The sequence below is a fragment of the Lontra canadensis genome, unplaced genomic scaffold, assembly GCF_010015895.1.
Source record: "Lontra canadensis isolate GAN:19392208 unplaced genomic scaffold, GSC_riverotter_1.0 scaffold85, whole genome shotgun sequence".
In the NCBI taxonomy this organism is placed as follows: domain Eukaryota; kingdom Metazoa; phylum Chordata; class Mammalia; order Carnivora; family Mustelidae; genus Lontra; species Lontra canadensis.
The window spans coordinates 4,420,071-4,486,190 of record NW_022631079.1 but is presented as its reverse complement, the minus strand read 5'-3'; the positions used below and the strand labels follow the sequence as shown (position 1 = coordinate 4,486,190).

General features: G+C 47.1%; 2 protein-coding genes across 3 annotated transcripts; both read left to right on the top strand.

Moving 5' to 3' along the window:
* The first annotated feature begins 6,047 nt into the window (after window positions 1-6,047).
* LIPA (lipase A, lysosomal acid type) lies at window positions 6,048-42,471 on the top strand. Of its 2 annotated transcripts, none has more exons than XM_032883061.1 (10): window positions 6,048-6,177; window positions 9,523-9,634; window positions 11,468-11,585; window positions 31,546-31,744; window positions 32,821-32,930; window positions 34,446-34,582; window positions 38,152-38,298; window positions 39,287-39,358; window positions 41,468-41,539; window positions 42,178-42,471. In XM_032883061.1, the coding sequence occupies exons 2-10, from the start codon at window positions 9,530-9,532 to the stop codon at window positions 42,409-42,411; spliced, it is 1,194 nt and encodes a 397-aa protein (XP_032738952.1). In that variant the 5' UTR covers window positions 6,048-6,177; window positions 9,523-9,529; the 3' UTR covers window positions 42,412-42,471. The 2 variants fall into 2 exon arrangements, with proteins under 2 accessions (XP_032738952.1, XP_032738951.1); XM_032883060.1 differs by lacking the exon at window positions 6,048-6,177 and adding an exon at window positions 9,238-9,263.
* An 8,757-nt stretch (window positions 42,472-51,228) lies between these two features.
* Window positions 51,229-52,495, top strand: CH25H (cholesterol 25-hydroxylase). Its single transcript, XM_032883059.1, has one exon. It carries the CDS (start codon window positions 51,452-51,454, stop codon window positions 52,262-52,264), a length of 813 nt encoding a protein of 270 aa, XP_032738950.1. The 5' UTR covers window positions 51,229-51,451; the 3' UTR covers window positions 52,265-52,495.
* Window positions 52,496-66,120: the final 13,625 nt, after the last annotated feature.

Below are 66,120 nucleotides of genomic sequence, written 5' to 3'. Positions count from 1 at the left end.
CGGAGGGTCAAGTTTTGCAATCATCCCTTGACCCTAACACACTGTAAAATTGGAAACCAGACAACAAATGATGACTTCAGGCCAGCTCTGGTCCACATGGATGGATCCTGCTTAGGCTTATTTGGCCGAGTTTCTTCTCCACCAAAGGCAGGAGAAGGTGAGCGAGCTCCTTTGATTTTTAACTGGCAACCACTAATTCAAATAAAACATTCTGAGGTCTCAGCTATGTTGGCAGATGAAACATACCTGCAGGCGTTTGGATCTGACCTCTGGGTTAGGCATTGTGCCTGGTTGCTCAGTCATGTGGGAGGGCACCGAAGCCTCGGACTTATTCATTTCAGTGTCCCCACCCAGGGCTTGGACTTTTGTAGGAGTCTATACATGTCATTAATGGGAGTCGAAGGCAATTGTGTGCTGGAAAGTAATGGGCCCTTATATAATGATCTCTAGAAGTTCTTCTGGGGCAGGCCACCATCTGCTTTTTGTGATGGAACTAACTGGAAAGCCCAAATTAGAAAAGGAAGAGGCAGCGCTTCCTCCCCTTCTCAGGTCAAAGCCTGGAGTGTCCTGGATTCCTAAACTCCATTGATCCTCCGGGACAATTCCTTCCCCTCATTCCCAACCAAACCTATTTCACCTGGTAGTATCAACTTCAGGCCAATAAGCATTTTATCAGAGCTTCACATGGAAACAGAACAAAACAAGACACATTTAAATTGCCTCCTTTGGGGGGATAGGATGGTCAGTAGAATTTACTGCGCACATAGAGACGGAATTTCTGGAACCTTGAGCTCGGAAGTATGAGTAGAGACGCTGAGGCCCTAAGCCCCAGATGGGACAGGACCTCCTTGCAGGAGACCCAAAAGTGTAGAACCAGTTTTCTTGGGGAACTTCTGCTTGGCCATAAAGGGTGAGACAACATTCTGTTTTCATGGCTGTAGAAGCAGCCTGTCTTTTTCTACACCTACTGAGCCTCCTGCCCACAGGCCAGGAGAGCTGGGCCTTCCTGCTTTAAGGCTCCTGTTCTCCAACTCCTTCTCCTGCCTGACAGTCTTTGAGGGCAGCAGCCCATGCCAATTTGTTCTAGATCCAAGACTCCCAGGAGGGTGCCTTGCGCCCAGGAGAGAAATGAAATACAGCTGTCACATTGTGAATAACAACTGGGCTTTTGGTATCGGGCTGCTTATGTCTGATTGCTATTTTCACGACTTTTGCCTTTATATCCTCATCCGCAGGAGAGGAAAAATAACCTTGCTGAGTGGTTCATGATTCAGTAAGGTAGTGTATGGAAACTAGGTAGGATCTGGCAGTGAATGGCAGGTATTAGCACTTTTAAAGGATTTATCAAGAGGGAAGCCTGAGTGGCTCAGTCAGTTAAGCGTCTGCCTTCAGGTCAGGTCATGATCTCAGGGTCCTGGGATTGAGTCCTGCATGGGGCTCCTTGCTCAGCAGGGAGGCTGCTTCTCCCTCCCCTTCTGCCTGCCACTCTCCCTGGTTGTGTTTGCTCTCTCTGACACATAAGTAAATGAAATCTTAAATAAATTAATAAGAGGTTTATTGAGGTATAACTGATAAACATTTTCACATTCTTAAGTGTATATTTGGATGAGTTTTGATATACATCTATAGCTGTAAAACCATTGCCATGATCAAAATAAAGATATCCACTCCCTCAAAAGTTTGCTTATGCCCCCTTGGGAATCCAGCCTCCTCTCTTCTCCAAAAACAATTCCCTTCCTAAGCAAACAGTAATATTCTTTTAATCATGGGGATTAATTTACATTTTCTAGAATTTTCTACAAAGGAAATCATATAGTGTGTATACTGTTTCTGTCTTGTCTCAACATAGTTATTTTAAGAACCATGCGTGTTGCTGTGTGCAAAAGTAGTTCTTTTTTTTTTTTTTACTGCTGAGTAATATTCCACCATATAGATACAAATTTATTTCTCCTTTTACCTGTTGGTGGATGCATGTGCCATCACCAGTTTCTTCTTCTTCTTCTTTTTTTTTTTTTTTTAATAATCCATCCCATCTTTTTTTTTTTTTAAGATTTTACTTATTTATTTAGCAGACAGAGATCACAAGTAGGCAGAAAGGCAGGCAGAGACAGAGAGGAGGAAGCAGGCTCCCTGCTGAGCAGAGAGCCCAATGCGGGGCTTGATCATGACCTGAGATCATGACCTGAGCTGAAGGCAGAGGTTTTAACCCACTGAGCCACCCAGGCACCCCACCAGTTTCTTCTTACTACAAATAAGCTGCTATGGTCACTTGTGTACAAATACTTTTCATTTCTCTTGGGTAAGCACTCAGGAGTACAGTAGGTGGGTCAGACGGTAAGCCTGTGTAGAGTCTTCTAAGAAGGTGTCAAATGGCTTCTAAAGTCGTTGTACCATTTTACATTCCCACCAGCAACGCGAGAGATTTTACTACTCACCATCGTCAACACTTTTTAATTTTAGCCACTGGTGGGTAGAATAGTGGTATCTCATTGTGGGTTTAGTTAGCATTTCCCCAATGACTAATGATGGTCAACTTATTTTCATTTGCCATCTACTTCCTTTTGCCCTTTTATTGGGTTTTCGATCTTGTTATTAAATTGTAAGGTGTATACTTACCGCTTTCATGAGGTCTAAACAAACAGCCCATTGAGGTATATAATTCACATACCAAACAATTCACTCATTTGCAGCGTGCAATTAAATGTCTTTCATTTTATCCACAGGGTTGTGCATTGAATACCACAATTAATTTGTAACCCTTCCATCAGGGCAAAAAGTAACCCACAACCTTTAGTGGTCAACTTACATTGTCCCAACCCCACCTCACTCCCATCCACAGGAAACCACTAATCTACTTTTGGTCTGTATAGATTTGCGTATTCTGGACGTTTCATGTCCGTGGAATTATTTCCCTTTATTTTTTTGTGACTGGCTTTTATCACTTAGCATGTGTTCAAGGCTTGTTCATGTTGCAGCACGCATCAGTCCTTCATTTGTCTTTAATTATGCAATAATATTCACAATACAGACATACTGCATTTTATTTATTCATTTGTCAACTCACATCGAGCTGTCTCTGCTTGTCAGGTCTTACGAATAATAACCCTGTGAACACTTGTGCACGAGTTGTTTTATGTGAACGTGAATTTTCATTTCTCTTGGGTGTATACACAGGAGGGGAGGTGCTGGGCCATATGGCAACTGTGTTTCACCTTTTGAAGAACCACAGACTGTCATCTAAAGCAGCTGTACCATCTCACGTCCCCCTACCCCCCCACCCCCACCCCCTGGCCCCTGGGTTTCCTTCATGTCCCAACATTCTCATCCACATGTGCTAATATCCACCTTTTTTTATTACCATCACCCTTGGGGATATGAAATGGAATCTCATTACGGTTATAAAGTGCTTTTTGAAGGATGAAATTTTTTTTTTTTATTTTGAATAAGTCCAGTTTGTTAATTGTTTTTTCTTTCATGGGCTGCACTTTTTATGTTCTATTTAAGAAATCCTTTTGTCAAATCCAGTATTTTGTCTTATTTCCACTCCCCCCACCCCCAAGAAAGTCCTATAATTTTAGCTTTCAGATGCATGTCTATCTATGGTCCATTTTGAGTTAATTTTTGCATAAGGTCGAAGTTTACCATTTTGCATATAGCTAGCCAATCACCCCAGCTCCGTTTGTTAAAATGATTATTCTTTCCCCAAGGCATTGTCTTGTGAAAACCAACTGGCGGTCTATTTTCAAAGATTACTTTGAAGTAGTCTTACTCAGGGATAATTTTGCTTCATGCTAAGGCAATAATATCCTTGTGAGTCTTCCACCTCGTGCCTTTTCTCTAACAAGGTTTTTCCATTCTGGCCCGTGCCACCTGAACTATTCCCAATCCTGTGTAAACTTGGGAGATTTTTCCATTTGTTCCTTTCAGGTGTTTTTTCTCCTGGTCTAGTATAGTTTTGTCATATGCAAACTCCAGTTACTTCTCAGTGCCAGACTTGAGGGGAACCCTCGGCAGACCCCGAGAGCTCTTTCTCTCTCTGCAACTCTTTCTATCTCGCTCCTCTGCCCTGCAAACTCGATTGCCTTAGCCTTCATGAATTCTCATCTGAGTCCACGCAAAGAAACTGCCAGATTTTTTAAAAAAAGATTTTATTTATTCATTTGAGAAAGAGAGAAAGAGAATGCCTGAGCAGAGGAAAGGGACAGAGGAAGATGCAAACTCCTAGCCGAGCTGGGAACCTGATGTGGGGCTGGATCCCAGGACCCTGGGCTCATGACCTGAGCCGAAGACAGATGTCCAACTGACTGAGCCACCTAGGTGTCCCGAAACTGCTGGATTTTTTTTTTTTTTTTTTTTTTTTTAACTATGGTCCCCTCTCCCTGAACTGCAGCCTTGAAATTCTCCCCAGGCTGTTATCTGGGGGCAACTGCACGGCTCACTTTATTTAGTTTCCTCTGTGTGTGTTCTTTGTTTCTAATGTTTTCTTTCTAGGAGACTTTACCCAGTCTTGGGGCTTTAAACTCTATCTCTGTCTCCAGACTGGGGTTTGACTTTGAACAGTAGCTGTGTACGTGCCCTCACCGATCTTTGCCATTTTGTCTCTAGATCCATTCCCTGCCCATCCGCTGCTCTGTGTCGTTGAGGGTGTAGGGGTCTGGGCCCTGTAGCCTGCATTTCTTAGGTTCCTCTGTCAGCCAGCGTCAGGTTGTATTTGATCCAGAGGAGGTACTGGTGGGACACTGGAGGGCAGGAGGCAGGTAAGGCCACAACATGTCTAATCCTCCTCTCTTGGCCTTGGAAGCGTCTCTGGAAGAGGCTGCTCAACACAACACAACCACCTCTGGTGTCTGGTGACCCTCTCTTCCCCTAACACCACTTCCGCCCTTCCTGTTGTTGCTGGTCTCTTTGGGGCTTGCCTACATCCTATTTGGCTTCCCAACAATTCTGCCACCTGTGCAACCATTTGCTCTGTTTGGAATACAGTGGGTTCTGTCTGCTGACAGGGCCTTAGCTGAGACAGCTCTCTAATGAATATCTCAAAATAAACACATCTAAAATCAACTCCCAAGCTGCTCTTCTTGGTGCTTTTTTCATTTGAATTCGAGTATTTGTCTTCACCTCCACTGCTCTCACTGCCCCATTCTAAGCCATCATTAACTCTCGCTTGGACTATTGCAGTAGACTTCCAACTTGTCTCCCTGCTTCCCTAGTTGATCCTAGCAGACAGAGTGATCTTTCTAAACTGTAAACCAGAGAATGTTGTCTTTCTGTTGAAAATCTCTCACCGGCTTCTTGGTCAGAAGAAAAAGCAAAGTCTGCACTATTGCCCCTCCAAAGCACCCAAGTACCTCCAAGATTTCATGTTCTAGTACTCTCCACCAACACATTCTGTTCTAGTGACACCGACCTCACTGGTCTTCCTAAAACCTACCAGGACATTCCTGCTTTGGGGCCTTTGCACATGCTATTTTCTTACCCCAGAATTGTCTTTCTCCAGTATCCACGTGGTTCTCAATCAGCTTCCTGTTTGTTTTCAGTTCTCACTTCATCAGAGTCCTTTTGTGATTACCTCGCTCATAACACAACGCCCTCCTTCATTGTCGCTTTACTGTTTCATTGTACTTCACAGCACTTTCTACTACTTTATGTTATATATCTGTTCATGGTGTGTCTGTTTCCACTGGAATGTAAGCAGGAGAACAGGGACATTGGTTGGCTGCTATACCCCTAGTCTCTTAATACTGGGCATTTTAGAAATAAAAATAAAATGTATATCAAGATCGCTCTGCATCACGCACAACGCTAAGCGCTTTATACGGAACACACAATTTCTTTTCACTTACAGAGCCCAGAGCTCTATGCCAGGTGCAGAGGGTGCGGATCATGCGGGAAAAAGCCTCAGCAACCGAGAGCAGTTGCCCCTGGGGATCAGGTCTGCGGGGAGAGGAGCCTCTGCCCCAATGGGGACCGCCCACGGCGCATGCTCCTTGGCGGCGCTGGGTAGGGCGGGGTCTCGGCGACACTTCCCGGCGGCCCCTCAGTGCCGACTGGCGGCGCGCGCAGCCTGAGCCGGGAGGGGCACCTGCCTCCGCGTCCGACGGTCCCCGCCCCTTCAGGTGTCCAGCTCAAGTAGCGGGCACTGCGGCTCTGCACAGTGGCCCGGGAGGACTGGTGCGGGTGAGTGTCGCCGGGCTGCGCCGCTGGGTGCGGGTGCAGCAGCTCGGGCCTCCGCGGCCCCCCCCAACCCCCCACGCCCGAGCTTCTTCGGCCAGGCGGGACCCCCTGCGCTTGGCTCCTGACCGAACCCGCCTGGAGCACCTGCGGGCGCCTCTCCTGCGGGCCGCGTGGTCCAGGTTTCGCGGGGCTCCCCGAAGTTGCCCTTCCTTCCGTGGGAGCCCTCTGATTTCCTGGACGGGAGCGGTCGCAGATCCGCGAAGCCGTCCAGAGCCCTCGGATCGCGGTGACCCCCGGGATTCCTGATTCCCAGCCACCTTCTTCCCCTGGTTAAGCTCTCCCTTACCAGTTGGCCCTTTGCTTCCCGTGCTCTACCTGGGTGAAGCTCAGCTTCGCGGAACCAGGCTTTAACGGTATTGCACCGGTATGCCGCAGGAGTTAACATAGGTCGGAAGCACTGCCGGGGTGTCTGGAGCGTAGGAGAGTTTAATGGGAGCCGAAATTATTGTTGGTTGTGTCGACACTCATTACTAGGAACCAAAATGGGAGGCTGCTTTGAGGCTTTGCTTTTCTTCAACCACCCAACTTTTTGACTGACCCCTGTGTCATTTTTCAAAATCTGTCCGGTGCATCTCCTAGGTGCAGGGCCCCTCTAGAGATCCTAAGGATGCAAAGTTGAGTCAGACTCCCGCCCTGTCCTCGGGCTGGGGCGAAAGGAGGGCCGACGCAGCACTTTCTTGCACTGTTACACTGTAGGGAGAACTGAGCTAGAAGTGGCTAAGAGAGCCCAGAAAAACACAGACTCCGGCCCAGAACGGGGCTTTTTCTCTGTGTATACTTCTCAGTCATCATCCTTCCGAGAATCACTTGACTAGTTGGTTGGAAGGAAACATGAACAGGATGACCTATGCGGGTAAGGATCTTCTGCTACTATTATCTTGGAACTTCTCTGCAGACAGCTGGTCCAGGTTCTGTGGGATCGGTACCCAGTGGAAAGTATCTGCTGCCAGAAGATTCTTTGTTTTAAATTGTGGGCACCACCTTTCTTTTTCCCTTTTCAATCCACTCCCTGTTTCCTAGTAAAAAAAGGACTCTGGGGAGGTTGAATTATGATAAAAGGCAGCCTGGGAGTATACAGCCCTCCCCAACCACCAGGGAGAGATAAAAGCTTGTGAGTAAAGGCCCGGGGAGCTCGATTTGACAGTGCAGGTCAAGGTTACATTCCTTTCTGCCTACATGTTCAGGGTTCCTCATGGCTTTGGAGAAGCGCAAAGGACTTGCACTGGCAGAATTCACTATGGTAATCTCCTGAGAACCTATCTCTTAAGATTTGTGGAATACTCAATTAGGCACAAGTCTGAAAAGCAGCCCTATTGTATTGACATACAAGAACAAGACTTATTTTAAATGAACACTTGTATAAATTTTGACGTCTGTATACTCCCACAAAACCATCGATACTTTCAATATAGTGAACCTGCCCATCACTCTCAAAAGATTCTTTGTGCATACCCCCTTGTAATCCTTTCCTCTTGCCCTTTTTCTTAGGCAGCCTGAGATCTGCTTTCCGTCCATAGAGATTAGGTTGCATTTTCCAGAGTATTATATAAATGGAATCATATGTTTTATTCTTTTTTGGGGGGGTCTGGCTTTCATTCACTGTAATTATTTTAATATTCATCCATGTTATTTTGTGTTCATTCCTTTTTATTGCTGAGATATATAGATAGATAGATAGATATATATATAGATATAAATATATATGTATATATTTATATCTATCTATCTATATATCTCTATCCATTTATCCATTTGGGGTATTAAGGTTTTTCCAGTTTTTGTTTATTACACACAAATCTGTTATAAACATTTTTATACAAGTCTTTGTATGGGTATACATGCATGCATCTTTTTTTAAGTGATTATATTTTTTAAGAATGCAGAATGCCTGCGCTGTAGCTCCAGTCTTACCGCTAACATCCAGATTCCTTGGGAGACTCACTTTGCTTTGCCTTTAACATTCAGCCCCAAGGTCTGTGCTGTGCTGTGATTTTGCACATCACTGGTGGAAACTAGATATCTTTGTTGGTGGTTGGTGGGTCTCAGAAGGGGAAATGGGTGGTCTTCTATCTTGTTTCTCTTTCAGGCTGTCTTTCATTTCACTCTTTTCCTTGGATGACATATTTATTTTATTTGTTTTATTTATTTTAAAAAATTTATTATTACTCTTTTTTAACTGAAGTACAGTTGACACATGTTATGTTAGTTTCAAGTGTGCAACATAGTGGTTCAATGTCTTTGTATATTATCTTGTGTTCCCCACAAGTGTAGCTACCTTCTGTTCCAACACCATTGACTCTATTCCCTATGCTGTGCCTTTCATCCCTGTGACTTACTCATTCCATAACTGGAAGCCAGTACCTCCCACTCCCCTTCACCCATTTTGCCCTTTCCCCTACCCGCTTCCCTCTGGCAGCCATCAGTTGTCTGTATTTATGGGTTTGTTTCTGCTTTTTGTTTGCTTATTCATTTTTAATTTTTTATTATTTTTTATTAAAAAATATTTTATTTATTTATTTGACAGAGAGAGAGAGAGAGAGATCACAAGTAGGCAGAGAGGCAGGCAGAGAGAGAAGGGAAAGCAGGATCCCTGCTGAGCAGAGAGCCCGATGCAGGGCTTGATCCCAGACCCTGAGATCATGACCTGAGCAGAAGGCAGAGGCTTAACCCACTGAGCCACCCAGGCGCCCCTGTTTATTCATTTTTTAGATCGCACATACATATGGAATCATATGGCATTTGTCTTCTCAGTCTGGCTTACTTCACTTAGTCTAATATTTAAGTGACAAATATGAATCCTGATGTGTAATTCTGGACAAGAACAGAAATAGACAGTGGGAGGCAAGAACTAATACTCAGCTTAAAAATGAGAACTTAAAAATGTTTAAATCGCAGTAAGAGGGGAAAAGGTGGGAGGCTCACAGGATCTGGAATTTTGTGGATCTTCCTCTTTTTCTCAGGCTATTGTCTTCTAAATCCTCTTCTCCATTTTTTCTCCAAAACAGTTTGGTGAACCTCATGGTGAGAGGGTGAGTGGGTATGCTGGGCTCCAGACGTCACATGATAACTGGTGGTGGCAAGTGGGGGCGTTTCCTAGTAAAAAAAATAACTTTTTTTGTTTTGTTTTGTTTGTTTCTGATGTGGCTGGAGTCCTGTGTTTCCTATTTGCCCTTGACCTGAGGTTTACTTGCCCTAAACCTGGTTCAGAACTTTTTATGGGAGCGTTCATCTACCAACATCATCTGTGTAGTGAAATTCAGACAAATAACACGAGGCTATTTTCTACAGAAGGAAAATGCAGCTCCTGGGATTGGCGGCCTGTTTGGTCCTTGGGACCCTGCGTTCTGAGGTGTCCGGAGACAGTCTGGCAGATCTGGATCCGGAGACAAATATGAATGTGGTAAGTTTCTCAGAGTCTCAAGGATGCTTTTAAAATGCTTCTGTGATGGGGCGCCTGGGTGGCTCAGTGGGTTAAGGCCTCTGCCTTCGGCTCAGGTCGTGATCTCAGGGTCCTGGGATCGAGCCCCGCGGGCTCTCTGCTCAGTGGGGAGCCTGCTTCCTGTCCTTTCTCTCTGCCTGCCTCTCTGCCTACTTGTGATCTCTCTGTCTCTGTCAGATAAATAAATAAAATCTTTAAAATGCTTCTGTGACAGATGTCGGGGATTTTTTGCAATTCTCTTACATGGGCTACATGAAGCCACAAACTAATCTCTTTATATAGTATTGCACTTTTCACGTTTTCTGAATCTTAGATTCAGTTTGCTGACTTTCCCCCAGGTAATGTGTACTTTATGAACTGCACTTAACTGTTAAAACTACATATTTCTTAATGCAGGAAAAGAAAATTTTGTAAGTTCATTTCATTTTTAAGTTAACTGAATTTGTTGAAAGAACGATAAAAATGTCGCAAGACTTGCCAAGAGTGTTACTACCAACTGCTGCTTTTATAATACTTTGAACAAGGAAATACTTTGAACAAGGAGTGTGAAAGCAATGTCCAGGGAGCATGGTTCGATACAAAAACCAAAATAATCCGAAAAAAATTTTTGTTGGAACCAATAAGCAATATAATTTGTTGAGTAATTGACACATTTCAAAGTTACTAATCATAGGTAAACAATAAAACCAGGAAATACCTCATTTAGGCATAAAATATTGGGAAAATGCAAATGACTAAAGAAAGTAACTATTTTTTAAAATTATTACTTCTTTTAGAGAGAGAGTGAGAGAGTGAGCATGGTGGGGAGGAGCACAGGGAGAGGGAGAGAAAGAATCTTAAGCAGATTCCATGCTCTGTGAGGAGCTGGATTCTGGCCTCGATCTCCCCACCCTGAGGTCATGACCTGAGCTGAAATCAAGAGTTGGACGCTTAACTGACTGAGCACCCAGATGCCCCCAAAATAGTTACTTTGAAGCAGATGATGGCAGTGACCCCACTGAAATCAAGGCCCTCTTAGAGGCAGATAAATCCATAGTGAGTCAAGAGAATATAATCAGGGTCTTAAGGTCAAGGTTTACTTCTCATCCCCAATTTTTTTCTTTTATTCCTCCCCCTCCTTTCAAGTTTTGTTTTTTTTTTACTATAAGATGATACAATTAAATTCTTTCAAATACTTGGGCTAGAGAAGATAGTGAGCACTCACATTAAATCTAGATAATTGAATTCTCCATATCCCACCGAGCTCCTTGGACTGGAGAAGTGATTTTGATCATACTTTCCTGTTTCTCATGTCTTCTTGTTCTTCAGCTCTCCCTTGCCATTGTGCATTGTATAGTGTCCTCCGTTAGCATTCGCTTATTAGTTCATTGATGAAAACGGATTAGTGCTGCGCTCTGTTTCCCAGGACAGGACCTCTTAAAATGAAGATAGTGGTAGATCGTGATATTAGCTGGCATATTTAGAAAAGAAAGAAAGAAAGAAGTGTGTTTATTTGTGAAGCCAGGATGGAAACAGAGAGGCCCAAAGCAGTGGTGAAATCAGACACATTTGGTGTCGAACCATGCTCAGATGTCGAAACACACGCCTGTCAGTGGGACAGATGGATGAAAGAGGTGGGGGATTTATTCTTGGATGGAACGTGCTGCTTGACGGAGCACACTAAAATTTCAGTAACAACTTTTCTTAAAGCCTGGAGAATGTCTGCGGACATCTTGTCTTCTCCTTTGCCTGCTAATGTGGGAAGAACTTGTCCCATTCTGTCCAGAGATTTTCCAATATTCTTTCTCTCCATAGAGTGAAATTATCGTTCACTGGGGTTTCCCTAGTGAGGAGCACTTCATCGAGACAGAAGACGGATATATTCTTTGCCTTCACCGTATCCCTCACGGGAGGAAGAACAATTCTGCCAAAGGTATGGGTGTTTCCGTGGCGAGGCAGGCACACTCGGAGAAGTACCGGCGTGGCTGGAATTTGGCTGGTTTTCATGTCTGTGACCAGGTTTGAGATTTAACCCGGAAGCATTGAAATGGGGTTATGTTTTAGGCCCAAAGTACTAAAAGTGTCACACGTACGCAAGGCCTGTAAAAATACTTCTTAGAAAGAACCAAGGACTAGTCATCTTATTTCAGATTTTGCTTAAGGATTCAAAGGTCAGTTTTATTTGAAATCTCTGCTTTCTTTGTTGTAAGGAAGCATCTTATTCCTGAAATGTTTTGAGCATTAAGGAGATAGCTTTTGGTGGTTGAAAATTAATTGATTGAATAGGCAAGGTATTCACATGGCTCAAAACTTTAAAGGAAATAAAAAGCCGTACAGCGAAATCCTTCCCTCCCGTCTCGCTGTTCACCTTCCCGGGTCTGTGTGCATCCTTCCAAAATCTCTTGAATTTCTTAGCTCTAAAAAAATTTCTTTAGAAACAAATACAAACATAGAGATTATTTTCCCCTGCTTCTGTTTTAATGCAAAAGCTGGAGTATAATGCATATTCTTTTGTTCATTGAATTTTTTACTTAAAATTTTGGAGATCTTTCCATACAGTACATAGAAGACTTCACCATTCAGTTCTGCAGACACGGGTGTTCTGTCGCACAGTTGTACTGTGACTTATTTAACAGAGATCCTAGGGATGGGCATTTGGGCTGTTTATAGTCTTCTGGTAGAAGACAGATCTTGCTGCTGAAAATTACCTTGTATAGGTACAAGTTTGTTTATAAGATCCACTCCTAGAAATGGAATTTTTGAGCCAGAGGATGTTGTATACATTTGTGATTTTGATAGATATTGGTAAATTGCTTTCCATGCGGTCTTGCTCTAGTAGTTGCTCTTGCCTCGCTAGCAATATACGAAAGCGCGTAAAGCTTTGGAGATATGCCTTTATCTTTCCATAGCAAAACTGCAGTTTCCAGTTCAGATTAATGAATTTCTAGACAGACTACTTGAAATTTTTAAACATATGTCCGAATAAGGATCTCATCCCCATTCAATCATCTCTCCAGACTTACCTTATTCTTTACCATTTGCTCTTTCTGGAGCTTTTCCTTGGAAAACTGAGATGGAGATGAAGGAAATTTGATGACGAGCTGTTCTTCAACTAACATTTTATGTGAGCGGAAGGGCCTTTTTGCCTCAATTTCTTCTCTAATTATTATTCAAAGCAAACTAAAAGACTATGTTAACATGAGCTTTGTAGCATTATTCTTTTTCTTCTTTCTTTCTTTTTTTTTTTTAAGATTTATTTATTTATTTATTTATTTGACAGACAGAGATCACAAGTAGACAGAGAGGCAGGCAGAGAGAGAGGGAGAAGCAGGCTCCCTGCTGAGCAGAGAGTCGGACACGGGAAGTGATCCCAGGAACCTGAGATCATGACCTGACCTGAAGGCAGATGCTTAACCCACTGAGCCACCCAGGGGCCCCTATTCTTTTTTTTTCTTAATATAATCTGCTTTGTCTATTTTTTCTCCCATAAATTCTGACTATAAGAAGGCATTTCATAATGCTGAAGTAGCTGAGATAGCAGTGCTCTTCTTGAAATTTCCTTCCTCATTCTTGAGATGTTTATGGTTTACACATATGTTATTAAGCTCCTTCTTGAGTGTTGTAAAAATGAGTAGTGAGGGGCGCCTGGGTGGCTCAGTGGGTTAAGCTGCTGCCTTCGGCTCAGGTCATGATCTCGGAGTCCTGGGATCGAGCCCCGCATCGGGCTCTCTGCTCAGCAGGGAGCCTGCTTCCTCCTCTCTCTCTGCCTCTCTCTCTGCCTGCCTCTCTGCCTGCTTGTGATCTCTCTCTGTCAAATAAATAAATTAAAAAAAAAATGAGTAGTGAGCTGTAGTGAGGGCTTCTTTTTTTCCTACTCAAACACACAAAATGTATACTTTATTCCAGTGTGAACATCTGATCTTCCCTTTTTTTTTTTTTTAGTAAACTCTTTGATTTCAGGTTCCATATATAGAAGAATATGTACAGATGTCATTTCTCTTAAAAGTGGTTCGTTGGCTCATAGAATTAGTAACATGAGTCACTGTTAAAAGAAGCCCTGCTTGTGTTCCCTCTCTCGCTGTGTCTCTCTCTGTCAAATAAACACATAAAATCTTTAAAAAAAAAAAAAAAAAGTTTGGTAAAAACCTGCTTAGAGAACACCACCCCCACCCCAGTCCCCAGGCTTCTCTCCCCCAACGGTTAGAGCAGAGGATGCCGCCTGCCAAACGTACGTGGGGACAAACGTCTGTACTCCTGCAGGGGAAGCACTGCGCTCCCCAAGGTGGGGGAAGGGAGCACGAGTCTGGACGTGCTTCCGGTGGCAGGAGGGAACCAAGAGGGCTCAACGTGAGATCTGCCTCCACGGCTAGGGACGCGCGCGTGATTTCGCCTCTGTGTGTCTTGGGATCTTCACCTGTAGAAAGGCTGTTTGGCTGGGATGATCCCCAAGGTCCCTTTTAGTCTTGGTCCCTCTGGTTCTATGGTTTCTAGTGCCTTCTCTGTCGTTGTCATTGGCAGGCGTGCACGCTGCAGGGTGGGGGATACCCTTGGTCTCCAGAATAAGGAGCACAGGCAGAAAGCTCTCTGACTCTGGTGGCAACGAGAGGTCCCCACCTGCTCCCTGTGCCCTGCGGAGGTCTCCTTGTCAGTGCTGTTACTTTGGCTCACGGAAGCCGAACAGACAAAAAGAATTCCCAAGACACCCAACGTGGAACTCATCCTCTCGTTCATGCTCCTCCCCTGACTTTCTCCTTTCCTAAGAACACCGTAGTCCTCCCAGTGATCCTGTCCTGGACACTGCAGAATCGGTCTCGCCTCGGGGCCTCGAGCAGATGTCAGGTCCTCTCTCGGCCGCCGGGTCATGTGTCACGCGGCTCCAGCGCCTCTCTGCGCACGCGCACTCGGCAGGGCCAACGCCCGGCTTACGCGCTCGTGACCATTTCACCCGATGCCCAGAGTCAACTCACGACCCCAGAGAGGAGGCTTCAGCCGCTTTCGTTTTGGAGGCTTGCCGTGTATCAGAAAAAGGAAGAATTTCAACACAAAAATTGTTTGTCCTTTAAGACACTAATGCTTTTGCTACACCCACATATAATGCCCTGCATCTCTGCTGGTTACAGGGCATTGCGGGGTTGAACCATTTCCTCATTTACTGGGGAGACAGTGAAGCCATCCCTCTTACCCCTTTTCAGTAGTTTTCTCCATTTCTGTGCTCTCTGGCGATGCGGTGCGACCTGAGTTAAAGCCGTGGGGTAGTGTCTTCGAGGCCATCGCCCTGGTCCTCGGATCCTACTGAGTACCTCACTTAGAGATCACCATTGGCCTTTATGGTCCCAGGGTTTGGCCACGTGGTTCCTCCTCCTGCCCCCAGTCTCGTCCGTCTTCTGTAGTTTTGCAGGACGAAGCTTCTTCGAGCCCAGAGGTTGTTATAGGGTAGGACCACTCAGCCATCCTCAGGGCCCTCACACACGAAGTGACCTTCCTTTCCTGAACCTTCTGTCTCTCCGTTGTCTGGACCGTTCGCACCACAGAACCCTGAGGCTCCCGTGGGGATGGGCAGAGACCTTTGAGCTCCCGCGCCTTGGCGATGACAGCTATGTCTGCAGTGTCTGTGTCTGCTCATGGGGGAGGAGACCTCAGGCCTGTCGGTGGCCAGCCAGGTGGACTCGTTAGCGAAGGAGCCTTCACCACTGATGGGCTGTCTGGCTTTTAGCTGGCACGTCAGCCCAGCTATGAGTACCCGAAGTCGTGTCTGCTGTAGGAGTGAGTCTCAAAGAGCGAGTCTTGGGTACTCGGAAATCCGAGCGAGGCGTTCCCGCTCTGCAGAGCTGCCTGGACGTCAGCGGGCCACAGCTGCCTCTCGGATGCTGCTCACCCTGCCCACCACCTTCGTAAAAACCATTCTTTCCCTCCCGCCAGGCCCAGCCTAACTGGCGGCTCTCTTGGATTGCTTGAACGGGAAGGAGACTTTGTTCCTCTGAACTCTGAACCCTCACTAACACCGGTCTGGACGTGCTTTCCTTCTTCTGCCTTGGGAGGGTCTCACTTCTGTCCTTCCTCTGTCTTAGTCTTCCACGTGTCCTTCAGCACAGTTGGCAGCACCGTGCCCTCTGCCTGGCGAGGCTGACTGAGAGAGTTCAGAATCGGGGTTCTTAATGGCATGAAAGCAAGCACCGTCTCTCGAGCGAAATGGCACCGAACCCTGTGCACACACATGTATTCCCTACGTGTGTAGAGCATGTACGGATCTGGTAAAGGACACGCTGATTTAGACAATCATTTGCCTGTCTGGTCAGACCCCTACCAACTGGTCAGCTTGGAACGCCTCTTCAGAAAGCTCTTAGCGGCCCGTGGAAGCTGTGTGTGTGCTTCTTGGGGTTACGCCAACGTCTGTCAAGTGTTGAATTACCCCTGCTCTGCACTGACTCCAAAAGGGAATTGAAATTTGGAAATTCATCCTTAATAGGGAAGTGGTTCTCTTTTCATGTGCTCAGCCTTATTCCAGAAAGTCATGGGATGTTAGGGGCACTAGAGGGATCGCAAGACCCCGTGTGAGCCAAGGGTTCAGAGAGTTTGCATTTTTAACATACCTCCTTGTGGATTCCAAGGTAGAATCCTTGGGTTCTGGAGCCTGTGTGCTAAATGAACACCCTCGTTTTACTGGGTGAGAGAGAAAGATGTTGGCTTTAAGGCAAAGAATAGTAGCGCAGCCAGTCTAACCCCAGAGACAGTGTTCTTTGTACTAGAGGATGCGACCTTATGTAACAAGTATTGAGCAAGTTGATCCCATGATAATTAGATTTTTATTTTAGTTAAGTAAAACAAGGAAATGCATACTGTCTTGCCTAAAATAGAACAGTGATTACAACAAGGCAGACTTCTTGCCTAACTGGGAAATGCATTGTTCATAAAGAAATTGTCAAAGCATCTACAGTGGGTTATTCATATCATATTGTGGATATACATACATACATGCATACATGCATACATGCAGATATGATACATACGAAGTCTGATAGGATCTATGGTAGGTATCTGGTGGCCTAATGAGTGAAATGGTGTTCTGGAACATGAGTAATCATCTTCAGGCAGTTTGAACTTCACCTTGCAAAGACGCCCCAAAGACGGTTTGCCCCTTGAGCTTTTTAGGTCATAACTGAAAATTCACAGTCTGGCTTGTGAATTAGATCTTTGGACAGAAAGGCCATTGACTTGTAATCTCCTTTGATTGTTTCAGGATTCTGATTATTTCTGGATTTTCTGTTCTTTTCTACGCAGTTCCAGAAGGAACCGTTTCTCTGAGTAAATACTGTGTTCCAACAGACTTCCCAGAGCCCTGGGTGGGCCAACATGTAATTCCTTGCCTCCCAGCAACACTGGCCAGATGTAGGGTCATTACTGGGTGCCCTGGCTTGTGGACTCTGACCAACTGAACTCCCATCTAGCTGTGCTTGGCTCTGATGGCTCTCCAGGTAGTGGACTCTGTTCAGACCTTTTCCTCCTGGAGGGGCATGAACCAGTGAGACCTCCAGCTGTCTCCTCCCCTGTGCAGGTTGGGGCAGGAATAGAGAGTCAGGCTAGAAGGGGAGAGAGTGTCCTCTTAGCACCCTGCTGTCCTGCACCCTCCCCGTCTTGCTCCCAGTTAACTGGTCTCACCTACCAGTACTCAATCCCCACCCTCCTCAGCCTCCTGGTCACTTCTTCAGGGAGCACTCCCCAGCCACTCGTTCTCGTGGCTCCCTGGGTGTGTCCTTCCGAGCACCGAGGGCAGGAAGACCATAGGTCATGACGGATTATGTAGGTGGCGGTGTGCGTGATTTCCACCTTTACAGATTGGAAGCTCTTTGAGGCCGAAGCGGCTTCTGATGTTTGATGGTCACTGCAGCCAAGGCTTCGGTGTCTCCGAGAGCTCCTCTGGGGCCGGGCCCTGCTCGGACGCGGCGGAGCAAAGCATCCATGGCCCAGCCATGCTGGTGGAGGACTCGGTCCTGCTAGCTCAGAGCCAGCCACAGGTGCAGGTGGGGGCATCCTGCACTGGGTGTGGAATCTGAGGCCGGACCCCTTGTGTGTGTGCAGATGGGGAGGGAGCGTGCTGGCGTCCCCGGCCTGGGGTTTAAGTTCCCCCTCTACTACCGTAACCAGGTGTGTGACCTTGGCAGTTTACTTAGTTAACCTCTTCATCTACTAACCAGGAAGAATAACACTTATTTCATGGGGTCCTGGGAAAATAGGTGCAATGAGGCCCATAAAACATCTTGTGTGGTATACCTGAAGCTCTAGTTTCTGTTTTTAATGGGAAAAAAAGAAAGACACCTTCCAGTCGTCTCCTTTGTCTGCTTCCTCAGTAGCGAGCACCCCCGACAGGGAAGATGTGATCGTGGAATGTTTATATCCCCCTGAATTCCTGTGTTGAACCCTACTGCCCGATGTGGTGGTGTTCAGAGGTGGGGCGTCTGGGAAGTGACTCTGGGTGAACGGGATTCGTGCCCTTCTAGGAAAGAGACCCCAGGGAGCTCCCCTGCCCCTTCTGTGAGGACACAGTGAAAAGACAACTGTCTGTGAGCCAGGAGGGGATCCCCAGAAGACACCAGATCAGCCAGAGCCTCCATCTTGGACTTCGCAGCTCGGGAAGCATGGATAGAATTTCTCTTGTTCCGAAGCCATGCGGCCTGTGGTTTTCTGTCGTAGCAGCCCAAATGCATGGATGCGGAATGTAGTCTACACTGTAAGAAAAGGAGAAAGATGTCTGTGTCAGAATTTGTGGGCTGCTCACAGACGGTGCTGAAGGGGGAGGGAGCGAGGGAGAAGTGACTGTGTCTGGGGCTCAGAGTCCCTGTGCCTGGCCACTGCCTCCGTGACACACGTGTGTCTCTGGGCCCCTCTGTTCCTTCCGCTCATGGAAGTTCAGATGTCAAGCTGGGTAATTCCCGGCATCTGGCCAACGGTGAGGCTGCGTGAACACAAGGTACCACAGCGCGAAGCCCCCCAGAGGCAGGCGGTGGCTGTGGCGAGGGACAGGCAGAGCCCAAAGGCAGCTTTGCGTGCACCTGGATTTGGTTCCCGGCACCACAGCGTGCCGGCCGTGTGCGCGCTGAGGTGAGAGCTTCTCTCTGGGCCTCGGAGTCTCCATCTGTCAGAGGCCCGGTGCCCTCTGAGTACACAGTAGGCTAATAAGGCCTCACCCCGGAGAGTGCGAATGGTGTACGTGGGGTGCACTTTCTTTCTTGGCTTCACCGATTCCTTCGAGATGGCATTACTTCCGCAGATTCCCTGAGCCAGCAGCACGTGCTAGATTCTGCATGGGATGCTGGGGACACTGCCGCAGCTCACTTGGCCCGGACCTCCGGCCTCACGTCGTTTGGTGGCCACAGAGGCTGTGGCTGGTGGGGGGAGGTCGGGGTGGTTCTGCAGCCTGCCCTGAGATCCGAGCATGGTCATGTCCCCTCCTGTAGAGGGTCGCCCCTCTTCAGCAGGGCGACCTCGGAATGTGAGCGATCAGGCTTTCTGAGTGCTTCCTGAGGAGGGGCCTTGGTGGGGAAGTGAGTTCGCACACACCTCTATCCCCGGTACAGGTGAGGAAACCAGGGCTGTAGGCCGTGGCGAGCTTGCCGGTGCTAAGGCAGCGGACTTAGGACCGGGTTCCTACCCACATGGCCCTGGGGACGCTGGCAGTGCCCCAATAAAGCCACCGTGTGGGAGGTGCCCTGTGTAGGTGACCCGTGCATTGGCTTCTGTCACGGAAATTCCTGGCAATACCTGCTTTGGAGATGAGCTCCTCCTCCTCATTCTCTCCAGTGACTCTAAGTGTTATGACCAAGGCTTCCCACTACAATTTGCTGATCGTGCTTGTGGCTGTGTTTGGAGGCTGATGCCTCAAACCAGCATTAAGGGCAGGAATTCACTCCGCCATCCTTTGCTTTGAATAAACTGTGGTCTGCTCTTCGTAATCCTGGAGAAGGAGCTCTGCAACGACCTCCAGGAGCCTGTCCCATGTCAGCCAGGGATCTCCGGGTCTGGCCTCTCTCTGGCCATTTAGGCAGCGTGTTCTCGGGGCCAGGCTGGTGGAGCTGAAGGCAGCCGTGCTCCCCTTTGGATGAAGCCGCCTTGAACCCAGCTGCGCGTGGGCTGCCTCAGAAGAGCAGACGGAGCCTGCCTGCCGAGAATATATCCTTGCCGGCTCTGCCCCTGGAGTTCCTGGTGCCCCAGGTCGGGAGCTGCGCCAGAAACGTGTGGTGTTGAAGTGCTCCAGGTGATTCTGACGGGCAGCCAGTTCCAGAGAAGGGTGCTTGGCTTGCTTTGAAGTGGCCGGGTTCACACAGAATACTTGTAAGCACACCTCTTTCCCCTACCACGTTATTCTTTAACGACACGGGTGTTTTTTGGAGTAGGGGTTAAAGCGGGGACTTTGGAATGAGAAGAGCTTGTGTGAGTGTGTAGGTCACTTAAGCGCCCTCTCCCTGCAGGCATTGGTTCCCTTATGGGTAGCACAGGGGTGGGTGTTTGCATCTCTGCTGTTGACAGCATAATCCATGTGGAACGCAGCACCAGGTCAGTGATCGGGAGCCATTGTGACAAATATTGGTAACCGCTGAAATTAACCCGATGCCAGAAGGCAGGCTGCAGTCTAGCGTGAGTAGTTGGGGAAGGTTCAGAAGTTTCTGGTGACCTGTCTCAGGGATGGTTGTCGCTGGCTCCGGACTTTGGACTTGTGCACATTTGGGGGCCGACTTTGCTGGTCAGAAGCTCGCTCCAATTGTCCAGTCCTGTGGGTGGTTGCAGGGGCTCAAACCAGGGGCGATTCGGACCCTGAATTCCTCCGTGCGACACGGCGGCAGTGTGTGTGCACTGTAAGCATGTCCTCGCGGCCCCTCTGTCTCTAACCTGCCACGGCACAGGAGCGGGAGTATGGGGAGCCCATAGGTGACTCGTAACCCACTTTCTAGGCTATTCTGGAAGGTTTTAGGTCATGCAGGCTCCTTCCAAAGCAGCAAGGAGCCCAGCCTCTCTCTTCCTTAGGCCCGAAGACATACTCCCACCTGTCTGTTCTGATTCGGGGTTGCTGGCTATAGGGAGATTCCTTAGCCATACTGTGGCTCAAAACACTACAGCTCTATCGTCTTACAGTTCTGGAGGTCAGAGGTCCTCAGACAAAGACACTGGTAGGGCTGCATTCCCTCTGGAGGTTCTAGGGGAAAATCTGTTTTCTTGCTTTTCTCAGCATCCTGAAGCTGCCCACATGCCTTGGCTTCTGACCCCATGCCCCACTTTCAAAGCCAGCAGCAAAGCATCTTCCACCAGTCTCTCTCTCTCTTGCCCTCTCTTGTTCTCTCTGGCTCTCCTGGCTCCCACTTAGAAGGACCCCTGCTAATCCAGGCCCGCCAGCTAAGCCAGGGTACTCGCTCCGTCTCACAACCTTTAATCACATCTGCAAAGCCCCTTTGACGATGGAAGCTGATACAGTCACAGGTTCTGGGAATTAGGATGTGGACACATCTGGGGGTCCAGTGTTTAGCCCACCACCCAGCTGTTTGGTGATAATGCATGCAAGGTGCTTGCCATGGCGCCTAACACAGTCTGCACTTAGTATGCTCCTGCTGTAACCGTGATTATGTTATCCTGGCTAAGGGACGCCCTTGATTGTATCTTTCTTCACAGTGCTTGTGTTCTGATAATATTTTATGACCTTTGTGTGTTTATTATGATTATGAGCCACTGTTATTCATTGACCTTTACTGTGTATCAGCTGTGGCACGATTCCTGCTTTGGAAAGTAGCACTTAGACTTTAAGAGGTTGAGTAAATTTTACAAGAGTTCACAACTAGTGAGAACCAAGGTTTGTTTTATGCCAACACCCTGACCTTGGTGACCTCATTTTGTTGTCCTTGTGCTTCTTGGACTCAGCTGATTTCACCCCGTTGGAGCACAGTGGACGCCTGTCCACACAGCGCCCTGGTGGAGAAGGCCAGGGCCTTGGGAGGCAGGAGGGCCTTTCCCACGCACAGTCTACTTCCTCCTGCGAGACTGTGGGCTCAGCACATCTGTTTTCAGAGCCTGAAATCCCCTCCTCGCTTCCACCCATATTTGGACCAAGTCACACAGCATACTCCTCGCACCGGCTCTGAGCTATTGAGGTGACCTTTGGCCCTATCTGGGCTGATGGGCTTCTAGGCCCTTTCCTGAGCCCCCAGCTCTCCCAGGGCTAGTCTGAAACCAACAGGCCAGCTCGGGGCACAGCCAAGGAGCCGGCCCTTGTCCCATTGTGTTAGTTTGTCATTCAGACAGAGCAGGCCGCAGGTACTGGAGTGTGTGGCCTGGGCCAGGGCTTGGGCACCCTCCCTGAGCCGGGGAGGCTGGCTCCCGCGTCCCTGTCTCCTTCTCTGTGCCTCCGTCCACCCGAGATTACTTTCTTCTGAGCACCCAGTCCAGCTGCCTCCCAGATAAGTTTCCCTCTTCAGCCTGTCGTTCTCCAGGGGCCTCTGTATGCTACAGAATGACTTCTCTCTTGGTAACCTTCTTTTTATGGCAAAGCGGTGAAGAGCATGGACCCTGGCATCAGACATCCCCGGTTCGAATCCCGTCTCCCCCTTTTAGCAGCTCTCGCTCAACCTTGGGTTGAGTACTTGACTTCTCTCAGCCGCTGTGCCCTGTTCTGTTTTTGGCATGGTCCTGAGAGCCTACGAGTGCACAGTAATGGTGAGTTACTCCTAAGTCTGCTTCTCTCAGCAAGGTGAGAAGAAATCCAGTATGACTAATTCACTGAAAGATATGGATGGCGGTAGGACTGAGACTCCCAGAGAGAAACTTCTTTTCCAGCAAGTGCTTAAGTTCTTGCCTGGTAGCAGGAAGGGAAAGAATGATGTGATACCTTCCTTTCTTTCCCCGAGTGGGAGCAGGTGAGGGAAGCCGCAGGCGTGTGAGCAGTCCTGTCTGCAGGGCCCTGTCTTCACTGAGTGTCCTTCTGCAGTCGCTGATCGTCAGAGGGAAGGCACTAGCGTTCCCCCACCACTTTGCCACCCCAGGCCGGGCTTTGTTAATGTTTTGTCTGTCTGATGGAATCATGGCTGCTGGAAGCGCAGTGGGGCTCTTTGGTTCTAGAAGGAAAGGAAGCTGGCCCAGACTGGAAGGGTGTGGTCTGCACAGGGTTCCTCACGTCTCCAGGTCAGACAAGGCCCTGACCTTTACCAGTAGTCCCCGACCCCGCGTGGTATCCGGCTGCTGCAGGAGGCTGTAGGTGTGCGCTCTGGGGTCCTGTCCGGCTGTGCCCCGGGCAGCCTGTTATGCCCAAATGTGGCCATAGGGTTGCCCTCATCGGCCTGTCTTGCTGGTCTTTTGAGACCAAGTCTTTCTTATTCCTCCTGGCACGGCCCCAAAGCACATTTGAGGACAGACAGTGTCTTACCACGTGAGGAGGTTCTGAACACCACCGTGGGACTCCCCGGTGCCCTTCCCGTGGCGGTGCCCAGTTACCCTGAGCCGTCATGCCTCTAGTCACTGTCTCCACAGGACAGCCCTGCTGAGGAGCCCCCATTCCTTAAAACACATCTCATGAAGTACGACTTCAAGATGAATTAATATCAGTCACTGTTACTGCATCACTGAAGTGTACTTGAACTTTCTATGATGACTCTTATCCCCCCACTGGAGTACGGTCTTCGCCAAGCCAGCCTCAGATGCCTCAGATGCTGTGGGTCCCCCAGGGCCTCATCTGAGGAACTTTCTCACCAGGTGATCCTGGTCACATAGCGCCAGAATGAGTATTGAAGACAACGATATGCTCGCCAAGCTGCCCCAGTCTTGATCGGTTTTGCTCTGTATTCTCTCTCCCCTGGGGGAAGGTGGCAGACATGGCCCTGGCCGTGCAGGGGGCTGCTGGATGTCATTACAAAATCACGAGTCATTTGGACCTTTGCCTGGCAGGCTGTCCTGCTGCTCTACAGACGCGGGGAGCAGCGTCCACGTGGCATGACTGGGGGTGGTGTTCATGCTGTGAAGTGTTTGGACGGGGCCTCCTGGGGTTGTGGGGAGACCATGGGCTTCAGAGGGACAGTCCCTTGAAAAGCAATCCATTGGTTACCAAATCCATCGTAGGACAGAAACGGGAGGAAACATGGGTTGGTTCATTTCCCATTTCTCCGTGGTATTTCTATGCCCCTTCTTGATTGTCCACCTCATCGCTGTCCAGCTGTTGTCTAGAGTAGTCTGTGCTTTGTGCTTTGCTTTTTTTCCCCTTCCAGGCTGGGTTATGAACTTTTCTGGGCTGCCACAGGCCTGATTGTTGTGGATGGCTGAATTATTTGACCACTCAGCAGTCAGCTTCCCCGGCCCCCAGCATCTCCCTGTCCTAACTGACGGGCAGAGCGCAAAGGGAGCTCTTACTTTGTGATCTGGGTGTCTGTCCCTTCATTACCTCATTTATTTCTGTTGACAGTTATTGATGGAACAGAGACTCAGCTGGCTGGGTGATGATAATGAGCTAATGTTTATTGAGTTCTTACTGTGTATCAGGCACTTGGCTGAGAACTTTTCATGTCCTATCTCCTAGCTCGTTACTCCTTATAAAGTGCGCACGACATTTCCCTGCTACAGGGGATGACGCCAGTCTCGGTGGGTGTTGAAGTGTTTTGCACACGTCTAAAGTTGGAGAGGACAGGTTCAAACCAGGTGTGTCTGTCTCTAACACTCGTGATCAGTCTAACAGCTCCGTGACAGGGAATGGTTTTCTTCCTGTGTTTGTTCTGGGCCAGATTCCCAGTTCTGGAAATGCCTGGCACATAGTTGATGTTTAGTAAATGCTTGTTTAACAAATGACTAAATGGTCTTAACGTGATGTAAATAAGCAGAGGTCATGTCTCTGACCTCTGGTCAAGAGTCTCTGGCTCCTGATTCTTTTTGTTTTTCTTTTTTCCAAAAAATTATTTTATTTTATTTTTTATGAAGATATATTTTTATCCCCAGGTGTACAGGTCTGTGAATCGCCAGGTTTACACACTTCACAGCACTCACCATAGCACATACGCTCCCCAATGTCTATAACCCTACCCCTCCCAATCCCCCTCCCCCCATCAACCCTCAGTTTGTTTTGTGAGATTAAGACTCACTTATACTTATGGTTTGTCTCCCTCCCAAACCCATCTTGTTTCATTTACTCTTCTCCTACCCCCTTAAGCCCCCCATGCTGCATCTCCTCTCCCTCATATCAGGGAGATCATATGATAGTTGTCTTTCTCCGATTGACTTATTTCGCTAAGCATGATACCCTCTAGTTCCATCCACGTCGTCGCAAATGGCAAGATTTCATTTCTTTTGATGTCTGCATAGTATTCCATTGTGTATATATACCACATCTTCTTTATCCATTCATCTGTTGATGGACATTTAGGTTCTTTCCATAGTTTGGCTATTGTAGACATTGCTGCTATAAACATTCGGGTGCACGTGCCCCTTCGGATCACTAAGTTTGTATCTTTAGGGTAAATACCCAGTAGTGCAATTGCTGGGTCATAGGGTAGTTCTATTTTCAACATTTTGAGGAACCTCCATGCTGTTTTCCAGAGTGGTTGCACTAGCTTGCATTCCCACCAACAGTGTAGGAGGGTTCCCCTCTCTCCGCATCCTCGCCAGCATCTGTCATTTTCTGACTTGTTAATTTTAGCCATTCTGACTGGTGTGAGGTGATATCTCATTGTGGTTTTGATTTGTATTTCCCTGATGCCGAGTGATATGGAGCACTTTTTCATGTGTCTGTTGGCCATCTGGATGTCTTTGCAGAAATGTCTGTTCATGTCTTCTGCCCATTTCTTGGTTGGATTATTTGTTCTTTGGGTGTTGAGTTTGCTAAGTTCTTTCTAGATTTTGGGCTAGATATTTCTAGCCCTTTATCTGATATGTCGTTTGCAAATATCTTCTCCCATTCTGTCAGTTGTCTTTTGGTTTTGTTAACTGTTTCCTTTGCTGTGCAAAAGCTTTTGATCTTGATGAAATCCCAATAGTTCATTTTTGCCCTTGCTTCCCTTGCCTTTGGCGATGTTCCTAGGAAGATGTTGCTGCGGCTGAGGTCAAGAGGTTGCTGCCTGTGTTCTCCTCAAGGATTTTGATGGATTCCTTTCTCACATTGAGGTCCTTCATCCATTTTGAGTCTATCTTCGTGTGTGGTGTAGGAAATGATCCAATTTCATTTTTCTGCATGTGGCTGTCCAATTTTCCCAACACCATTTATTGAAGAGGCTGTCTTTTTTCCATTGGACATTCTTTCCTGCTTTGTCAAAGATTAGTTGACCATAGAGTTGAAGGTCTATTTCTGGGCTCTCTATTCTGTTCCATTGATCTATGTGTCTGTTTTTGTGCCAGTACCTGCTGTCTTGATGATGACAGCTTTGTAATAGAGCTTGAAGTCTGGAATTGTGATGCCACCGACTTTGGCTTTCTTTTTCAATATTCCTTTGGCTATTCGAGGTCTTTTCTGGTTCCATATAAATTTTAGGATTATTTGTTCCATTTCTTTGAAAAAAATGGATGGTACTTTGATAGGAATTGCATTAAATGTGTAGATTGCTTTAGGTAGCATAGACATTTTCACAATATTTATTCTTCCAATCCAAGAGCATGGAACATTTTTCCATTTCTTTGTGTCTTCCTCAGTTTCTTTCATGAGTACTTTATAGTTTTCTGAGTATAGATTCTTAGCCTCTTTGGTTAGGTTTATTCCTAGGTATCTTATAGTTTTGGGTGCAATTGTAAATGGGATTGACTCCTTACTTTCTCTTTCTTCTGTCCTGTTGTTGGTGTAGAGAAATGCAACTGATTTCTGTGCATTGATTTTATATCCTGACACTTTACTGAATTCCTGTACAAGTTCTAGCAGTTTTGGAGTGGAGTCTTTTGGGTTTTCCACATATAGTATCATATCATCTGCAAAGAGTGATAGTTTGACTGCTTCTTTGCTGATTCAGTGCCTTTAATTTCTTTTTGTTGTCTGATTGCTGAGGCTAGGACTTCTAGTACTATGTTGAATAGCAGTGGTGATAACGGACATCCCTGCCGTGTTCCTGACCTTAGCGGAAAAGCTTTCAGTTTTTCTCCATTGGGAATGATATTTGCGGTGGGTTTTTCATAGATGGCTTTGATAATATTGAGGTATGTGCTCTCTATCCCTATACTTTGAAGAGTTTTGATCAGGAAGGGATGTTGTACTTTGTCAAATGCTTTTTCAGTATCTATTGAGAGTATCATATGGTTCTTGTTCTTTCTTTTATTAATGTATTGTATCACATTGATTGATTTGTGGATCAGCCCTGGAATAAATCCCACTTGGTCGTGGTGAATAATCCTTGTACTGTACTGTTGAATCCTATTGGCTGGTATTTTGGTGAGAATTTTTGCATCTGTGTTCATCAAGGATATTGGTCTCTAATTCTCTTTTTTGATGGGATCCTTGTCTGGTTTTGGGATCAAGGTGATGCTGGCCTCATAAAATGAGTTTGGAAGTTTTCCTTCAATTTCTATTTTTTGGAACAGTTTCAGGAGAATAGGAAATAGTTCTTCTTTAAATGTTTGGTAGAATTCCCCCGGGAAGCCGTCTGGCCCTGGGCTTTTGTTTGTTTGGAGATTTTTGGTGACTCTTTCAATCTCCTTACTGGTTATGGGTCTGTTCAGGTTTTCTATTTCTTCCTGGTTCAGTTGTGGTAGTTTATAGGTCTCTTGGAATGCATACATTTCTTCCAGATTGTCAAATTTGTTGGCGTAGAGTTGCTCATAGTATGTTCTTATAATTGTCTGTATTTCTTTGGTGTTCGTTGTGATCTCTCCTCTTTCACTCATGATTTTATTTATTTGGGTCCTTTCTCTTTTATTTTTGATAAGTCTGGGCAGGGGTTTATCAATCTTATTAATTCTTTCAAAGAACCAGCTACTAGTTTCGTTGATTTGTTCTATTGTTTTTTTGGTTTCTATTTCATTGATTTCTGCTCTGATCTTTAGGATTTCTCTTCTCCTGCTGGGTTTAGGGTTTCTTTCTTGTTCTTTCTCCAGCTCCTTTAGGTGTAGGGTTAGGTTGTGTACCTGAGACCTTTCTTGTTTCTTGAGAAAGGCTTATACCGCTATATATTTTCCTCTCAGGACTGCCTTTGTTGTGTCCCACAGATTTTGAACCGTTGTGTTTTCATTATCAATTGTTTCCATGAATTTTTTCAATTCTTCTTTAATTTCCTGGTTGACCCATTCATTCTTCAGCAGGATGCTGTTTAGTCTCCATGTATTTGGGTTCTTTCCAAATTTCCTCTTGTGATTGAGTTCTAGCTTCAGAGCGTTGTGGTCTGAAAATATGCAGGGAATGATCCCAATCTTTTGATACCGGTTGAGACGTGATTTAGGACCGAGGATGTGATCTATTCTGGAGAATGTTCCATGGGCACTAGAGAAGAATGTGTATTCTGTTGCTTTGGGATGAAATGTTCTGAATATATCTGTGATGTCCATCTGGTCCAGTGTGTCATTTAAGGCCTTTATTTCCTTGTTGATCTTTTGCTTGGATGATCTGTCCATTTCAGTGAGGGAAGTGTTAAAGTCCCCTACTATTATTCTATTATTTTGATGTGTTTCTTTGATTTTGTTATTAATTGGTTTATATAGTTGGCTGCTCCCACGTTAGGGGCATAGATATATACAATTGTTAGATCTTCTTGTTGGACAGATCCTTTGAGTATGATATAGTGTCCTTCCTCATCTCTTATTATAGTCTTTGGCTTAAAATCTAATTGATCTGATATAAGGATTGCCACTCCTGCTTTCTTCTGATGTCCATTAGCATGGTAAATTCTTTTCTACCCCCTCACTTTAAATCTGGAGGTGTCTTCGGGTCTAAAATGAGTTTCTTGTAGGCAACATATAGATGGGTTTTGTTTTTTTATCCATTCTGATACTCTGTGTCTTTTGATTGGGTCATTTAGCCCATTAACATTCAGGGTAACTATTGAGAGATATGAATTTAGTGCCATTGTATTGCCTGTAAGGTGACTGTTATTGTATATTGTCTCTGTTTCTTTCTGATCTACTACTTTTAGGGTCTCTCTTTGCTTAGAGGACCCCTTTCAATATTTCCTGTAGAGCTGATTTGGTGTTTGCAAATTCTTTCAGTGTTTGTTTGTCCTGGAAGCTTTTAATCTCTCCTTCTATTTTCAATGATAGCCTAGCTGGATATAGTATTCTTGGCTGCATGTTGTTCTCGTTTAGTGCTCTGAATATATCATGCCAGCTCTTTCTGGCCTGCCAGGTCTCTGTGGATAAGTCTGCTGCCAATCTAATATTTTTACCATTGTATGTTACAGACTTCTTTTCCCGGGCTACTTTCAGGATTTTCTCTTTGTCACTAAGACTTGTAAATTTTACTATTAGATGACGGGATGTGGACCTATTCTTATTGATTTTGAGGGGGCGTTCTCTGAACCTCCTGGATTTTGATGCTTGTTCCCTTTGCCATATTGGGGAAATTCTCTCCAATAATTCTCTCCAATATACCTTCTGTTCCCCTCTCTCTTTCTTCTTCTTCTGGAATCCCAATTATTCTAATGTTGTTTCGTCTTATGGTGTCACTTAGCTCTCGAATTCTCCCCTCGTGGTCCAGTAGCTATTTGTCCCTCTTTTGCCTAGCTTCTTTATTCTCTGACATTTGGTCTTCTATATCACTAATTCTTTCTTTTGCCTCATTTATCCTAGCAGTGAGAGCCTCCATTTTTGATTGCCCCTCAGTAATAGCTTTTTTGATTTCAACTTGGTTAGATTTTAGTTCTTTTATTTCTCCAGAAAGGGCTTTTATATCTCCCAAGAGATTTTCTCTAATATCTTCCATGCCTTTTTCAAGCCTGGCTAGAACCTTGAGAATCATCATTCTGAACTCTAGATCTGACATATTACCAATGTCTGCATTGATTAGGTCCCTAGCCTTTGGTACTGCCTCTTGTTCTTTTTTTTTGTGGTGAATTTTTCCGCCTTGTCATTTTGTCCAGATAAGAGTATATGAAGGAGCAAGTAAAATACTAAAAGGGTGGCAACAACCCCAGAAAAATATGCTTTAACCAAATCAGAAGAGATCCCAAATCATGAGGGGGGAGAAAGGGGATAAAAAGAGGTTCAGAAAGAAAAAAAATAAAAGAAGAAGAAGAAAGAAAAAAAAAGAAACAATTAAAAAAAAGAAAACAAATAAAAAATATTAAAAAGAAAAAATATATACATATTAGTTAAACTGGTTAAAAAACGTTAAAAAAGAAAAGGGTAAAAGATAAAATTTGGCAGAAGAAGAAAAAAAATTTGAACAAGAAAAAAAATTAAATTAACTGCAAGGCTAAAGAATCATGGGGAGAAAGCCATGAGTTCCGTGCTTTGCTTTCTCCTCCTGTGGAATTCCGCCGCTCTCCTTGGTATTGAAACTGCGCTCCTAGGTAGGTGAACTTGGTCCTGGCTGGGCTTCTTGTTGATCTTCTGGGGGAGGGGCCTGTTGTAGTGATTCTCAAGTGTCTTTGCCCCAGGCGGAGTTGCACCGCCCTTACCAGGGCCGGGCTAAGTAATCCGCTCGGGTTTGCTTTCGGGAGTTGTTCCCTGCGCGCTTTCCGTAGAGTTTCTGAGGACGGGAATGAAGATGGCGGCCTCCCCGTCTCCAGCCCGGAGGAGCCGAGAGCCCGGGGCCCCACTCCTCAGTGCGCCCTCAGAGAACAGCGCCCAATTACTCCCGTCACCCTGGCCTCCGGCCGCGCTCCGAGCTCACCGAGCCTGCGACCGGTTCAAGGTAAACCCAAGCTTAGAGCTCACTCCTCGGCTCCGTCTCTGTAGCCGGCTTCCCCGTTCTAATACCTGCAAGCTCTGCGACACTCAGACACCCCTGATCCTTCTGTGACCCTGCGGGACCTGAGCCCACGCTGACCCCGCGTGCGCTTCACCCCGGTTAAGCCTCTGGAGCGATGTCCCTCAGCGGAACAGACTTTTAAAAGTCCTGATTTTGTGCTCCGTTGCTCCGCCGCTTGCCGGGAGCCGGCCCCTCCCCCCGCGGTCTATCTTCCCGTAGCTTTGGATTCACTTCTCCGCCAGTCCTACCTTTCAGAAAGTGGTTGATTTTCTATTTCTAGAATTGCTGTTCTTCTTCTCTTCGATCTCCCGTTGGATTTGTAGGTGTTTGCAATCTTTAGATAAGCTATCTAGCTGATCTCCCGCTACCTGAAGTAGTCTCAGCTGCTACTTCTCCGCCATCTTGACTCCTCCTCCTCTTTTTGTTTTTCTACTACATCACCGTATAGGTGAGTAGAAAAATAAAAAGTAAATTAAAAAATTATGTAAATAAAAGAATGTGTGTATATGTTTATGAATTTGTATATAATCTTTTTTAAAAAGATTTTTTTTTATTGAGAGAGTGAGCATGAGTTGGGGGAGGGGCAGAGGGACAGGGAGAAGCGGACTCTGGGCTGAGCAGGGAGCCGGTGGTGAGACTGACTCCAGGACCCTGGGATCATGACCTGAGCTGAAGGCAGACGCTCACCCAACTGAGCCGCCCAAGTGCCCCTGTATATAATCTTTTCCTGTCTTTTGATTTATTTCGTTAGGATACATGGTAAGAAATGTAATTACTGGAGCAAATAAATTATAGATACATTTCGTCAGGTCTTAAGAATATAGTAACAATTTTCTATGGTTAAGTCAATGCATCTGGTTATTAGTTATGCAGAATGGTCTGTTTTTGCTACTACTTTGCCAGCACTGTTTAGAAAGATACTCTTGACCGATGTTATATGGGAGTACATTGCTACCTCCATTTGTTTTTATCTCATTATGTGTTTTGTGATCTTTTATGAATTATCTGCTCAGCAAGATCTCACTTACAGTGAGGTGCTGCAAACATGGCTGTTTTCCAGGTCTTAAGCCAGTGGTGTTCCTGCAGCACGGCCTTCTGGCAGACTCTAGTAACTGGATCACAAACCTGCCCAACAGCAGCCTGGGCTTCATTCTGGCAGACGCCGGTTTTGACGTGTGGATGGGGAACAGCAGAGGGAACACTTGGTCTCGGAAACACAAGACTCTTTCAGCTTCCCAGAGTGAATTCTGGGCTTTCAGGTACATTTGAATTGATGATGACCAGGTCTGTTTCTTTAGCACCCTTAACACAGACACATCCGGGGTGGGGGACAGATCAATGGGCAACTCAAGATTGTAGGAGAGGAGAAGCTGATGGCTCGTGGAAGGTTTTAAACCTGGTGAGAAATTTAGTAAATCACAGTCAGGTAAATTATCAGCAAATAATTGCATTTTAAGAATCAGATTCATTTATGGAGTTTTAGTTATTTTGGCATTCCAGGTCGTGTGGGACCGGCTGGATAAATCGTGTCCTAGAACCTTCTTCCTTCCTCCATCAATACGCACTGTTTTCTGTTTCCAGAAATTGTCCTCTCCTCTCTGTTGCTTCTGGCTCTGCCTGTTACTCCCCGAGTGACCTTGCACTTGTTGCACAAGCCTTCTGTGTGTCAGTATTCTTTTTTGTAAAAGGGGCGAACAAATGCCTATCTCATGAGGTCAGCGGGAGAATCAGAGGCAAGGGTGCAGGGAGACAGCCTGGCGCGTTGCACGCGGTGCTAACAGTCTGCTCGTGTGTCTCCTGATGACAAGTAGCCCCCGTGCGTTGGTCCAGGGCGGGGTCTTGGTACCTGGTATCAGAGAAGGTCAGAGCTGTGGACTCCTTTGGGCTTGTTTCCGAACCATAAAACCACAGCTTCCCTAAGGACAGGATATGCAAGAACAGGAGCTTTTCCCAAAGGCATGTGCGACGACGTGTATTGTCCCACCATTTGTAATAGTGAAGGTCCAAAACTATCAAGTCCCGTCAGCCCTGCATGGACAGAGTGCTGTGTATTTACACAACGAGTGGCCAGTGGCCACACAACAGTGTGGGTGTAGCCTACCGTTGGACCTCACTTATGGAGACGTTCGAGAATGGGTAAAACTAACTGATGCTTTTAAAGAGGAGGATGGTGGTGAGGGGTCTGCACAGTCCTGTTAATGTCTCCTGTGCTCAGTGCTGCTTTTCCCCAAGGGGTCCCTCTTTCAGGCACTTGTCCTACCGCACCCTTCCTGTTTGCGTACAGTTGTGTTTGTGTGCGACGTCTTAATGAAAGCCTTCCTTTTGTGGATTCCAGTTATGATGAAATGGCAAATTATGACCTACCAGCTTCAATTAACTTCATTCTGAATAAAACTGGCCAAGAACAAGTGTATTATGTGGGTCACTCTCAAGGCACCACGATAGGTACGTATGTGATAAAGACTAGAGCTCGACCAAATGTGTCAGTACAGAGTCTGCATCTGTTCTTAGAAGTGGAATGTAAAAAAATAATGTTAGTTCGCATAGAGGTGTTTGTTGTTTGTTTTGATGCTGAGCAGAAATACTGAATAGGGAAGGGCAGGGAATTTGGGGTAATATTTCACCTTCTCTGGAAATTCAGACTTTTGTATCAATGGCTGGATGAGGTGTATGGTTCTCTTGACACAGAAGGAATTGATGGGAGCCACAACCTAGTACGAATTTTTCTGGTTTATCTGTGGGGATGTGAGAGGCCAGAAAACAAGGGGGTTCTAAGTGCAGAGACTTTTAAACCGAAAATAAGAAAATACACTGACTCTCAAGGGGTATCAGACTAACCGCAAACATGCCATGTTATGCTTCATTTCTAAAGAGTTGTTAAAAGTCGTATGCATTTTTTACTTATATTGATTATAAAAGGAAAGTGTGTTCGTTGTATACAAAAATAAAAAATTTGGGGGCGCCCGGGTGGCTCAGTCAGCCAGGCGTCCAGCTCAGCTCAGGTCTTGATCTCAGGGTCGTGAGTTCAAGCCCCGTGTTGGGCTCCATGCTCGGTGTGGCGCCTACTTAAAAAATTTTTTCAGCAAAGTTTAAAGAAAATAAAAATTACCTGTAATTCTAGCAAATAATAGTTCCACTGATTAGGCCTAGGGACCTGTCCCATAATTTATTTAGTTCCTTCTTTTAGTATGTGCTAAGATTAGTATCTGTGTTTCTATCACACAACCTCCATACATTCCTAAAAGCACAGTCAGTCAGTGAAAGGTAGGCGTGCTCCTAAGAGTCCTAATGTGTTTGGTTCAATGTCTGCAGCCCCACTGCCTCGGAACACTTAGCCGGTTTGAGAGGCTACAGACAGAAGGCAACACCCATGGGTGTATCTCCCTTATGAGTGGAGTTAAGCAATTTTCTTCATTTGTAATCCTTGTCCCATGACTTGCCTACTTGTGGCCTTTGCCCCATTGTGTTCTACAGGGACACTCTGGGGCCAAGTTCAAGGCAAGGAGTGACCCAAGAGGAGGCTAAAAAATATTTTAGCGCTACAGCATTCTCAGTGTGTAAGTCCCTTTTGAGTCACTGGCGACTGATCTGAACGCCTCTGACGTTGTTCCTGGGGATGGGGGGAAGGGTGGTGGGGCTGGGTGGGCAGCCCCCTTAGGGAGAGCCTTTCCTTCGCTCAGCTAACATGACTAAGGGAACAGGGACAGCTTCTGGCTCTTTTCCAGTGCACATGTAGGTTGAAGATTGAATTGAGCACTTAACAAGTACTTGATTTACTAGTTTAATCACACTCAGTGCACACAAAGTTCAGAGGCCCCGGTGCGAGTGTTCGGTCTCCTGGTGGTGGGGGCGTTGCTTGCATGGTCCTTAGGCTGCCACTAGAGGGCATAACGCACGGCCGCTTTTCCTGAGAAAGTCCTACAGGATGGAATTCCTATTATCTTCCTTTTGTTCCCACAGGTTTTATAGCATTTTCACAGATTCCCGAGCTGGCCAAGAAGGTTAAAATATTTTTTGCCCTGGCTCCTGTGGCTTCAGTCGAGTTCTCTAAGAGCCCACTAACTAAATTAGGAGAATTGCCAGAATTTCTCTTCAAGGTACTTGGACTTCCCCCATCCCTCTCTTGCCCCACAAACTTCCTTTTCAGATCTGAAGAATTGGCCTCTAGTGGGTTCTTCCTACTCTCTGGTTCACTATTGGTGGAACGGTGGGGCTGCTTTTCCCCAGGGTGTATTTTCCCCCTTCACCCCTACTTCCAGGTCCTGGGGAGTCAGGGAAGGTGTATCACTAATTCTACAAGTCGGCACTCTTCACCCACCACGCAAAGGGAGCACAAGGAAGTCCGGGAGAAGTAGCTTAAACTCCTGGAGTTGCCCTTTCTCGCACACAGTGAGCCTGCGGCTGGGAGCAGGCAGGAGATGGGGGGAGGGAGGGCGTGCTGTTCCCACGTGCCTGACCCTGGCCACAATGAGGGCTATCGGAAGACGCTGTTCCTATTATATTTCATAACGTGGCCCCTAACACAAGCCGGTAACCTCGTTGAGACTCAGCCCTAGAACGGTGTAACCTCCCAAGCTCTGTTCAAGGAGGAAGCAGTTTTCAGGAGGACGAGTTGAGAACCAGCTGAGGCCAGATGGTCCGTCATGCACTCCCTATCTGTGTTTGATGTATGGTACATTGATATGCACTCATGAAATCTCATACAGGAGCATAAACATATCGGCCATTTAAGACATGTTCACAGGGAATACAGACCATCCTGTGACCTTAGTATCTGACCCTCCCATAAGGTGGATTCTCCACACTGGGGACCAGACACACAGATGAGATGTGGCCCTCTCTGACCGAACTTACCTTTAATGCCTCAGGTCATAGAAGCTTCAGCTTTCATTATAAACCATTCAGAGATTGCAAGTAACGTCCCCTTCCATTACCAGGGTCGCTCTCACTCGTTCCTCAGAGCTGAACACAGTGCTCAGGGTGGGTCTTTTCCTACAGACCTTGCGTGTGAATTTAAACATGTTCTGCAGATGACATTTTTCAGGGTGGGAGAGCTATCATGTTACTGCATAAAACACCGTCACATTCTAGAAGGCCGTGTCGTGAGTTCTCCATTAATCTGGGACTACCACTTCCCTAGGTCGTTGCTCCTTTGCCCTTGCCATGTCCCTGTGCCCTTCCTCCCGAAGACCTGCATGGCTGTGTCATAGGAGGGTTTCTGATGTAATTTAATCCTTGGAGATTGTGCTCTAGTAGCTGTGTAGTTACAGACCCCCTCGCCAACTCCCCACCTTGGAGATGGTAGCTCACTGAATCTGGAGATGGGCCCAGCATCTGCGTTTTCACAAAGCACCCCACTGGATCCTAGGGTCAACAAAACAGACTGGTTTTTGGGAGTCACTGTCTCCGATGGTGGTGTTTTCTAATATTCTAGGACAGTGACAGAGGGAAAAAGTAAATGCTTCTAAAACCTTCGTATTAGCTGCTCTGGGAGATCCACATGGCCTCCACAAAAGCTTAGCGCCCTCACTCTTGGAACACAAAGATTATAAATTAGAAAGGCATCAAGATTGATCTGAGCGGGCTTGTACGTACGTAAGGTGAATTTTACTTTTCCTGCATGTACTGTCCTGCTCGCATGGAATTCCCAGGAGAGGGTGTCATAGCGGCCTTTGGGTCGCTGTTGGGAAGCTCAAGGTCAACTTCACGTCCGTCGTCAGTCAGGAGGAAAGGGTGGCTTATTGCCCTATAAGTCGATGATGCAGTGTCCTCTTGTTTTTAGGAGAGAACCTCACAAATGTCTGCATTTATCACATGCGACCGTTACCTAGACTTAAAGCCAGGAGTTTTAAATACTGATGCCGTTTCCCACAGTATGACCCTCTCTGCACTCGTTGTTCCTCAGTTCTGCCCAGCTACCCATCCTGTGACTAGTTAGGAGAAGACATTCAGGAGACCCAGTGTCTGTCTTCAGGTACTGGTTGACTGTCTTGTAATCGATAGACTTGACAGAGGACAGGCTGTGTGTATGTGGACGGAATTTTCCTGAAGAAGCGCTGAATATGGCCCACACAGTGTTACAACTTCAAATTAGTCACACCCTTTATAAAGCAAATCTGGTGCTGAAAACTTGATATTTATTTTGGGCGGGGTGGTGGGAGAAAGGACGCTGTGTACCACAAAGCAGCTGTGCCCTTAGGCTGGGCATATGAGTTACAGTTCCCGTGGTTCTCAGCAGCTTCCGAAACCTCACTCTGGGCAGGAGGCCTGTTTTACACATTCACAGTTTCCTGCCTGCCCGCATCAGTCTGCTGGGGCTACGAGGGGGCGTCTGCCCCGCACCTCGTCCCTGGCTTCTGGTGCCCAGCTTGGCATTCCTTGGCTTATGAGAGCATCACTCCCATTTCTGTCTTCATCTCCACATGTGTGCGTACCCCTGTGTGTTTCTGTCTCTGCCCAGATTTCTCCTTTCTTAAAGGACCCGCGCCCTACTGGGTGGGGCCGACCCTGATCACCGCGTCTTCCCGTGATGACCCCTGTAAAGACCCTGTCTCCAAATAAGGTCCCATGATGAGATACTGGGAATTAGGATCTCAATGGATCTTTTTTTCCTGGGGTGGGGGGCACACTGCCTTGGGAGGCATTTTAATTTTTCACTCCTGTTTGTCCCTCCACAGGGTGGGCATCAGCAGAAGTGTGACTTATAGGGGGACACGTTTGGGTTCAATATACGGAAAATCTTTTTTCTGTTTCCCATTGCACCAGTGTGTGAAGATCTTCGCAGGCATAGTGATTGCCTCAAAATACTGGAACACATTGGTCACGGCTTCACCTGCCCCAGGAGTGGGCAGACTTCTTCTCTTAAAGGCCCGTAGAGTAAATACTCTTGGCTTTGTGGATCGTACAGTCTCTGTTGGAAGTACCGAACTCTGCCACTGTTGTGTGAAAAGAGCCAGAGACAAAGCAGAGGAAAAGGAGTGTGTCTGTGTCAATAAAACTTTATTTATAAGACTAGGCAGTGCTGGTGGGGGAGGAATGAGGAGTTCTTGTTTAATGGGAACGGAGTCTCAGCTTGAGGTGTTGGAAGAGCTCTGGAGATGGGTAGTGATGCTGGTTGCACAGGAATTTGAGTGTCCTAACGCCCCTGAACAGAACACTTAAAAAGGGTCAAAAGGGTAAATTTTGTGTTACGCACACACTAGCTCAAGAAAAAAAGTGTCAGAAGAAAAAGACAACAGCAGGTGGCAGGAATTGGCTCACCAGCCAGTAGAATCGGTCCGGCTGCATCTGCCCCATGCAGACACGTGGTGAAGCAGCCTTGGCTTCGACTCGTTCTTGGAAATCACAACCCACCCCGCAGTCTGTGACACTCTTCGGGGATGGCCCTGGGCTGAGTGGTCATTAATGCCCCTTCCCACGCTGAAAAGTCTGCTGTGGACTGATGTGACTTTCTGCCTCTTCTCTTCATGGGAGGCTTTCGACCACCACTCTAACATCGGCTTTGGCCTGCGTGTCCTAGTGCGACAGTCTGCCTCCCGTTGCCATTTCTTTTCTGGGGTCACATGCAGAGATGCTTGGCGTGTGTCTCTGCTTCAGGGGTGGGTCAGGGAAGCCTTCTGACAGAATGAAGTGCTGAGATACTCTTGGGTTCCCTTTTATGTTTTAGGACTTGTTTGGGGTCAAAGAATTTCTTCCCCAGAATACGCTTTTGAAGTGGCTGGGCACACATATTTGCAACCATGTCATTCTGAGGGAGCTCTGTGGAAATGCCTTTTTTGTTATCTGTGGATTTAACGAGAAGAACTTAAACATGGTATGTTTAGACCTGCTCTCCTTTTCAGTGCGTTTGTTTTGTCTGTGGAGCTGCTTGTTTGTGCTGGGCGGTGTGAGAGAAGCAGGGACGACCTCCTCAGAGAGCTCACGGGTCTCTCATTGGGGAGGCACAGACGGATCTCCAGCAGGTGCCCGGGGGGCTGTCTGCTGCTCTCCTCAGGCCTGCCGTTAGCAACTTCCTGCTGAACGAGGAGACTTGTCATAATTTAAGTCCTGGTATTTGTATTCATTCTAGTGATCTCTTTCTTTTAAGAGATGACTATGAGTGTATTTAAATGTGTGTGTGTATGTGTGTATGTGTGTATACTTTTATTTACCTTTTTTATAAAATGTAGACCCTCGGCCAGCAGTATGCCAGTGTTTCTAATGCTTCCCCCACCCCCCAAATCTTATTTGAGAGAGAGAGCGAGCATGAGCAAGGGCAGGGGGGGACCGAAGGAGAGGGAGAAGCAGGCTCCCCGCTAAGCAGAGAGCCCAGCTCGGGCTGGATCCCAGGACCCTGAGATCATGACCTGAGTGGAAGGCAGAGGCTTAACCTACTGAGCCACCCAGGCATCCCTTTGCTGGAATCTCTAAATATATTTGTTGTTTGTCTGTTACATTTTGAAAGCAGGCTTTAAAATTCTAGAATGAAGGCTCTAGGGAGTTTTTTACAGTAGTATTAATTTTTCTGATTGTTACACGAAATGTTGGAAATTCAGAAAAGTTTGAAGAACAAAGTCAGAATGACCCATCAGCTCAGCCCTACAGTCAGTTACCCCGTTGCTCTGCGTCCTTCACCCGTGTTCTGTGCGTGTGTGGCTGTATGGGTTTTTATAGGGTGTATGTGTCATCAGAGAACTAGAACTCTTTCGCCTGCTTGTAGTCTCCTTTATTTGAGATTGTGGCTCTGAAGTGCAAAACAGGTTTAGTGTCAATGCCTCCTTAATGCTGTGTCCATTCTTTATTTCACCATGTTTCTTTTGCAGTCCAGAGTGCCCGTGTATGTAGCACACTCTCCTGCCGGAACCTCTGTGCAAAACATGCTACACTGGGACCAGGTAGGCGTACTTCTCTGCCAGCCCCTCCCAAGCCCTTCCTGTCCTGCACAAAGCCAGGCTGCTTACACACGGGAGCTGGTTTCCTTCCCCAGAGTCCTGGGTTCCTCCCATTGCGCCCTTGCACTCTGGGCGAGTTCAGCCAGCTTTGGGAGGGAGGCTGCGATGTCGTCACTAAGCCATGAACACGACAGGACTGAACCCATCGGGACACACCAGAGCCAAACCAGCCGTGGGAGTAAATGGGATCCACTCACTTGTAAAATGAAGTTTTGATTGTTTTCATCACATCGCCACAAAAGCAATGCCTGCTCATTCATTCTAGAAAATTTAGAAATTATGTATAGGAAAAAGATAATAATTCTCTCATTATGAAAAACAAGACTCGGCAACCAGACACAGAGATAGAAAATGTGTACCCAGAGCTGTGAAGTGTCTCTGCATCCCACTGTCTGCCTCTTGCCGCAGATCATTTCAGAAAGAGCTCCTTGAACACGCAGCTAGAAAGAACTGTTGTAGAAATAGATTAAGTAAATTATTTTCTTCTGCTTATTCTAACTTGCTTTCCCCCACCTAACAGTGTATCAGGGACTTATTTCTACCTCAGGACGTATTTTTACAGGAATTTCCTTCCTACCTTTTTTTTTTTAAGGTTCCATTTATTTGAGAGAGGGAGTGAGAGACAGCGAGAGAGAGCACAAGCAGGGGGAGTGGTAGAGGGAGAAGCAGGCTCCCCGCTGAGCAGGGAGCTTGATGTGGGGCTCAATCCCAGGACCCTGGGATCATGACCTGAGCTGAAGGCAGAGGCTTAACCAATTGAGCCACCCTGGCGCCCCACCTTGACTTGTTTTTAAACATGAAATAACTCACCATTTAAGCTCCAAACCAAGATGCTGTGGAGAGCGGTTGCCAAATGAGGGACAGTCACTGTCTGCATCTGAATCACGAGTTCCGTGTAAAATGACACCTTTTAAAAAATATTGTTTCAAAAAAGTAAGGGGAGTTGGGCTCACATTAGAGCTGTTGGGTTGGCTGGATATGTGGATATGTGGAAACTATGATGGGGATGATAAATATATTAATTCACAGATTAACATAAGTATAATATGGTGTTTTTGTTAGTCCATATACACATATTAATATATAATCAATCTTTTTCATACTGACATCAATATATTCATATAAATACATACTAATCCATATGTCTTTTTTCAGCCACAGAGTTTATGAATTTTAATACTCTTTGTACGACAGTATAAAAATATGTATATTTTAAAATCTAAATCCAATCAGCTAACATATAGAATGTTACTAGTTTCAGAGGTAGAGCTTAGCGATTCTTCAGTTGTGTTCGACTCCCAGTGCTCCTGCCATCACATGCCCTCCTACATCTAAGTCTTAGTCCGTACATCGTATGTAGTATGTATTTCTTTCCCAAATAAGATAGTTAACTCTTTGAAAAAGCTTAAGATTTAGATTTCAGTAAAAGTCAGCATGAAGTTTAACAAGTACAGCCATGTGTGTAGCTTCTTTATCGTGTCATGTGGTAGCTACATTCCAGTTGAAATAAAATTAGTATTTATTTTATTGCAGTCTTGTTGACACACTGTGTTACACTGGTTTCAGGTGTACAACACAGTGATTTCACGTGTCTTCACATTACGCGGTGGTTCCCGCAAGTATGCCTACCCTCTGTCACCCGACATCACTATCACAATTGCAGTGCCATATAAAAAATGTATTTATTGATTTGAAGATTTTATTTTTCACTTATTTAGAGAGAGAGAGAGAGAGTGGGGAGAGGGGGAGAAGGAGAGAGGGAATTTCAAGCAGGCTCCCCACTGAGTGTGGAGCGCAACGCGGGGCTCGATCTCAGGACCCTGCGATCATGACCCGAGCCGACGTCAAGCGTTGGATGCTTGACAGACTGAGCCGCCCAGGTGCTCCCCACCCCCTGATGCCATTTTATTTTAAGTTACACTTTGGAAATAGTAAGTCTGGGTACACTGTAAAATGAGCTCCTGAGGATACAGCTAACTAAGTAGCCCCCTGTGAGGCTCTTTCAAACTTCTGTATCAGATAACTTGTTCTCCCAAATTTTCTTCTTTGTAGTTTATTAAATCCCGGAAGTTCCAAGCCTTTGACTGGGGTAGCAGTGCCAGGAATTATTTCCATTACAACCAGGTAAAGGCTTTGAAAGTCTTTAGAATGCAACTGGGCTCTGAAAATCCACCAAGGAAGCCAGCTTGAGCCATAGGGCTGCTGGGGGGCTTGGGTGCTGCGGTAAATGCTGGGGAGGGTCAAACAGATGGTGTTGGTTTCCCTCTGTCTTCCAGAATAACCCAAGCTTTGTGGTTGGTGTTGAGCCCTGGGCCTTCCCTCTTGGTCCATTTCCTTGATTCTGTAACAACTGCCACAGTCATACATCCTTCATCGTGACTGGGAACACAGACCTGAGTCAGACTAGCCTCGGTCTGCTCTCCAGCAGCTGGGGGGCCTGGGCCAGACTCCATCACCTTCAGCTTTGCCTTCCACGTACAAAGAAATGGACCATATTCTGAGTGCTGGGTGCTCTCAAGTGTGAAGCACTCTCCCCCTACTTTTGTTTCATCTCGTGACACCCATGTGACAGATGCAATGCTTATTGTCATTCTTACTGTTTCGGTTCTGGTTAACGGTAACTTGAAAAGTAAACTGAGAACAGTTTTCTAAACTTGGGTCTTCCACTGTCACATTTAGGAATCAGTATCTAACGAGGGATTATTTGGCTGTGTTTCTGTAAATCAAAACACGAATGAAGCCGTCTTTTGGTTTTATTACAGACTTATCCCCCGCCTTACAGCGTGAAGGACATGCCGGTGCCCACGGCCGTCTGGAGCGGGGGCCAGGACTCACTGGCGGACGTCAAGGACATCAGCGTCTTACTGTTGCAGATCACCAACTTGGTATACAACAAGTTCATCCCGGAATGGGAGCACCTGGACTTTATCTGGGGCTTGGATGCCCCTTGGCGGCTCTATAATGACATAGTGGATCTGATAAGGAAATACCCGTGAGAGGCCACGGGAGGGGACCATGCATTACAGTGTGCGCGCTTCCCTTCTCTGAAAGGGCTGTCTGTCTTTCCCAGGCTGTTCGCATTTTTGTCTCTGATCAAACTATGATTGACGTTTTTCAAGTGCATCCAGGATTAGAAATGCACATTTTTGGTTTAATCATGGCCTCATTGAGGGCAGCCTCTTGAAGGCTGTTTAAAAATACCACTGACTTGTAAAAGGTCCTAACCATTCTGGGCATCCTTAGAATTTAACATGCACAACATTGCCTTCTTACCATCACACAGGCCGTGCCGGGCAGGTGTCGGAGTTTCCAGGCTCTGTGGTCCATTGGTAAATGACCTGACACTGATTTGAAAAAGCTCCCCGCGCACTCAGTTTTTACCTCTTTGCCTTAAAGGGCTCTGCAGTCCACTGGCCTTGTGGTCACTAGGGAGCTAAGTAACAAGTTCTCATGCTTTCATGCGCTAGGCACGGAGTCTAACCCTGTGACACCCCAGCTGGGCCAGTTGGAAAGATTCTAGAATGAATTTTATGAAACCTAACCATGATAAGTCATTATTTAGCAAGTGTTTAAATTGTTCAGACAAAGCCAAAAAATTTGCTGGAATCTTCAGAAAATAAATGACATTCATTTAGAAAAACCCCAAACCCCATATTTTAAATAGCTCAAAGACCGATGCAGACAACCATCTATATTCATGAACTTGTAATTGGGTGGTGGGCTGTCAGTCCATGTGGGTGAGAACACAAGTCATGTGGGGAGACGGTACCCCTCTTTTCTGCAAAATCAGTGCATTCTCTTAGCTGCTGTAGCTCACTGCTGCCTTAGCTCGGTGCTCCTGTCGGGGAAGCAGAAGCCCAGGGACAGTCTGGGAGGAGTGTCCTAACCATTTTCACATGGAAGAAATGTGAGCGTGAATGTTTTCAGACGAATGCTCAGGGATTCTTTCCGTTTTTTGGTTTTGTACGTGTCCATATTTTCAATACTGTTGATTCGCGTCCGAGTTCAGGAAACCCTTATTCATGAACCTGCTTTTCTTGATGCACGATTTCTTTGCAGTGCTGACGGATGGACAGAATGACAATTGATGTGTTTCTGACAGAGCTCTTTTAGCTGCAGTAATAAATGATACTTGGGACTGGCTAATGTATGCAGACAGTGTGATACTACTTTGTAACATTTAAAAAGTCTTATTTGAATAACTTTTCAATAAAATGCAGTAGCCTCCTAAACCTGAAGGACCATGTGTATGTTGTGTTCTCCTTTATTGCCCGTGACCCTTTGATCCCCTCCCATAGTGAGGAGAGAGAGGTCGCAAACTAAAGGGTTTGGGGGATCAGTTGGAAACACTGGTCCTTGGAGCTCGTGATGCTGCGTGGAAAGAAAGCAGAGACTGACCCATCTGCAGGTGGGACCATGGATTCAGGGACTATCCCTCTAACTCCCTCTTTGAAGAAGGCAGAGACAAGTCATTTATGCCATAGGGTCCCCAAAGCATAGATCTGGTGGGCAGTGGGGCGTGTCCAATGAGATCTCTCCCACTACTCTCTGAGCTTGAGGGTAGAAGATACACCTTCCTCCTTTCTGTATGCCCCAAATTGAACACAAAGCCTGGAATGTAGTGAGTCAGTCAATACATGCGGACCCACAAGCTGTGTGAACAGTGAGAGACCTTCCCACTTAGCCGAATGCAGTGAGATGCACACGGAACATCTGGGAGGGCCCAAGGACTGAAGCGGAGTCTCTTTTCTCACGGCTCCCTCAGACAAGGGTCTGAGTGTGCTGGACGCAAAGGATGGGTATCCATGCCGGGAGGTTGCCACCCTCCTCACGGGCTTTAGGTCCCCCCACTGTACCCTGAAGCCGCCTTTCTTCTTTGACCAAAGCACACTGGGTTGGCCAACCAGGTACAAGATTCTTGGGTAGGGGAGGACAGAAAGGGACAGTGAGTAGGTGTCTTCTGGAACTAGGGGAGAGAGCAGCCCCACCAAGAATGCCTTCAGTGCTGTAAGTGACCTGCTATCTCTAGCTTGGGCTGATGCCACAGCAGCACCCCCAGACTCCCCTGAGAATGAGTCAGTCAATCTTTCACACACAAGGTGACACGGATGAGCAGGGGGAGGGGGTCCATTCTACAGAGTCCACCTCTTACTGGCATGTGTCTCTCTTCCCTCCTTTCTGGACTTTTCTCTGGGGAGTTTTCTTCAGTGTGAGGCCAGTCTAGAGATGAAGATGTTATGTAACTCTTCCTGGTACAGTCCTGTTCCCTTGCACATTTGCCTTTGTTGGTGGCCTCTTGTTCCTGAGATTGCAGCGTAGGTCCTTTAAATCCTTGTAAACCTAGGCTGTGTTAATGTTTCATCATTGTTGTATTTCATTGTTTTTTTAAAGATTTTATTTATTAGAAAGAGCACGCGTGCGAGAGAGAACACGAGCCGGGGTAGGAGGAAGGGCAGAGGGGGAGAGCAAGCCGACTCCCGCTGAGCGGGGAGCCCAATGCAGGGCTCTATCCCAGGACCCCAGTATCATGACCCGAGCCGGAGGCAGATGCTTAACCCACTGAGCCACCCAGGCACCTCTGTTTTATTGTTTAACAAAACAATCTTGTTTTGTCTTTGCCTTAAGGAGCTTGTGCCTTTCATTAGAAGTCGGGTTGCGAGTTGGTAGGACTTCTGATTCTTCAGCTTGGTTTGATATATATTCCTTTGAGCATCCCACGAAGATGTCCACAGATCCCTAGGACAAGAAGACTAATTAATACACTGCCAACTTGGCGCTCTAAGACCTCGCAGTCCCTGGGTTGGGGGGCGGGGCACAAAGCTTCCAAGTGAGGTTAGTTGAGAACAAAGTCATTTCTCCCATTTGCCACCAGAGGGCACGCTTGGCTTTGCCTCCAAAGCTTTTCTTTCTCTAAGGAGGCTTTCTCTGGTCTCTTCTGGGAAAGAGAGAAATTTTGTTGATTCTGGAGTGCTGGATGGTAATTTGAGGACCGGTGAGAACAACCACGTTTCTGGTCATTTCTATCCAGGATTATGACCAATTTTGGCCTAATTCATAATATCTAAAGAATGTCCTCAAAGAATAGCTGTATCCCAGCTGTGACGTGAAGATAAAAATTTGCCTAATGGGTAAAAGGGTGGTCGGAACCTCAGCATGGAAGGGGCTGCAGAGGAGGCTTTAACTGAGGCCTCAGGCTTATGAAGGACCAAAACTGAGACTAGTGATACGATCTCCAAATGATGAAAATTATTTTATGTTTGTGTTAAAGTTGTTGCTGTGTTATTAAATGTAAACTTTCAAAATATACTGTAGTTGTTTTTTTTTTTAACATTTTATTTATTTATTTGACAGAGAAATCACAAGTAGGCAGAGAGGCAGGCAGAAAGAGATGGGGGAAAGCCGGCTCCCTGCTGAGTAGAGGCCTGATCTGGTGCTCGATCGATCCCAGGACCCTGAGACCATGACCCGAGCCGAAGGCAATGGCTTAACCCACTGAGCCACTCAGGCGCCCCGAAATACTGTAGTTTTAACTTTTGTCATTTAGTTTTTAATATAGGAAGATATTTTCAAAATGTGCCCCCCTGAAAGGCAGCATTAGATGACAATAATTCTGATTTTTACTTATTTTTATTAACTTATTTTTTAAAGATTTTATTTGTTTATTTGAGAGAGAACAAGGGCAAGCACAGCTGGGGACGGGACAGAAGGAAAGGGAGATACAGACCTCCCCACTGATCAGGAAGCCCAACACAGGGCTTTTGTATCTTTTTCCAGATTTTAATTATCCATTTGACAGAGAGACAGGGAGAGAGGGAGTAGAAGCAGGGGGAGTGGGGGAGGGAGAAGCGGGCTTCCCGCTGAGCAGGGACCTTCACCCCCAATGCGGGGCTCAATCCTGGGATCACGAAGAGGGCCAAAGAGAGCCGAAGGCAGACACTTAACGACTTAGCCACCCAGGTGCCCCTCTGATTTTTAAACAGCTTGTCAGTAATTCATTCAAGAGTATTTATGATATCACATAGTGCTAGGTGCAGATTTTAAGTTCAATTCTAAACTAAGCAAGTAAAACTTTCTGCCCACTTGTTTTAGTGGTACTAAAATATACTGTGCATTTTGCACTGTATACTGTGCCTAAAATATACTGTGCCTTCCGACTTTTAAAACCTTCTTACAAGGCCTGCGTTTTGCAGCAACTCCTTCAGTGAGGTGCAGTATTTTCTCTTTACAGGCACTTGGGTGCCTTTTAGTGGAGATGATTTTTACCTGCTTTAATGAAAGAGAGCGTCGAGGAGTCTCCTGGGGGAGCTAACATCTCCCACGTTCTTCATCAGCATCTTCTGTTTTGGTGTGGATAAGTCGTGTCTTCTGACTTTTTTGGAAACTTCCCTCTAAGTGAAACTTCAGTCCCTCACGCCAGCACCAAAGTCCTCTACAGGTGTCTACCTTGAAACTGACAAAAGCTTCTGCTTTCACCTTGGCTGTAACTTTCTATTCAACCCAGTTAGTCCTGACTTTTCTGACAAGAAGCCTTCATTTTTACAAAAAGAGGTTAAATATTTTTAGACATTTTATTTATTTATCTGACAGAGAGAGAGAGTACAAGCAGGGGGAGCAGCAGGCAGAGAGAGAGAGAGGAGCAGACTCCCCACTGAGCAGGAAGCCGATCCCAGGACCCTGGGGTCATGACCTGAGCAGAAGGCAGACGCCCAACCTACTGAACCACCCAGGCGCTCAAGGGATTATGTTTTTTTTTTTTTTTTAAGATTTTATTTATTTGACAGAGATCACAAGTAGGCAGAGAGGCAGGCAGAGAGAGAGGAGGAAGCAGGCTCCCCGCTGAGGAGAGAGCCCAATGCGGGGCTCGATCCCAGGACCCTGAGATCATGACCTGAGCCGAAGGCAGCGGCCCAACCCACTGAGCCACCCAGGCGCCCTCAAGGGATTACGTTTTAATCTTTGGAATTACTCTATCCTCTACCAGTCTTACGTGTTACCAGCCAAGGCATCATAACACTTCTCATGTCTGATATCTGGCAGTATCTGTTTCGGTTAGATAGATCCAAGAACATTTTGCCTAATTTGGGAAAGAAAAAAACCATCAAGTTCACATCGGGAAAGAGAGGAGTCCCTGGTAATGCAAGTACATGCTCAGTTGTTGGGTGCGGGGGTAGTATCCAGAGTCCTCGGTGCGGAGTCCCGAGTCACTGCAAGATGGTGTTAAAAATGCGGACTCGATGGCTACGCTCATGAAAACGGTCTGGGGTAGCTGGAGAAGACAAGAATCCTGTCCTCCAGCCCTGTCAGGAAGCATGCAAGGTAAAAAGGATACAGAGGAAGTCAAAGTCAACTGGAGAAGCACAAGAAATAGTCCTAGCACCACCAGAGCTCAGGAAATACCCCCGTCTGTGGAAAACCATCCCCGTGGGTAAGTAGCTAAACCAGCCAGGGCTCTGGGGGGGTGGGGATTCTACTTTGTTAGCTTCGGTTTAGAGCTGGTATCTTCAGAAACAAGCATCGTGTCCACAGATACCTTAGACGCCCCCCCCCTTTTTTTTTTTTTTAGATTTTATTTACTTATTTGACAGTGGGACACACAGAGAGGGAGCACAAGCAGGGAGAGTGGGAGAGGGAGAAGTTGGCTTCCCATCGAGCAGGGAGTCCTATGCGGGGCTCCATCCCAGGACCCCTGGGATCATGATCTGAGCCAAAGGCAGACGCTTAACACACTGCGCCACCCAGGCGCCGCCACAGATGTCTTTTGAACACTCACTACATGCAAGGTATGATGGTTGGCACTGTGGGGAAAAAGTCCTAAAAGATAGTACCTGTGCCCTAAAAAGAACTCTTCGTCTTGCAAGCTGTTAAACGTATGTTGTGCACGTGAAGTGCTTAAAGGTGCACCTTTGCCAGTTCAGGAAATGATACCACTTTACTCAAGACTAAACAGGGTTCAGTCTCATTCAGGTCCACCAAGTGATGCTGTCTTTGTTCCACATGACATTGTGCTTCCTTTTTCGGCTTCTTCCCTGTGACATGGAGCAGACAAGATTTTAACTAATTTCCCCGAGATGGTTGCATTCATATATGGGATACAGACTTCTGTCCCCCGGGGCAGCTGATGGTCGGGCAAGGCAGGGAAGCCAGTAGCTGTTCTGCAGAGTGCTGTGAGCAGGAGGAGAGAGCCTGGGCCGAGCAGGGGACAGCAGAGGCTTCTGGATCTGGCTGCACTGGGCTTTGTGCCACCGGCCCACGGAGAGGACTTTAACAGGCTTCGTGATTGAGGATGCAAGAACTAAAGAAGGCAAAGAATGGGTTGGTTGGGGCTGGGGGCTTGAAGGGGGCGGTCCTGACAGCAACCTCAGAGCCAAGTCCAAGTGCAGCAAGTCTGCCCGTGCCACCCACTTCAGAAATCCACACGAGCATCCCAAGCACCCAAGCATGTAGCCGAGACCACAAGGAGAGGACAGCGTGTGCTGAATGGAAATTTGAAGGTTGACTTCATTTCTTTTGAGGGCAAATCTGAGTGATAACTTTACCTCTGAGCAGAGTTCATTTTTAAGTCTGAGAACGTGAGCTCTGATGGTCCCTTTGGAGCACTGAGGAGTCCAAGAGCAAAGGAGACCAAGCCCCTCCTCTTCTCTCCAAGCCAGGCAAAGTTCAAGGGCAAGCCTTGTGTACAAGGAATGGGAAAGGAGGCAGTTCCTGGGTTGACCTAAAGATGAATTGGGAAGAGTCTTGGGGGAGGGCAAGGCTGAAGAAGAGCCTAGAACCCACAGGGTGTCTGTGTGCTAGAAACTCACCGCAAGGGAGGCTAGGGGCCTGCATCGTACCCAGGTCCATTACCATCTAGATGTCCAAGCAACTAGAAAATCCACTCTTTCCCTGTCCTCATTGCCTGTCAAGAAATTCAGCTGTTTCTGCACCTCTGTCTCATCAGTACACAAGCAGAATATCATAATATCCTTAGCACACTGATGGGTTAAAGAAAAACTCCAGGAGAGCTAGAAGCTGGAGGCCCCAGAGGATGGGCATGTAGGGAGCATGTGTATCATGTAGGGAGCATGTGTATCCTATCAGCGGTGGGTCAGGGACAAACGGCCCCCTGGGGGTTCTGAATTATGAACTGCCTTGTTATAGGGCGTGGGTATAACATCCCATTCGTTATTAGATATTACTGTATCATTACGTGTTATGAACTGGCTTCTGATATACATGCATATATGTGCATATCCTATATATTGTTATATTTCTAGGTCCATATGCTGGTCTCTATTTCTGTCATATTTCTTCTTTCCTCCTAGTATGTGGTGTTCCATCTTTTATTTCTCTTTACACGATTTCACTGGATTTTAATTGTAAACTTCCTCGGTTCTTTAGGTAAAATGTGGAGCACAAAGTTAAAATAATATGCGTCTTCCTTTGCAAGTTGGTGGTGTGCGGAGCACCGGGCTTCTGTTTCTGTGAGGCCACAGGGCTAACAGCTTGGGGTTCCCAACCCTGGAGGAAATCACCTCAAGTGAAACGCTTAGCTCATGCCTGGCAGACTTTGTTGTTATGTTCCCATTTTAATGCTTGAAATAACCTCCCGCGGTGGCTACTCTTCTTTTCCTTTGGCGGGGTAAGGGGTGGGGAGGGGTGGCAGTTGGGCGAAAACATGCAAAGGCTCGGGGAGTGAGTGAACCCCAACCTCACGGACACACGACGCAAAGCTAGAATTAGTTCTGCGTGGTCCCGCCTTCCAAGTGCTAGTCCCCAACTTTTATCTTCTAGGGGACTCTTGCGTTGTGTATCAGCCACCCGGATCAAAGGCGGAGGTGGTTTTCTACGCGGTCCCGGGTGGCCCCAGAGCTCGCGCAGTACCGACCTTATCCGGCCCGGTGCCCCCGGAGAGCCGCCGAGGTGGGGCCGGCCGCGCAGTGCCACTCCGGGCGCCAGGGGCTGTCGGGGGTTTGCAGGTTGAGACCAGCTGCAGCCAGGCCCAGCGAAGCCGGCGGAGAGGAGCGCAGCGCAGCGCAGGCGCGCCCTCCTCCGCTCTTGGCCCAGCGTCCCGCCACGCTGCAGGCGCGCACTGGGGCGCCGCCGAAGAACAAAGCGGATGGTTTACTGCTTTCATCGCCTCCATTCCAAATGAGGACGCCGCGGCTTTGTAGCCAGATCTGGGCAAGCTCTAGATGGTAAAACCCAGAACTTTTTTTTTTTTTTTTTAATTGAAGCCTCCCAGCCGCGGTCCCAGCTCTGTCGCCGTGCCTCCTCGTCGGGGTCGCTGCTCTGGGCCCCGAAGGCGCAGCGGACAAAGAAGCGAGCGGCCGCCCCCGGGGGGAGTCCGCGCTCGGTGGGATCCGGAGCTGGCGGCGAGCGGGCGGGGAGAGCTGCGCGCGGAGACGCTGGAACCGTGCGGGTGGATCCGCCGGTCGCCGCCGCGCGCGCCCGGGCGCCCGGAGGTTCCCCCTGCGGGAGGGTCCGTGTGCAGCCCGCAGCACATTAGATCGAGAGGAGGTGTGCCGACAGAAAGGATCCGAAATACAGGAAGGTACGTCGCTTTAAAAAGTTTTTAAAAATGCAGTGGTGGTTGCTTCTTTAGGAAAGCACATGGACGCAATTCTCCGTACGCACTTAAAAATACAAGCGACTGCGCCCTGATTGCCAAGGAGCTCTTCAGCGCGGTGGCGGGAATATTCTCTGCCTTGTCTGGGGGTGATGATGACAGAGGAACTAAGTTGTCAAAATTGGTAGAAACTACACTGAAGATCTGCGTATTGTATCGAGTGTATCCGGCACGTCAGCTGAAAAAAAAATCGCACATACATCTCGCATAGAAAAAGCTAATAAGCAACCTGTTGCGCCCAGAAAAAGCCGCTACAGCACAGCTGTAGATACGCATTTTGGCAACTGAGCGCGACTCCGTGGGGTTGTTTATTTTTGCAAGATGGGCCCGGCCGGGAAAGGGGAGCGAGAGGGCTGCTGACATCACTCGGGGCGGGGCCGCAGCGCGGAGAAAAGTCGGAGGGACCCGAGCCGCCCCGGCACAGCCTCAGCATGAGCAGCCACAACGCGTCCGAGCTCCCCATCCTCTGCAGCTCCGGCCAGCTGCTCCTACAGCCGCTCTGGGACCGACTGCGGGCCCGGGAGGCGCTCACGCAGTCGCCCTTGTTCGCGGTCCTCTTTTCCATCACCACGTACGTGGGCTTCTGCCTGCCCTTCGTGGTGCTGGACGTCCTGTGCCCCTGGGTGCCCGCGCTGCGGCGCTACAAGATCCACCCGGACTTCTCGCCGACGGTGCGGCAGCTGCTGCCCTGCCTGGGGCAGACCCTCTACCAGCACGTGGTGTTTGTGCTCCCCTTGACGCTGCTGCACTGGGCCCGTGGCCCAGCGCCCTGGCCCCGCGAAGCCCCTGAGCTGCTGCAGCTGGCGCGCCACGTCGTGGGATGCCTGCTGCTCTTCGATGCCGAGTTCTTCGCGTGGCACGTGCTGCACCACAAGGTGCCATGGCTCTACCGCACCTTCCACAAGATGCACCACCAGAACGCAGCCTCGTTCGCGCTGGCCACGCAGTACATGAGCACCTGGGAGCTCTTCTCCTTGGGCTTTTTCGACATGGTGAATGTCACGCTGCTCCAGTGCCACCCGCTCACCGTCCTGGTGTTCCACGTGCTCAACATCTGGCTGTCGGTGGAGGACCACTCCGGCTACGACTTCCCCTGGTCCACGCACAGACTCGTGCCTTTCGGATGGTATGGCGGCGTGGCGCACCACGACCTGCACCACTCGCAGTTCAACTGCAACTTTGCCCCTTACTTCACGCACTGGGACAAAATCCTGGGGACTCTGCGCTCAGCTCATGCCAAGTGACTCACAGCCTCCCTCCCAGGCTGCGGTGGGGTGGCACAGGGGGTGCCTACCCCCACTCCGACCCAGGACTGCCGCAGGGCGCTTCACACTTGAATCAGGAGAAACACACCTGAGCTGTTGTGTCTTGTTTTGGTTTTGTAAGTAATTTATTACCTGCTGGAGATTTAAAATCTGATGTATTTTTAGTCTAAGTAATTTATATGGTTTCTGTATATTGGCAATTGTATTCTTGGAGTCTTGGAGTCACATTCTAGCTCACTTCAATAGCCTTGGTTCCCGGATATGTTAGACGCTCATCACTGGCATATTTAAATCATCTCAAAAAGGATTTGATTGTAGGACAAGGAAGGTCCTGTGTTTCAAAGTGTCATAGAAATGGGCTAAAATAACGTCTTCTTACGGAGCATAGGATCTCTGACTATATTAGCAACAAACATGTTCCTGCTGGACAGTGATCACAATTGTTGTGCTTTTTTCTATTTTTTCATGTAACAGTATATTTATATTGAAAGAAATGTTATTTGTACTTAAAAAAGAAAGAAAAAGAACAGAACAAGTTTTGCCTGTTGTTTCCTGGGCGTTTAGACTGATCAGTACTAAAACGGGAAGAGGGAGCTGGGGCGGCAGGTGACCTCCATCAGCCACAGAAGGAGAGGAGTCTGGTGGTGGGGTGTTTTGTGGGGCATTTGTAGGAGAGACAAGGCAGAGGCGGCAGAAGGGGTCAGTTAGTCTGTCTGTTTGGGTCTAGCAATTGCACAGAGGGAGAATCTCTGTTGTTCTGAATGGTTTTCAGCTGATTTCTGCATAACAAGCAACTCCGAGAATTACCCTCTAAAGTTTTAGGGAGATTAACCCTGCTCCACCATTTGATTAATTGGAGGGCAGTGGTGTTGGGGGAGGACTAGAATTGGTGGAGTGCATTGCTTTGCAAAACCAGCGAGTCAAGGGTGTGTATGAGAAGGGTTGATAGATACAGAAAGAGATTCTGAGTCAGCCCTCGTTTCTTATGTATCCATCTAGCTAGCATAAGTGACCATCATGCACACAGCTCTGCAATTGGGGATTTTGGGGTTTTCACTTTTCTTAAGCAAAGACATACATGCAAATTGCATTACCCCTTTGTTAAATGGAGAAAAAGTGACATTTGGCCCCAGGTCCCTGGTTCCTCATTTGTAAAAGGAGACTGTGTTCCAGATGTTCTCCCAGATTACTTGCCGCCCTCAATGTCCCTATGACTGACCACACACCTGTCACCTGTCACGTACCCCATCCCAAGCGGCTGCTGCCTATTTGTCTTCACTTTATCTTTGGAACAGAGTTATACAGGGTAAAATAAAACATCAAGACAATTTAGGCAGACAAGTATGAAGAAGGGCAACTTTGCATGTAGTTCTAGGCTCATTACATGCGAACTGAACTATCCTGTTTAAAGATGAAGCATTTGCCTAAGGACCTGGGTTCCTGCCTGGTGAGACTCCCAGGAAGGGTGTCCAGCTCTCCCAAACTCTGGCAAGTTGCAGTCACAATGCCCAGCTCCTCTGCTGATGGTCTCACGTTCCCTCCCAATACATATGCTCTTTGGGTTTATTCACAAAGGCTACTGCTTCCGGGGGGGGGGGCAGAGGCTCCACGCTGGGTCTTACGGATTATACTGACCTGTGAATGTGCAAATAGGCCATCAGAGGCAAGAGGAACTTGCTGCCTCAGGTAGGATGGGTGACATACCGCGCAGAGGAAGGACAGGAGAAGTGACGCGCTGGGATGGACAGGTGTGAAGTATGGGGTGCAAGGGTTACTTGTCTTCAGCAGCTCTGGGCTGCCGACAGATCTGCGACAATGACCGTTTGTCACAGCTTGCTCTCAAGAGATGTTGTAAAATGTCTCCCGTGGCCTCACTGTGTAAGGGAATTTTGCATTTTGGGCCAATTGTACCCATGGAAATTATTTGGGCCCAGAAACCCTTTCTCTCGGTTGACGTTTTATTACTTTTTAATACCTTGGCAGCCGAGGTAGGAGAGTGGAGAGGATGAGAGGTTTTTCAGAAGAGCTCGAAATAATGAGAGTGAAATACTTTACTTTTGCATGCATGCTGATGCTTTTACACATTGTTCCTCTTGCTCCTTAGGCTCCAAAGGGAGGTCGGATGGTTGCTATTATTACCATTACGATGACCATCCTGTGTTACAGAGGGAGAATTGGTACCCATACAGGTGAGGTGACTTGCTCTCCATTATTAGAATATTAGACGGAGGAGCCAGTTCTCGAACTCAGGTCTTCGAATGCTTTTGAAACTCTCCACAATTGCTGGAGAGATATAAACCCCCCAAGCCACCAGCCAATGACTTCTGTCCACTCCTCCTCCCCGGCCACTGCTGCTGCCCTCAGGCACCGAGGCTACCCCCAACTCCCACCTGTCATTACCTGGATGTGAATTTCCCTGGATTCAAAGGCAGGGTACGTAGGCAGGCCCCGAGAAAAACGACCCAGGTCAAGATCTCTGTTTTCCGTCTCCCTCGCTGCACACTGGCGGGGACATACAGCCAGACTGCCCTGGGGGAAGCTTGACTCTGGGCCTTACCTAGCTGAGTGACTCTGGAAAAGTGACTTAGTCTCTCTGCCTTGGCGTCCTCATCGGTGAATGTGGATCATCCCAGATCCCAGGTCCCGGAGTCCCTGTGGGAGAGTCTGCATGACCACAGATGGCTGCAGCGGGTACTTTGGGCTTCAGGATGTCCCGGGGGACCTGGGCCTCCTGTCTACACTCTTGAGCTCTCCCACCTTCCCAGGGACCAAATACAGCCCTGGTTTTGATTTTTTGATCCTGCCTGACCTGGAACGCTGCTCCCTTGTCCTCCTTTCAAGGCTAAGGTGTTGGAAAGAGAGAAGTCTGTGTTTGTCAGGTTCTCGCTCCTCACCCCGAGACATCCTACCCCTGCCTCTTCCTGAAGCATCCGCTCCTGGTTCACTGCTCTCCTCCCAATGATCAATTCCAGTGACTTCCATCCGCCCTGCTTTTTTTCTTTTTAAAGGATAATAGTTTTTGCTAACCAGTCTCTTCACTCTTGCTTAATCGTAGTGCGTTTTCTCCAAACTGCTTTCCTTCCTAAGTCTCCAGCTTCTTTCCCAGGGTGTCCCCCACCCCCACTTTGCCCAGCAGGGAGCCCAGCTGCAGGGTGTTTCTCTTGTTACAAAGTGTCTATGTTGTGTGTGAGGAGTGATCTTTGTAGCAGCAAATCCTGAGATCGCTGCTTGCATGGAATTCTGGCACACACGCAGGGCATGATGTATACGTCCATACACACGCCGTGTGAATACACACGCCGTGTGAATACATATTATGTGGCCACACACAAATCTGCACATTATTATATGTCCACAGGTGTGCATTTACACACACACTATATATATACACACAAAGACACATATGCATACACATATATATACATTACACACACATATACACATATACACACACAGAGTAGATCTATTCCTCTTCTGTCTCTACACACACACACGCACGCACACACACAGACACACTACCATTTCCTTTTTGAAAAAGATTTATTTATTTATTTATTTGAGAGAGTGAGAGCGTGAGAGAGAATAAATAAATATTTATTTATTTGAGAGTGGGATGAGGGGCAGAGGGAGAGAACCTTCCAGTAAACTCCCCACCTGGTACAGAGCTGGACACGGGGCTCCATCCCATGACCCATGAGATCACGCTCGGAGCCTGAACCTACTGAGCCACCCAGGTCCCCCCACCCCCCACTCCGTCACACGCTACCGTTTCTGCCCTGCTCACCATTTCTCTTTGCCTTTACTCATACTGTAGTCCTTCTTGGTGAAGGCTGGTTCAGTGTTGCATGAATTCTGGAAGCACAGAAACACAGCTTTGCACTGAATCCCATCTTTCTTCAGCGGTCCCATCATCCATCACTAGTCCATCCTGGCTTCCTAACTAAGGTCACGCTCACAACACATAATCTCTGCTCTAGAGGAGGTCCTAGTCCACCGAGAAAGACCATCCGGCCAGCAAATCCATCTAACAATGTAGTCAGTTCTCCAGTGGTGGGTATTTTCAGGTCGTTAAGAGAGGCCCAGGAAAGGTGGGTCATTTGAGTAACAGAAACCATGAAGGGTTTGGATGCCTGGGTGGCTCAGTTGGTTAAGTGTCTGCCTTCGGCTCAGGTCATGATCCCGGGGTCCTAGGATCGAGTGTCCCATTGGGCTCCCTGCTCAGTGGGGAGTTTGCTTCTCCCTCTGCCCCTGCTCGTGCTCTCTCTCTCTTTCAAATAAAGGAATAAAATCTTTTTTTGTTTTAAGATTTTATTTACTTATTTGACAGACAGAGATCACAAGTAGGCAGAGAGGCCGGCAGAGAGAGAGGGGGAAACAGGCTCCCTGCCGAGCAGAGAGCCCAATGCGGGGCTCGATCCTAGGACCCTGGGATCATGACGTAAGCTGCAGGCAGAGGCTTTAACCCACTGAGCCACCCAGGCCTCCCAAGGAATAAAATCTTGAAAGAAAGAAAGAAAGAAAGAAAGAAAGAGAGAGAGAGAGGGAGGGAGGGAGGGAGGGAGGAAGGATGGAAGGAAAGAAAAGAAAGAAAGGAACCCAGAAGGGTTTGGATGTGTTCCCCAGGCAGGGTGAGGGGTGTCCCTGGGAGGAGCAACAGCACGGCCAGGCGGAGAAGAATGAAGGAACCTGGCAGCTCCCTAGGAGGAAGGAAGCACGGAGCTCTCGAGAACGAGGGAGGAATGTCAAACCTCTTGACAAACCTCGGTCCCTGCTTAACCCTGTTTGCTCACCTGCCGCTGCTCAGGGGTTTTGGGAGATGGTATGTAAAAGTGCTTCCAAGCCAATGTCAGGGCTTGCTCTTATTTGTTGATTTATAATGACTCCACAGAAGAATGAATAGAAAACTCGAGGGGAAATGATATTCCGAGAAGCTCGGCTTGTATTCTCCAGGAAGCCTGTCCCTTAGGGTGAGGGGAGAGCACCACAGACTTTAGGCAAAGGAGTGATGCGATTAGAAACGGTGGAAGAAGGTAATTGGCAGCAGAGAGCGGTGGTCCTGGTTCCAACAAGGGGACCAATCCAGGTTCTGCTCGACTTCCATCCGGCTCCCTGGCTTAGCAACTCTGTGAGTATAAACCAGTTACTTAACCTACGACTCAGTTTTCTCATCTGGAAAACTAGGGTGGTAGAATTGTGAGCCATAAAAAAGATGTTTGGAGAATTTAGCACTCTGCTTCCCACAGAGCAGGAACACGTGAGTAGTAGCACATTTGTTACAAGTGGTTCGAAAAGCATTGTGATTGCAGACGGGATATAATAAGCTCACTCCAAAACAAGCGCAGGTGAAGGTGGACAGGAAGAAATGGGCCTCTCTTTTGTCAGAAAATCAACACAGGCTCTTCTCCACTGCAGAGATCATCAGAGTTAACCCTTTCCTGGGCTACCAGACCAGAAAGCCAGTCGTTCAGAGTCTCTCCGTCTCTCAGCTAGGATGCATTAAATGGTTTTTGGAAGTTAAAAAAAAAAAAAAAAAAAAAGCAAAGTTAGTGTGAACAGAAATTTTTAGACAAAAGCCCAAGGGCATTTCCTCCCTCTAAATATCTTTTGCTTATTTCCTTTTTCTGTACTTTCTGATCATGACTCAAAACAAGAAGGGAAACTTAAGTTGTCTGTCTTCCCCGGCTTTCAAGGGCGGCTTGCTCAGTGCAGTGGCAGGAAGGGCAGGATGGAGCAAAAGCGAGGTTCTCCCCGCTCCCCGCAGCTGGGAGCCTCCTTGCTCCTCTTCTCATGCCTACAGCCCTTCCTCGACCCCTCTCTTGGAAACTCCACTCTCCACCTTTGCTACGGGACAGAGGTCCCTGAAGAAGAGGCCACGTCTTGCAGATCTTTGACTCCTTGGAAAGTGCTCAGTCAGTGTCTCTGGGCAGGCTTTGGTGTTTGGAGCCCGAACAGGCTCTGGCTGAGCTCCCTGATTTTCCATTTTTGGAGGAAACCATCCACTCCCTTGGGACATCAGTTTCCCTCTCTGTGAAATGGGTAGGGGTTGGGGGTTGCTGTGGTCCTCAGGCTGCTGGGGAGACCTAAGGAAGCAGATCAGTAGGATGCTGAGAGAGGAGTGGATGTTCTGTGTGCAGAGTGTGATGACATGGACCTTGGGCGTGTCAGGAAGGTACTGAGGTGACGTGGCTCCTGTCTCCCTCCATCTCCACACAGCGATTCTGCCTCGCCGTTTCCTCCATCAGCCCTGCCGCAGGGCTCATGCTGACCTCCTTTCCTGGGAATCCTCTCCTCTTCAATCCCTGGTTCTTGCCTCCCTGCTAAGTCTCGGGAGAATACAGGAGGGGAGGGCCGTCGGAGTGCCCAGAGACAGAGGAAGCTGGCCCCCAGGCAGCGAGTTTGCAGAAGGAGCCCAGGCAGGCGTGTTTGTGCCAGCCAGAAGCGATGTGGATCTGAGACGCTCCAGAAGAGGGCTCTTCCTTTGCTCCGTGCCAAGGACGAATGCCAAGCCCAGAGCTGCAGCTGGCTACAGAAGCCGAATTTGACAGCACAGGGCTTTTGAAAGAAGAAGCCTGGTGTAATTGGATACTAAGTGGAAAAAAACTCACCCCCTACCAGGCATGTTGAGTTCCCAGTGAAATGGACGAGAGTGGCTCAACCTTGGCAGTGAGCTGATCTGCCTGGGATGCAGCAGAGCCCAGGGAAGGGAGCTCACGTGCTGACACTGTCAAGCCAAGGAGATTCCACAACTGCTAAGGCTGAGACAGCATTGTCCAGTTTCCCTATTTGGTGAATAAGGAAACTGAGGCTCAGGCATGGGAAGTGACTTCTCCTGGGTCACACAGCTGGATAAAAACTAAGACCAGTGCCGCCCCCTCCACCCCCGCCTCCCCGATGATTCCCTCCCACCCTCGGGTTTTCAGAGCCTCCTGCTGAGTAGCCTAGAAATTATTGCAATCCACAGTCTTCGTTAATCACTCACTTAAACACAACATAATCAACTCTGCTGATTTTTAGCAACTTGAGTGAAGCCTTTATTCCACACTTGGCTCAGATCTATCCTCAGATCCACCCTTGCCGGTAATTGGTGTAAACTTTTATTGTATCCCTGTGAACCCTGACAGTCTCCGTGTAGAGAATGTTGAAGAAAGCCTCAACATCATGGGGTACAATGAACCCAGCAACGAGGAATGCGGCTCTTTGTACATCAACAACAAGGACGAATCTAGCAATTGTGATAAATGGGGAAGCCAGACAAAAAGAGTGTGTCCTCTGTGGTTCTATTTACACAAAACTTCAGAAAATGCAAGTGAATCCATTGTGACAGAAAGTGGATCAGTAGTTGTTTAAGGGAGGGAGTGGGCCTCAAAGATGCGTCTCCAGGGGGCTCAAGGAAACTTCTAGGGAAGATGGTTATGTTCGCCATCTTGATTGTAGTGCTGGTTTCATATATATATAGAGAGAGAAATTTATCAAACTGTATACTTTAAATGCCTGTAGTTTATTGTACATCAGTTATGCTGAGTAATGATGATGATCGTGTCAATGATGATTAATCATTTATGAATTTTAGCTTTAGAGCCAACTTACCGTGAGAAAAATATGGCAGGAGGGAACATCACGATAACATCATAAGGACACACACCTACACAGAATCCAAGATCTATCCTTTGTACATTTGTACTCCTGACCTATTGGAAACAGACACCCTCACAAGGAAGAGGACCCATTGGAGAGCCTACAAGATAGAAACCCCCCTCTCTGAGGATCTCCCCTTCCCCACCATCATGTACATGGCTAGGTCAGGCTATACTATTTGATCCCCTTATTGTGGCTATAGCTTTCTGGACCTGGGTCGGACATCACTTTCACAGAAGAATACATAGACCCTCACTCAGGAATTTACGCTATGTAGACAAGGGGGTCGAGATGACCATGTTGGGCTACCATCTTGTGCCATGTGGATGGAGAGGCATGGAAGCTGGTCTACAGAACAAAGGAAGGATGAGCAGATGTTCCGTGAGGAGAGATGAGACGCACACCTCCCTGGAAAGAGAGTGAGGGGAAGGAGAGAGAAGAGAGCTGTCAGCTGATTTGGATCCTGAGGGATCTACGCACCAGGTTCCAGGTGTTAAGCCTGCTATCGTTCCTGCCTTTGCATTTCATGACTTTCCATTAAATGTCTCTTATTGGCTGGTGAGATGCCACTGTGGTTCTTGTATGCAAAGAGAACATGGTTAAAACACAAGGGTTCTGGGGTGCCTGGGTGGCTCAGTCGGTTAAGTGTCTGGCTTCGGCTCAGGTCATGATCCCAGGGTCCTGGAATCGAGCCCCACATCGGGCTTGCTGCTTAGCAGGGAGCCTGCTTCTCCCTCTCCTCCCTGCTCGTGCTCTCTGTTGCTCTCTCTGTCTCTCTCTCTTTCAAACAAATCTTAAAAAAAAAAACAACAACTCATAAAACAAAACCACAAGTGTTCTGTGATAGCTTTCTACCTTTAGGTGGAAGGAGGAAATCTCCTTGATGCCAACCAGTCTGGGAGTTACGAGTGGTTGTCACCACCGGACATCAAATAAACATATCTTAAGTGGTGGCCACAGGCTATGTGGGTGTGACCACACAATGTGTAGCTTTTTTCAACCGGCTTCTTTCAAGTAAAATAACATGTCCAAGGTTCATCTGTGTTGTAGCACGGATCAGTACCTGTTTCTTTTTATTGTCAAATAATATTTCATTGCATGGGATATACTACGTTTTGTTTATCCACTTACCAGTTGGTGGACACTTGCACCAATTCACCCTTTTGGCTGCTGTTGTGAATAATGCTGCTATAAACATTCATGCAGATATTTTCATGGGGACATATTTTCTCATTTCTCTTGGGTATAACCGGGAATGGGATTACTGAGCCATACCGTAACACTTGAACTATTGAGAAATCTCCATAGTGTTCCAAAAATATTATTTCTCATTCCCACCAGAAATGCATGGGTGTTCCAATTTCTTCACATCCTCCCATTATCAGGTGTTTTCATTTCTAAAAAATTATAGCCATTATTGTGGGTATAAAGTGGTCTTTTACTGTGGTTTGATTTGTATTTCCTTAATGACTAAAGATGTCAAGCATTTGCTCATGTGCTTACTGGTCATTTATATATCTTCTTTGAAGAAATGCCTATTTAAGTTCTTTGCCTACGGAATGGAAAGAAATCAGAGAGGGAGACAGATCATGAGAGACTCTGGACTCTGGGAAACGAAGTGAGGTTTACAGAAGGGAATTGGGGGGAGTAAGGTAACCTGGTTATGGGTACTAAGGGGGGCTATGTGTGGTGATAAGCCCGGAGCATTATACACAACTAATGAATTGTTGAGCTGTATCAAAACTGTATAAAAAACTAGTGATGTACTATATGTTGGCTAACTGAACATAAAATTAAAAAATTTTAAAAAATGAATTAAGATTTTCCACTGGAAAAAAAAAATAAAATGTTTTTGCTAAAAAAAACAAAGCCAAAACCAAAATAAAGTCCTTTGCCATTTTATTTGTGGTCTTTGTTGTTGAGTTGTAAGAGTTCTTTATATATTCTGGACACTAGACCCTTAACCAGACATGTGATATACAAATATTTAAGCATATTTAAGACGGTTGACTTAAAGTTTTTATTGGGGCATCTGGGTGGCTCAGTCAGTTAAACATCTGACTCTCGGTTTCGGCTCGAGTCACGATCTCAGGGTCGTGAGATCGAGCCCCATGCAGGGCTCCGTGCTCAGCTTGGAGTCTGCTTGGGATTCTCTCTCCCCCTCTCCCTCTGTGCTCCACACCCTGCTCGCTCTCTTTATCTCTCAAATAAATAAGTAAATCTTTAAAAAATAAGTAAAGTCTCTGTCTCCTCAGTCCACAGAGTGTGTTGCCTTTTGAAGAGCATTTTTTGTTGTTTTCGCTGCCTGTGAATGAGCCTTGATTGTTTCTTTGCCTGGCTCATAATTTTTGTGAAAAGCAGCCATTTCACATATTATAGGATGACAGCTCCATCAAGGAGCCTCCCTGTCCTCCCCAGGTCGTGTTGTTCCTGCTGACTGTCGTTGTTGAGTTTGTTTTGTGGTTCTTCCAAAGCCCCAAATGCCTGGAAGTAGACAAACACCCTGGGCACTGGAACAGACCCCGTGAGGACGCCCCGTGAACCTCAAGCCTACAACCCAGCCTTCATCTTCGTTTCCTGCTTGCCCGGAGCCTGAAGGTCAGTCAGAGGTGAATGGGCCTCCTCCCAAGCTTCTTGAGCACACACCCAGCCCTGGGCTGCTTCTGCATGACCTTTAGGTTCCCGGGAAAATTTCAGAACTTTTCAGAGCCTTTATTCCCCAGAGCATCTTTCTTTTCTGACCGTTCCTAATTCTGGTGAGCTGACATCCACGCTTTTGGTTAGTCGATGGCTTGTTGGACTCCGTGAGCAGCAGTGACAGATACATGTACCTTAAACATGAGCAACAAATCCCACCCCTCACTCACCCCATGGCCATTGGCTCAGCGCTGCCATGAGCTCCAAGTTAGGCTAGATAAAGGCCAGTTTGTGGGGCCCGTCCTCAAGGCTGGCTGAGACAAAACAACCATGATCTTTGCGAGTAAAGTCCATTCTTTGTCTGGACCTGGATTCCCTGCACCGGGGACCTGGGCTGTTCCTTCCAAGGCCACTGCCATGCTTGGGAGTGGGTGTTGGCACTAAGGTCAGTTAAAATGGCATAAATTCTCTATTCTCCCCTCTATCATTCTTCTTTCTTCTGCTTGTTCTATTAATTACTGAGAATGGGTTTTGAAATCTCTGCTTATAGTTGCAGGCATATCTCTTCTCTTGCTTCTATCGGGTTTTGCCTCATGTATTTTGAACTCTGCTGCATGAGGTATAGTATAGAAACATCTAGAATTATTACGCGCTCCTAATTTATGGACGACATACTCTGCGGCAAACGTTCTCCTACTTGCTTTCTCTACGTAACCTCCTTCCCTTGTTAAAAGCATATCAGACGGTACCCAGGTAGCTCAGGTGGTTTAAAAAAAAAAAAAAAAAAGGTGTGTAGTCACCACAATCTCAATTTTAGGCAGGAAAGGAAAATCAACATACAAAGTTTTACACAGCAGGAGAAAAACCCAAGCACTTAGATGTCTGAGTCCTTGGTTTTCACAAGCGTGTTATTTTCAGTGTGGAGTGGCGATTCCAACTCTGGGCCAGGCCAGGGGAAAGGATCGTGACCTCCCTTGGAAATCTGGCTTTTTGTTTGCAATTGAACTGGTTCCAGTTTTGGCACATCACCCACACCTCTCGTCGAGAGGAGAAAACAACACAAGTTTCCTGGCAAAATAGAATGAAGGCTGGAGCCAACTTTTGGATTCCACATTTCTGTTCTCTTCTCGTAATGCCCACATGGCCTGGGAGAGCTGAGCTCTGTCTTCTTGTCCCTGGGTTGCACAAAAGCAGTCCCAAGGTGGCGGATGGAAAAAGGAGGCATCTTAAATAGCTCTCTGTCAGTGAGTTCATAAAACCCGCTGCCAAAGCAGCTCAGGGGCTAACCCTACTTTGCTCATGGAGCCTCCTTCAAAATGCTGCCCCCCTACCCCCCACCCCCGCCCCAGCCCATTTGTTTCTTGCTGAATCACTCGGAGACAGGGGCATTGACCTTTTAGTAAAAAAAAAAAAAGCAGGGATTTGAAGTTTTGTCTTTTCACTTCCTGACTTGGTGACTTTGGGAAAGTGACTTACGTGATCTATAAAGTGGATCTACTCATAGTGCCTACAAAAAAAAAAAAGGCTATTTTGATAGTAATATGTCAAACGCTACTTAAATACTGGGTGCTATTATTATAATTATCTCTCCTTATAAACAGAGGATGCCTGTTTCCTTCAGTGTGTTCTTGGCAGTCGGAGACAATACTGATAATTGTCATTTCTGAGTCCCTTCCATGGGACAGGCACTTTTATCTACATGGTCCTCATTTAACCCATCAACCTTGTAAGATCCTTTTCATTGTCACTTTTTTTACAGAGGAAATCAAGAATCAGAGTGGTTACATGACTCACCCATAATCATGCGCAGAGTGAGGGGCACCGGTGGCTCCATCGGTTGGGCGTCTGCCTTTAGCTCAGGTCATGATCCCAGGGTCTTGGAATCAAGCCCTGAGTTGGGCTCCCTGCTCAGCAGGGAGCCTGCTTCTCCTCCCTCTGCTGCTGCTCCTGCTTGTGCCTGTTCTCACTCTCTATGTCAAATGAATAAATAAAATCTCAAAAAAAAAAAAAAGTACCCAGAGTGTATACAGGAACCAAGATACAAAGTCAATTTTAAGCAAAGCCTCTTTCTTCCTCACACCTCCCCTCTACTCCATTCCTGAAATGATGGAGAGGCTCTTCTGAGCCCTCCGCACAACCATGAGGCTATACACTGAACAGCTCCAGGGAGTGTCATTTTCATCAGCGTCAATTTGAATGGCACCCCCTGGACGTGTGCAGTGCACAACCTGTGGACATGTACGAGGAGACTCAGGAGCAACTGTTAATGGGTTTTGTTCGAGCAGAGATTTGCTGCCACCATATCTTCAACCCTGCCTGCATTCCTTCTTTTAATTGTTCTTGGAGGTACTTTCCACACTTTCAAAATTCTGAGTAAATGACCTGAAGGGGCCTGACCACAATACATCTTAGGGTGTGGTGTGGTTTTCTCAATGTGATGGTGAAGGACGTACCTGTGTTTGTACTATTCTTTGGGTGTTTACCTTCCACATGTGCCTACATGCCTGCCACCATCCAGGGACTGTGAAAGAACTACCTCGTTGCATGAGACGGTCTGATGTCAGAACACAGGCAAACACGGCTTATCTTCTTGGAGTTCATCTTCGAAGATTTCTTTCACGTCCTTGTGTGTACGTAAGCCACTCCCAAGTCTTAGAGGCAGTTTTCTGTGAAATATACTCCTTCTTGTCTCATTTCCAGAAAACGCAGCGCAGCGCTGCTCTGTGCCTTTGGCTGTGGGAAGTGCCTTTGGCTGTGGGAAGTGCCTTTATTCGGACAGGAGAGGAAATGGGAGTTTAGGCATCAGATAGAGGACGTGAGCAGTTTTCACTGGGGCGTGTTTCCTTTTTCTCCAGCTGCACTTCCTAGATGCCCTGGTTTACCGAGGTCTTTCCCTAGCAGTCAAGCTCTAATAATGCTGTTACTAACTTTCAGGGGATCTGAGCAAGGTCTGCGGTCTGGGCTAGGCACACTTAGTGGTTTTATTTAATGATCTCAGGAACGGTAACAAGATGATTATTGTACTCTCCTCACATGTATTTGAGTTGTAGAGAATGTCTTCGCAGTCGGGAGCTTGGATCTGTATTACAACCTTGTGAAGTTGGATGGACAGACAGTTCTATGTCTTGCAAAAGACAGATCTGGAACACGAGGCTGGCGATGACCAACACGATGTCTGAGCGCACAAAGCAGACGAGAGTCTGGGCCTTGTTTGAGCTTTCCCTTCTGGGATTCCCATAGTGACTGCCGCATCCACTGGGAGGTCATGGAGACTGAAATCCTTTGCTTTTTTCAACTCCTAAGTGAAAGGTCAATTAGTTGGCAGAGCTGCCTTGAGAGGTAGATATAACATTAGATTTGATTTAAGAGTATTAATTTAATTTAATTTTATTTTATTTCCAGTATAGTTAACATACAGTGTTACGTTAGTTTCAGGTGTGCAGTACAGTGATCCGATTCCATACCTTACCCATTCCATTCCCTATGGTGATGTGGAGAACACTTAAAGCCTCTCCAAATTATCACAGAGATTTTGGCTAAGTCCAGAGAGAATTCTGGCAGGA

Coding starts and splice junctions, on each gene's coding strand:
- LIPA (XM_032883060.1), top strand. Junction 9,635..11,467: donor CGGAGACAAATATGAATGTG/GTAAGTTTCTCA, acceptor TTCTCTCCATAG/AGTGAAATTATCGTTCACTG. Junction 39,359..41,467: donor ACATGCTACACTGGGACCAG/GTAGGCGTACTT, acceptor TCTTCTTTGTAG/TTTATTAAATCCCGGAAGTT.
- CH25H (XM_032883059.1), top strand. CDS start 51,452: ATGAGCAGCCACAACGCGTCCGAGCTCCCCATCCTCTGCAGCTCCGGC.